Genomic DNA, 72,089 nt, shown 5'->3' with positions numbered 1-72,089 from the left:
TAGGGAAAGAGATTTGATGATTCCTTTTCTTATGCCATGGTGTTCATAGGATATTTGCATGCATTGCAGTTTCCTTTTATATTGTCAAAGATTAAATAATATTTAAATGTGCATCAGATCCAGAGATCCTGATTCAATTTCAGCTATAAACCTACATTTCATGGTATCTTTTTTTTGGTTAGAATAACAGTAACATTACACCAAGATATCTGTTTGTGGGAGACATGTAATCTCTGTCTCACAAAGGACATGGCATATGGGAATGCTGACTTCACATCATAGCTTTTCTTTGTTAGATGATAAAAATGCTGATGTTAGCATCACTCCTGGAATCTTTGCAGGTTTGATTCTTGTAATTTCTGATATGGATTTGCTGGACAAATCCCTGTCTGTATCCATATAACTAGCCAGGCAAAATGAATGCACTTTTCCTTAGAGGAACGACTACCTCAGGCATTTTGAACAATTTTGAAGTGTAGATTTTGCTTACATTATGTAAAGTCTGAATTCAATGCAACTTTTGTTGGTTTTGGTCATCCCTTACTTTGACTGAAGTCCTTTTGGACACTATGGGTTTTTGCAATGGCTATGTTTTTATGTAAAGGATGCCACGGATCCTATGATTTCTTTCAGTAAAGCGTCTACATGTAAATAGAACATTTTATAGAAAAGTAAACTGTAGATGAATGGTGCTTATTATCTGAGAAGCTTCTCTCTTTTTTATATTTTATTGGTTTATTGATACGAAAGAAAATAGTTTTTAATGTTACCTTGCATATATAAGAAATCAAACAGAAGCTGTGGATGTGTTTATTGTAATTTCTTGTAAAAATTTCTTTCTTCTGCATGTTTTTATCTCCAAGGCTACTAAATGTAATCATAACAAGTTTCTGGAACAATTTCATCATCCTTGTGATACAAAACATATTTTCATACAAACAGCAGATTCCTAGGATACACCTTCTTTTTGGTGTTTCTAGTTAAGTAGACTTTTTTTTTTTTTTTTTTTTTTTTTTTTTTTTTTTTTTTTTTTTTGTGTGATTAGGTGTAGCTTTCCAAAGTAAACAAATCAGAAAATTATAACTAGTACTTTGAGTTTCCTTTTTTGAATTTGATCAGTTGGGTGCCAAGCCCATGTCTTAGATGGAAGGACAGACAGGCTCAGGGACTTGCAATTTTTTCATAACTAAAAAGAAACACTCTTGCTTTAAATTGTGGGGATGTGAAGTGCTACAAAGATTTATAATATGTCAATACCTCTTTCATGCACCTACTATAAGCTTTTCATTCTTTTACTTTTTCCTAATCTAATCAGGTTAAAAACCAATTTTATACCTTTTGCTTTCGTATATATCAGGGACATACTAGGTCGTTTCCAGCTACAAAGATAAGAGTCCTTTGGTGAATGCTCTATGCTCAGAGCCAGTGATTATTTTCAATCTCTTCTACTCATAGGACAAAAACCCCACAACATCCCTCTTTCTGGACTTGAATTCTCATTATGCTTTGGAAATGTCCCCTCTTCACTGAAATACCACTTGACACAGAAGTGAATCTGTAGGTGAAAAATAAAATCTTATTAACAAACAGAGAAACTTTATACAACTGCCCAAAGGAAGGAGTGTGAAGAGGAGAAAGATATTTAGAAATCTATCTGCACAAATATCATGACCAAATGTTTACTTAGATTTTGGAACAGACATATATAAATGGTGCAGTTAAAGGAATGAACAGCAAATCTGGATAACTAAGGAACTGCAAATGTCCTATGAAGATGCAGGGTAGAAACATGGGGTGGACTTTTTGCCCATCACCTCTGTGGATGATGCCTCATGCTCCTCTGAATGCTCAAGATGGATCATCACAGATCTGTCCAGAAAGCCACAATATGGTGAATAAAAGTTGTATGTCCTTTCTTTCTTCTTTGTCCCTCTGTGAACAGCTGCCAGAGGTCACATGTTTTCCCTTCTCTAAGACATAGAGGCATAGACACACCTGGGTTTTTTCAGCTATATTCTTTTCTAAAAGGAAAAAAACCCCACCTCACTAGAGAAAATAAATTACTTTTAAGCAGGTGGCTTTTTTAAACAATATGCATTGGCAGTGTGAAGCAAAATACTCCCAATGTTCTACACAAGTCTGAACAAAAGCAATCCCAATTGCATATGTGCAAAATAGTTTTAGTTTCTATTAAAATAACAGTAATGCACATGAAATAAACAAAACACCAAATTTAATACCAAAACTGGTTGTTCTGAGGCTATCCACATCCCAAAGCTGGAAATTAGTGATGGGAAGCTGAGTGAAGCCCCCAAAATCTAGGAGGAAATGGTTAATGACCTGCTGTGCCAGTTAGACACCTACAAGTCTGTGCACCCAGATGGGATGCACTGAAGGGTACTGAGGGAGCTGTGAAAGTGCTTGCCAAGCCAATTTCAGTCATTTCCCAGCAGCCCTGGTTGACCAGAGAAGTCCCAATTGACTGGAAATTTATCAGATGTAATGCCCATGTACAAGAAGGGTCAGAAAGATAATCTGGGGAACTGCAGGCCTGTCAGCCTCCCCGTCAGTACCCAGGAAAGTCATGGAGCAGATCACCCCGTGTGATCACACAGCATATGGAGGACAACCAGGGGATCAGGCCCAGCCAGTATGAGTTTATACAAGGCAGGTCCTGCTTGGCATGTTATTCCTTTCTTGACCAAGTGACATTTTCAGTAGGTGAAGGAAAGGCTGAGGATGTCATCTACCTAGAATTCATTAAACTGTTTGACACCATCTCTCACAGTATTCTCCTGGAGAAACTGGATGCTTATGGTTTGGGTGGCTGTACTTTTCACCAGATGAGGAAGTGGCTGGAAGGCTGGGCACAGAGAGTGGTAGTGAATGGAACTGCACCCCATTGGTGTCCAGTCACTAGTGGTGTTCCCAAGGCTCAGTACTGGGGCTGGTACTGTTTAGCATCTTTGCCAATGCTTTGGATGCAGGGACTGAGGGCATCCTCAGCAAGTTTGTAGTGGGACTGTTGGAGGCTGGAAAGGCTCTGCAGAGGCATCTGGACAGGCTGGATTGATAGGCCTAGGCCAAACTGTATGAAGTTCAACAAGGCCAAATGCTGGTTCCTACACTTGCCTCACAACAACTCAAGGCAATACTGCAGGCTGAGGGAACAGTGGCTGGAAAATTGTCCAAAGGAAAGGGACCTGGAGGTGCTGGTGACAGCAGCTGAACATGAGCCAGCAGTGTGCTGTGGTGTCTGAGAAGGCCAACGGCGTCCTGGCCTGGATCAGGAATGGTGTGGCCAGCAGGACCCAGGAAGCAATTGTACTCGACACTGGTGAGGCCACAGCTTGAGTTCTGTGTCCAGTTTTGGGTCCCTCATTTCAAAATAGATATTGAGGTACTGGAGTGTGTTCAGAGAAGGGCAACAGAGCTAGTGAAGGATCTGGAGCACAAGTCCTATGAGAATGAGCTGAAGGAACTGGAGTTGCTTAGTCTTGAGAAAAGGAGGCTCATAGGCAACATTTTCACTCTTTAAAATGACCTGAAAGGAGATTATAACCAGGTGAGAGTCAGTCTCTTCTGCTTTGTCTCAAGTGAAAAGATGAGATGAAAACATGAGATGAGATGAGATGAGATGAGATGAGATGAGATGAGATGAGATGAGATGAGATGAGATGAGATGAGATGAGATGAGATGAGATGAGATGAGATATGAGATGAGATGGACTTAAACTGATCCAGAGCATGTTCAGATTAGATACAAGAATAATATTTTTCTTAAAAGATTGATTAGGCATTGGAATAAATTGTCCAGAGGTGGTAGAGTTTTTGGAAGTGTTCAAGAGGCCTTTGAATGTGGCACTTGGATATGTAGTTTAGGAGTGATTTTGGTGGTTCTAGATTGAAGCTGGAATAGAATATCTTGGTAATATTTTCCAGCTTGATGATTCTGTGATTCTGTTAAACCTGCAGAGACTATTCAGAGGAAAGAAAAAAAAAGAAAAGAAAAAAGGCAGAAAAATTTTTACAAGCAGTCTGGTAACCTGCCTGACAGATTATCTACTTTTATATGAGAAAAAAGTAAACTGGACATGAAATGTAAAGACAGGACTTTGGAGACACAGTTTATGTCTTTAAATAATGGTGCAGTGAACTGCCAGGTTGTTCAGGACTGGCTCAAGTGCAATCCTTAAGTTTGAATATATTAAGTAATCAGTCACAAGGACCTGTGTGACTAATATTTTCTCCTATAAAATTTAGGAACACAAACCTGACTTGTGATGAAATGGGATGAAGTGGGACTTACTTGGAACTTCATTTTGTGCCTGGATAGATCAACAGTAGACAGGAAATTAGATGTTTCTGATTAAAAGGAAAACCAATTTGATGACCATAACCACAAAAATCCCTGTCGTATCTATTCTGTGCATATTAAAGGAACTTCTGACAAAATAAAATGAAAAAAAAATCTAATTGGCTTTCTAAACATTAACTTTCAGAACAGAAGTAGAGGAAATACTGACTAGAAAAGATCAGACCAAATGATTACCAGAAGTATCTTGGGCCTTTGTCCATGACTATGACAGATTTCCTCAGATTTTTGCTGATAAACCTAACAGACTATTTTTCTTTGTTTGAATAAATTACCTCTTCAGCTGGCAAATGTGTTTCTAATAATGTCCTTAAATTTAGTTTCTGCTAGATATGCAAATATAGTCAGACTTTCAAAGAGTTGAAACTTATGTGTCGACATGGTGATTCTGACCTTTGATTTTTTAGCAGTGTTAATACTATTTTTTTTTTTTTTTTTGACTTTGAAACTGAGGAATCTAATGAGTGTTTAAGCTGCTACTTCTTGCCTTTCAAAAGCAGCCTTGCTTTCTGCTTCTGGAATCTGAGTTTATTTCCAGACAAGGACACCTTTTTCTGAAAAGATGAAATAAACCATACTGAAGTTGCAGGGAAGAGCTTTCATAAGGAAGAAAGGGAAATAGGAAAAATTAGGTCATGGTAGTAGTGGGAGTTTCTGGTATATGGTTGTTACCAGAAGAGCTGTTGCACTTCATCTCACCTAAGTTCAGATGAATCGTACTTTTATAGTGTTTCAGGATTCCAAAAGTAAAAGCAAAATGTAATTACTTTTCATTCAGTTCAATCTTCAGAAATTAAAGACCAGAGTAAATATCAGATAAGAATCTTTCATCTCCCCAATTTCTCTTCTATTAAAATAAATGTTAGTTTAATGAATTTATTTTGAGCATTCCTCACTTCAGTGTAAAGACATTCTTTCCATCAGTTTTCAGTAGGTGTCCTGTCTGACATTTCTATATAGTGTCTCCGAGGAATAATAAAATCTCTTCCATGCCTGTAGGCTCCATTATCTACCTTACTTTTCCCCTCATGTGGAATAACTACCTTGGGTGATTCACGAGGTCTTAATAACACTGGTAGTTAAGAGAGACTGTATTAAAATGTAGTGACCCTCAACTTCTCTGCTTGGCCAAGTGACAGCAAAAATAATCAGTTACATGGAAAGCGTTATTACTGATTGTCATCTCCTGCTAGCTCAGATTTGATTTTAGAAAGGCTGAAAAATTAGAGCCAAACCCTAACTTTGGCTCATATCCTCTCCTGACATGATGCTTCACTTGAGGATTAAGAGTAGTCCTGTTCAAATCAGAGCCAAGTTCATCTGGCCTTTAAGGCAAATCCTGAACAGATTCTCAGGTCATTGGTGGGAAAAGACACCTGACCATTGGAGGATTGCACCAGAGCAGATGCTGGAAGCATCCCTTCACCCTGGAAGCAAATATCACATTGACATGGTAAGTGCCTGCAGCAGGCAGCAGCAGTGAGGGATAGCCATGGGTTACTGATATACAGTGTGATGGCATGGATGCACCTTACTGGGAACCACTAACACAGATCTCTGCATCCCCAAGTCTGAGAATCTCTTTATGTCAGATCTCCTTGAAATAGGGGTGAGGATCAATTTCCTGTCTCCTTAACATGTCTTGTGCTTCAGAGACCACAGAAGTGCTAGCTTCAAGTAGTGTCTTTGTTTTGGCTGGGATAAAGTTAATTTTCTTCCTAGTACCTAAAATTTTTCCTTCTACTTCCTTGTACCTGTACAGAGCTGTGTTTAGAAATTAGTCAAGAATAATGTTGGTAACTCAGTGATGCTTTGGTTGTTGCTAATAGTGGTTACTCTATGTCAAGGACTTTTCGGTTTCAGTGAAAAGGTGCACAAGAAATTGAGAGGGAGCATGGCCAGAACAGCTGACCTGAGCTGAACAAAGGGATATTCTAGACCAAAGGTCACCATTTTCATTATATAAATTGGAGAAGCTGTTTGGCAAGGGCTTGCTGTTACTCAGTGGGTGGTGAGCAGTTGTACTGTGCATCACCAGTCTCTCTCTATTTCTCTCTCATTATTAAAATTTTTGGAGTTTTTAAATTATTAAACTCATCTTAATTCAACACAAATGTTACTTAGTTGCCAGCTGGGGTTAAACAACAACAGGTGGATGCAGATACAGTGAAGTTATCTTTGCCAACAGATTAATAATTTCCCTGATGACATTAAGAAAACTCAATCCAGTAGGCATATATTGGATTGCTTTTAGTTTGTAATTAAAACAATGTCATTTTGATTGCCACTTTTCTCTGAGATAAGCATTTAATTCCAATTCATTGCAGTTTCAACATTGTGGAGACTGCTTAAATTAGAAGCATTTGGTTTTGGTGAAAATTAACTGCATTCTAAAATAGCTTGATATTGTGGAAATTAGGTTTCTGAGATCAGAAAAAAAGAGTATATACAAAGGAGATTTTTCTCAGGCAGATCATTAGGATAGAGCTGTTCTGCAAGGTACAATATATGGTAATAACCAGCCTCCAGAGCTTTACCTTATTTAAATTGGTCACCTACTAAAGGGCCTGGGCTGGATTTGTGGAGCATATTAGGTGAATAACACAGTATTGCTTTATGGCAAAAGCATTTTTTACTTGCTATAGGGTATATTACATATAATTCTTTGGTGCTGACTTATGGGCTTGACAACACACATCAGGCTGTTTAAATCATTAGAGCGTTATTTTTCTTCCCCAGAGGAATCATAATGGGAAGCCCTGCTAACCTGTCGGCTCTACTTTGCCCTCCTTTCCCCCTTTGTTGTATGAAACCTTAAATATGTAGGTGGGATTCCTGGAGCTTGGCTGGTTTCAGAGCAGCCTGGGGACTGCTTTGGTTGAGCTGCCCAAAGCCTGTAAATTCTGGACAATTGGATGGAAACAGGAGGCCGAGTTCAAGGGTAGAAAGCTGGGTGAAACAGTCTGATGATTTGTGTATCCAAGGCTTTCAGATGAAATGTTTTCCCCTTCAGTCATAAAACATAAGGGGAGGTGTGATGTCTCAATGTTACATCTGTCGGGGGAAAAAAAAAAAAAAAAAAAAAAAGGAGTTTTGGGATCCTGCCAAGGGAGGGGGAATTTTTTGCATTGCCATAGCACTATGCTTAACTGTAAGGATAAGCCTTATCCTTATGTTAAGACTGGGAAGGCTAAAGAAGACTTTGGAGAGTAATCAGATTCGGACGGCAGTGAGATAAAAAAGGAAAAACCAGACTCATATAAAATGAAGTAAGATTCAGGGCTTTCCAGGAAAACAGAAATACCCCTAAACATACAGATTCAGAAGTATTGTAGCAAGAAACCCTTGAGATTATAAATATGCTTCAGAATATGCCAACCTATTACTACTACTATAAAAACAGCATAAAAATACTGGATATTGCTGTTTGTATAAATTATGCATTTGAGTCTGTTGTGAAATTTTATCTGAGGAGATGACAGTAGAAAATTTTATTTTATCTGCATTTTCAGTCAATTACTCATGTTGAAACATAAAACAACTTCAATTAAAGGGCCATCAGATGAAGAAGGCACAGAAAAGACAACTGCTCTCCAGTGACATCTCTTTAATCTCATTCACAACAGAGTATTTTTCACTGTCTGGAACAGGTTAAAATAGATAAAACCCTCTAAACCCTTTAAAAATGTTATGATTTTTAGAGTTTGTCTTGTTCCTCAGGGTTTAAATGAGACAGTTATGATATTTTTTTCTTGTCATCATTAAAACAAATAATATGGAAGATGGATATTTTCTGCTTGTTTCTTTGATTGTCCTTTAGGCTACAGAGCACAGTATTCTAAATGCTTTCTAAATTGCTCTTCTCTTTTGTGTTTTCTTTTCACTTTTTCTCTTGCTTTTTTAATGTGTGCTGCTCTGTAACTTTTGCTAAATATTATTAGATTCTAAAATCAAATGTAATTTTTTTTCCAAGTTCTTCTAAGGAGGGGCAGAATAATAAAATTCAGTGACTCCAGATGTCTGTCATTCTTCAGATGTAAGAAGTCTTCATTTCCTTGCGCAACAGACTTGGACTTCTTGCAAAGGGCAGAGAGATCTTCTATTGTTTGAAAGGCCTGATTTAACTGATGAATGAAACTGTGAATTGCAGTTGTTGTCTAGGCTTATACATGTGATGGGTAGCCCAGTCATCTTTAAATGCTGAAGATAAAAGACATGTTGAACTTCTCTCAACTCTGTGAGAAGTGTTGTATTTGAGTTTCACAAACACCATTTATAAATTTAATATCCTGTGTTGCTGAAAAGTCATGACATTTTGTGACTTTATGTGGATGATTTTAAAATAGGTTATCAAGGGCATTAATAAATAAATTTAAAATGAGCTTAGATCTCAGGGAAAGTTGAATCAACTTTTTTTTCCAATACTACTTGAGGAGTTTAAACACAGTCCTGATTTCAAATGAGCTAAATAGATGTTTTCAAAAAGTTCCCGTCTTTCCTGAGCATGGAAGCCTTAAAATATTTAGTAAGAAATGTAATTTTCAAACCCCTTGAAATTAGCACAACTACTGCTCTTACAGACTATTTCATTACATAATTTTATTTTTTCTTATTTAATCAACAGTGTATACACAATTGAGATTACTTCTTCCATGCTTTCTCTCAGTTTTTGTACTCAGTCACTGATTCTTACTGTCTATTTTCATACATGCAAATCCATACTCAAACAGATCAAGTCTGATAAAACTTGTTTAAATTAAATCCCTCCCTTGCATATTTATTTCTACCAATACTAAAGCTAGATATTTTCAGGTTCTGAAACATAGTGTTTCCCTTTTCTTACCTAGCATGTCCAGTTTATCATTTGTGCCTATTTCTGCAATTATAGGAACCAGCAAGAATTTGAAATATACATACATTTTTCTGCAAAATTTTACTGGCTCTGGAGCTTTGTATGAGCTTGGGATAAAAATTCATATTTAGGGATTTAATCAAGCTAGGCCAAATATTGCAGCTTTTTGATGAGTACTTAGCTATTAGTTGTTCTGCTGTAGAGTAAGAAAAATTACTTATTACTTACAAGATGCAAGAGGTTGTTGCTGCTATAGTCTCTGTGACAATATGTGCTGTCAGTATACTGAGTAGTAAGTATCACTAAAGTTTCCAAGGTGCTTTACTTGGCTTTTGCTATCAAAGGTGTTCATGGGAATCATATCCATTTGTATAGGCAGGTGAATTGTGCTAATTAACGACACAATTTCTGTAGTGATTTTTTTATAACTATGTAACTGGAGAGTCTCAGTAATGAAAGAAGTGAGAAGTGCATGGGAAAACAGAGAAAGATATGTTTGCCATCATTGCAAACCTCGAAGGATAATCTTTGTGGGGTTCCCACAAGTAGTCAAATGCAATGCCCTCCTAAGGGCTTGGCTGCTGATCCTCAAAACCAGTTTTGCTGCCATATAACTTTGGATCTGACCATCTCAGAGGTAGTGAGAAGAACTGAGGGCAGAACGATGATTTACATCCTTGATTCCCACCTGAGCAACACTGCAGCTCTGCCTGCGCCAGTGCTTGTGTCCTTAATCTCTCTGGCCTGATGCATCCATCCTTTCTGGACTGACTTCACCTGGGCCCTCCTCATCAGGTTGGCTTCAGACCTACCTGACAGTCTGGGCTGTGGCCAGCTCTGGTCATCATCACCAGATCTACTCTGCCCTCCACATCTTGAAAACTACCATGTCTTCCTATAGAAATTTTATAATTATTAGAGAAATTTTATAACTATTATGCATTCTGAAGGTGTATCAGGACTCTAGTTTAAATCAGGATTTATGAGAATACGGTAGTAGACAGATAATATTAGACAGTTTTGGAATAAGGTAATGAAACTGACCCTTGGTCTTCTTCACGTTATTATAGCCAAACCAAAATCCACATTGCCTACATTCTCCACTGATTTGTTATGTTAAATGTTGACATCCTAGGTTGCTCAGAGGTGAGGTACCTTAAGTATTATTTTTGATAGTACAGTAAGAACATGTTCTGTTGGTTTGTGATGGCTGTAGTTTGGTACCTCCAAAAAGCATTCCTAGGAGGGCCTCACACAGCTGCCCTGTGAAATTGCAGGCAGGTTGACTGCATTATCCACCAATTTGTCACATTTAAATTGCAAAGTTAAGACAAGCCCTAGTTCTGAGGCCTTGTATAACCCTTACAGAGCCTGTGCCCTGTTCTCAGCAATTACAATAATGTATTTACTAGGTTACAGGAAGTGTATAGCCTTAAATCTAAGCCAAGAATTTGCATTAAAATTCAAGTATCTAAGGAAACCAGATATATCTACAGGGAAGCCTCTTTTATTCAGGTTTACTCTTATCTCATGCTTTGCTGCTCAAGAGGAAATCTGCTGTTGGTATGAGCCAGCTAGATAATTTCTTCCTGGCCACCTTGATTCTTCCAGAAACTTGTAGTGATCCAGCCTATTTGCTACCTGTGTAAGGTTGAAGGAAGATGGAAAATTATTTATGAGCTGGTTTTACAGATAAGCTGATTCCGCCGTCAACTAGCATGAATGATGATTGTCTCCATGAGAAACATGGTAGAACTCCAGTGCCTCAGAAGGAGCCATGGCAAAGGATGTATTTTCTTCCATTTTCTTCAGAGGAGGAGATAGTTATAGCATGTGATAAATGCTTATTCTCTATGAAAGGCAGAAAGGAGACACTTTTTAAAATCCACTGCTGTCATTTTCATATTCTTCTTGGTTTCCCTTTTCAGAGTACAACTGAGCTTGGGCTAGAAAGGAGGAGGAAAGGAAGGAAAACCACTGTGGGTAGAATCCTTGCAAGATAGTCCTTTTCACTACTGCACTTGCTTTTTGTGAAATACTACTTGATTTTGTTTTGAAAAATGAACGTTAAAGGCTAGAAGCTCAATTCATAAATCTCATAAATATTTCAGCAAATGCATCCAAGTTGGCAATACTGGAATATTTCTGAGATATTTTATAAGTCAAAAGACAAAGAAAAGTAAACTACCATCAAAACCTCCCAGTGCTCTTATATTTTTACTGTTTACAGTTGCCAATAACCTCTGTTCTATTTCAGTCCAAACTCACAAGCAAACAAGCTGTGGTCATTTCTTGGATGATTGGGCTGTGGAGATAGGAATATTCCTAAAATTCACAGGCTATCAGTGGACAATTCTGAAGCCCTTACTGCATCTTTAGAACTCCCTATATGTTACTATGTCTGGAATTTGGACCATTAATCACTGGAGCTGCTGATAACATTTCACCTTGGAAGTCTTCTAAAACATATGCCTTTGCAATAAACGACCCTTTAAATTCGCTTCTTAAATTGTACTCTACAACCTTTTGTAGTATTTTTCGTCGTAATTGTAATTGTACCACCTTTCCAATTGTACCACATGTCAATTTTTCTAGCAATTGTACCTACAGAGTTACAAAACCAGAGGAGAAGTATCATCATTTCAGCTAACACGTAATAATACATAACTGCTATAACTTTCCCTTCTAATGATGCCAGTGTTGTTGACTTGTGGTGGAATAAATCTTTGTAGCAGCAGAATCCTCATAAATGCTAATCAGATGTTTAAAGAGACTCAGTGAAGAAATATATCATGGATGAGAGAAGAATGGGGAAAGTGAAGAAGTCTAGCAGCTGTGATTAAAGTATAATCTTGACTTCTGGTGGGAAAGATATGTATCACATTCAGATTTTCAAGTCTGGCAGACTTGATGGTGGAACTGTCACAGGATCTGCAAATGGTGAGGTGCTATATGGAAATCCTGGCATCAGTGGGAAAAACTTCATGTTCTTACTGTTTCAGGAATCTCACAGATGCAAACCCAGAGTCAATTAAGCTCAAGATGTGAAAACCTAGTTCATAATGCTTCCATGTGAAGAAGTTATTTTTTCTTTAAAACCCCTGTTGAATGTTACTCAGTTTTGCAGATGATTGTTTTAGTAGAGCTAAAGTGCAAGAGAGGAGATGGGCATGATCTTGTTAGCCAAAGAACATCAGCCAGGGATGTCAGGAATACATAAACTAAAGTGGAATGAAAGAATGAAAAGGAAGAGTAAGCAAGAGAGAGAAATTAATAAGAAAGTATATTTCCATTTTCACTGGTTCCTGTTTTGTACCCTTCTTTTGGTAACTTTTTTATTTTTGTAGGTCTCTTCTCTCTGTGACTTTCTATTTTTAATTGAGTAGATGTTGGGTAAAATACTTGAAGCAAAGTAAATGAAAACCAAATGTCACTTATTCTGGAACTATTCAAGACTTCCTTTTGACTCCAAGTTCATTCCCCCGTTTAATTCCCTGAATGTGGACACAAAAGAAATAATCTTGAGGCAAGTGGAATATTTCAACAAGCAAATATATTAGGATTATTGAAAATTTCAAAATATACATTGTTTAGTTTGCAGTGTGTAGTGCTGAACCAAAGGTCTTCAAATTAATATCCTTCATAGCAATCAAAGTAGAATCAGACTTTAATGAACTCTAAGAAATTGTCTGCCACTCTATCCTGTCAGAAATAGTTTCTGGGTATGTCAAGCTGGGAAACACAGAAAGAACTAGAAGGAATGATTGCACCAAAACAGTTCACCACTGAATGCTGTCTTCCTCTTCCCCTCCTCCTTCATTCTCATTTCTTCTCAGTGAAACCACTGTTGATGTTACCCATATCAGAAACAATTGAAATTATATGCTTTATTTAAATAATGGTTGTAGTTTGTAGTAGAGTTTCAGCAGTTACATTTTCATATGAAGTGAGATTAAAACAACATTTTGTCTCTTAGCAATTAGATGAAAAGTCTTTCTTTGGAACCCTGTGATTTCTTAAAGTGCTTAGACCTGTAACACACTGTGTCAAATTCAATCTGTATTAGATTAATACACATCAAACCTGACATCTCAAAATAAAACAAAGAAGAATATATTCAGATCTGTAGTGTGCTGAAACCTCTGTTACCAGGGTTAAAGATTTCAACTGCTTAGCCCCAAATGGTCACACATCTCTAAAACTCCCATGGTGCTCAGGGTATGAAGGGATTTATTGCTGTTGCAGGGGTTGTTTCAAAATCCTTTCCTCTAAAAACATAACCCCCCTCCAACCTCCATTTTCAGGCACTATTTCTGCTGGCACAGAACAGATTCTTTGAGCATTAGTCCATCATACAAGCATTTATATACAGATTAACCTCATAAACTACTGGGACCTAATCTGTTTGGTGATCTTGCCCTAAACACTGTTGACAGTGCTATGGGTTGGAGATGAAACTGCTGATACAACAGGATTCCTGTTCCCCATCCTCCTGCAGAGGTTTGGCAGGGGTTTGCAGGATTTTAACCGTGCCCTCTCAGCAGAAGAAGAGATATACTTTCTAGAGACAGCTCACATTGTTCAGGTGGCTTTCTCTTCAGCAGGAAAAGCAGTAGAATGAATGGAAGCTTTCTGATCACCTTGCCTTATGCATGGATTGCAAAATACATGTCATAACTTTAAGAATAACATCTGAGTATTCCAAAAAGTGGTATGTGAAATGTACAGAAACAGGTAAAGATACTGAACTTGGCAAGAGATTTTGGTGAAATACTTCAGCTGAAAATAGACTTTGCAATATAACAGACGTGCTAAATATGTTTTTTCAGCTAAAAGGGGAAGATACTGGCTATGCTGGTGGCCTTGCTTCATGGGATGTGCTACGAAACCCATGATCTCAATCTCCCAGTTGCGTAGATAAGTGGAAAGTTTTCATTAAGACAAATAAAATGAAACCATTTCATTCCATTCTGCATACCACTTAAAAGTAAAATAGCTTTGAATAATGAGTTAATAAAAAAACATTGCCTGTTCATGCAGTTCAAACATATCATTACTAGGGAGTTATAAATCTGCAGATAGTGGAGGTTCCTTTTATGAAACAGTCTTTCATCTAAAATGGTTATGAACTGATCAATATATTTGTTATGAATAATCTTTTTTAGATTTTGGGCAAATGTGACTTAGCAATGGAGCCAAATGATGCTTTATAGATTTGAACAATCTTGTAGCTGCTTCAATGAGGTGAAGTCTGTAACTGACATGGTGAGTAGCGAGAGGAACTATAGAAAAATAAAGAAAAAGTAATGGTACAGTGTAATGGTTGGCCTTTTAGCTGACTTTTTTATTGGAGATATTTCTAGTATAAAAACGTGGTGGTAGCATTTCTTATAAAAAGGCTACAATGAAGGTACAATAAACTAATTTTTTTGCATTTTTGTGGAAAAATTTTTGTATATTAGATTTATTTTGTCTTTGACCTTTAAAATACATGTAGCTTCCCAAATACCTTAAAGGTGACTGAGGAAACTGAGTGCAGTTTCTGAAAAAACATAGGAATTCTGTGCCTCATCTGGTACAGTGCTGAGCACCTGCATCCCTCACTGAAATCAGAAGCCAAAGATGCAAAAGTTTTATGTCAATTAATGACCTATACACCACTGTCAGATGCTTAAATGTAGAGAGCTTGAATAAATAAACTATTAATATAAACAAATTATTGTTATTTATTCTAGAATAATAAACTATTATTATTTCAAGTTTCTTTATTTAGTAGGAGCTGCTGAGTAGGACCTAACTGAGGTCCTCTCTGTCACCACATTGTGAGGAGGGGCTATTAAATGTGCAAGACAGAAATCCAAAAGAACAAGATACTCAATGAAGGAAATTAACTAGATAGAACAAGATACAAAAAGAAGAAGCATGCAACTTTGGTGTTTTGGCAAAGATGAGAGAGAGAGAAACAGTATCTAAAAATCCCACATCCCAATAGTCATTAAAATAGGTCTCTTGTTTTGCCTGTTCTGGTTTGAAACCATATTATTCCCTATCTGCTGCTATTTTCTACAGCCTTCATTGAGAAATCACCAAAGTCCAACATATTTTTGTGACAGTCTCTCAACTTTTTGTATTTACACTTTTTTTAGAGCTGCATAAGTAATTAATATTTAGGCCAAAAGGGGTGAATCTGTACCTCAGAGCTCTGAACACAGGATGTTGGAATCTGAGACTCAAATCCTTTGTGCAATACTCCTGAAAATTATTTCTGCAGATTATGACAGTTCTAGGAAATAAATCCACCCAAGAATAGTCAACAATATGAGCTGAAGAAAACCTGCATTTAGGTATCACCTCCAAGTCAGGGATATTTGCAGACATTGGTCTGCTATCAGCAGCCAGCACTCAACAGATATTTCCATATAAATATCTTGCATTTCACTTGGATGGATTGACTAGAGTATTCTTGAAGGTATATACCCATCTCTGCTGATTTGGAAAAGGATTAATTATTTCTTTCAACAGTTGCTTCCTGTATCATTTGGGTGCTTTCTTGAAGTTTGTCCCACTAATGCCTTGAATCCCCATAACAACAGACACTGTGCATGCCAGGAATGATCCTATGCCACATCCTTGGTGAGTGAAACATTTTATTACCTCTTGGATTTGCTGTTATTAGCATATATCTTCTGTGGTTCTGTCAGCAGATCAGAAGACGCAAACCCTGTTGTATAAGCAGTGGCAATTACTGCACCTGACCCTCCTGATTCACAGAACTGAGGTTACAGGGAAGCTGCAGGTGACTTATGGATCTTTGTAATTTCCAACATAAGTGACGGGGAAAATAAATCTGCTGACAGTGAGATGGCTCTCAAACTAAAATATGTAATATTTTTGGGAACTATAACTTTATTCAATATGGAAAATCTGAACAAACAAAAATTGGAACTGTGGGAATGTGATTGGGAATGAGATTAGAAAACTTGCAAGTTATAGTCACATTCCAACAGAAGTTTTAAAAGCCTAGAAATAATAGGATTAAATGCAATTGCAGCTTCCAGGACAGAATGCAAGTGGCATGCAGGAAATCCATTCTGTGATAATTCACCACACACAGAGCCTGCAACCTCATGCACATGCTGAGAGATATGAAATGCAGGGTGGAGCACAGTGGAGACACCTTGGCCAGGCTCTGTTGAAATCCTTGCAGGGACGGGAACCCAAGGGTGCCCTGCTGCCAATAAACTGCACAGCAGCTTCCACTCTAGGGAGAGAAGGTGTCTTGCTGCTGAACCAGCAGCTGGGGTGAAATTGCTCTCCTTGGTGAACTTGGTCCATGATAATCTGATTGCAATACCAGCACACACCTCCATGCTAAAGTTACCCACTGCCAGGTATGACCACCCCACTGGGCATGCACCCCGTATTTTATTGACTATATTTTCTGGGAGTGAAGCAAGAGAATTTTTTACCAATCAATAATAAAAGTATGACCAGAGCCACAAATGTGACATACACTTTAGCTTACACCTAAATGTAAAGACATAGTGTAAAAGTGGGATAGGAATAGGGGAAGTTAGGGAAGACTCCATTGTAACTTTGGGGGTCAGTTGATTGGTTGAACTTCTCTTCTTCCACATAGGAACACCTATTGGATAAGAACCATATTCTGAGGGTGCTAAATTCTTATCTTGATCTAGATTTCAGTAATTCTTAGAGTTTGTCTGTATGTTGCTTTAAATGTGTCTTTGCAATCCAACACTATTACTGTCAATCTTTAAACCTTAGCCTGTCACAATTTCCTATTATCAGTATAATCATTTATTATTTAATTAATAAAGTGTGTAATTTTGAGAAGTGTTTAGTGTGAGTCCTTGAAGGGCACCAGCTCTTGCTGGCAATGGAGAGCATTCCTGGCTAAGAGTGGGGAGATGCAGGAGGGGCTCTCTCTTTCCACAGTGCAGTGAAGATTTCCCTCCCACACGCTGTTGGTGCATTCCCTGAACAAGCCGGTCAAGCTGCTCTGGGATCACTGGGGCCCTGCAATGGGCACTGACAGACAGCTTGGGAACAAGGTTTTCAGCCCTCCTGGGGCATTGACAGACCAACCAAAACCAAAGTGTTTGAGGAAACCTTCTTTCATGTGAAAAGGACACATAATCGTGCAAGTCCCACCCTTGCAAGTCCTACCAACCATTCTCCAATGTGAAGAAAGAACTGGTAGTCTTACTGTTCTGCAGAGAACAGAGACTAAACCAAACACTGAGCTGTAATGATTACTTTCTAAATTCCAGTCTGCAAAAGAGGTCTACCTAAATGAAGACTCAGTGAAAACTGAGGAACAAAAAGCTTGGCTCATGATGATGCTTATTCATCATTTATTCCAGTATCCTTTATGCTCTTGTTTCCAATGATTGAGGACTGTTTGTAGATAACTGTGTATCAAAAGTGTCCTTGTAAGCTGGAGGCTTCATTGCCAAGCCTAGAAGCTATGTAAAGCCACAGAAGCAATTTATTTATATAAAACCAAAGTAAAAATCAGTGGTTCACTGTGTTTATGATGAGTTATCAATATAGCTTGTGTTCTGCTTTGCTGTGAGAAAAATTTTAATTCTGACCAAATGTTATGTAATAAAGAAATGTATGCTTATTTAGGATTGAATTGTGTTGATTTTGGGTGGGTGTTCTGGGTAGTATAAAAGTATTTTTTAGGCTGTACTAATGAAGGCTGGGATATGATCCCTTATGATCCACATGGAACAGAATATTCTCTGAGTTCTTACCATGAATACTTGATTTTTTTTTTTTTTTTTTTTTTTTTTTTTTTTTTTTGAGATTAGTAAAAAGTATTTTCCATTAAAATTTTGGAAATCACACCCTTCAGTTAAAGAAGTTTAGAGATCTGTGCTACGGCATTTACTGAATGTTATGACATGAATATGATACTGCTATAAAAAGAAAAAAAACCTCTTGCTAAAATTGCTAAACACCCTAAAATTTCAGCATAAAAAAAATCTCTTCCTTTCTGAACAGTAATATTCTCTTACTTTGTCACTGATCATTATTTTGATTTGCAGTGTAATACAAGTGGTTTTTGCTACATAACAGAAAAAAACTTTTATCAGAAAATCAGCCCTATTACTGCAAGGTGATTTACAGAAGTGTGAACTTAAAGGTAGACCTTTAAACCTCTGGCTCCCTTACCAGAGCCAGAGAAAGGACAAAAGTGATGGGGTTATTTTGTAATTTGGGATTTAAATTAGGACTTATATTTCCTTGGTGGTTTTTATTACATGACCAGATACAACTCATGTGCCAAAAACTCTGAAGTGTCTGTTCATTTTGTTTTCAGGACATTCAACTCAGATGGTTTTTTAATTTTTATTTTATGGGCAGATCCAATTGTTCTCAGATGGAATTTTGCTGGCTTAATGCTTCAACATTCCTATTGCAGACATACCATTTCAGTTTTCTATTGTATCTTTCGAAGGAAAATTAAGAGCAAATTGTAGTTGTAATAAAAATTAATAATTTTATAATAAAATTATGAAATACAGGAAAATATTGTAGTTTTGTTACACAGTTTATGTATGTGTACAAGCATACTCTTGTTACTAAAAAAAATAATTTTGCTCTTTATGCTCATGATGTCAGAGAAACATCATGGGTTTTTTAGGTCAAATACTGTATTTTCTGTCTAACTGTTTAAAATTTCCATTAAAGGATCAGGAAGGCTTGCAAAATTCAAGATGAGGAAGCCAAAGTGTTTTCCTATATATAGTTAAATACGTATATAATTTAAAAATAAATAGCAGTTTAATTACTAGAAATATACTCACTGTTAGGTACACTGTTTAAGTCAGTAAAAATAATAATACTGTCTTGTTTATAAATATGCATGTAGTGCTTCACAGCTATGAATAAGGACTGAATTTTAAGGTGTTCCACATAAGACATAAAAGGGAAAGAAAAAGGAAAGTGAAAGAAAAATCCTTGCTCTTTCTGACCAAGCATTGACCTCATCTATTATCCAGTCATATGGAATAAGGAACATATTTTATCTTTTTCTGCCTTGCAGAACAGATATTAGGGACTGTGAAAACTGTTTTTGTATGGCTGATCCAGTGTCCAGATGAACAGAGCTAGCACATTAGAAAAATACTTTACCAATAGTATTGCAACTGTGTTTCATATACTTTAGTAGAAATTAGCTTATAGAAAAAGGGACTACCTTTCCTCCAGTGAAAGTCCTTGGTTCTTTCTTATGATTTCTCATGTCATTCCAAGGAAGAGAACTGTTTGCATTAATGCCGACGTATTTTCTGAGGCTATTTTATAAGGTTGGCAGCCTAAGGTAGGAATCTGTGAATTATCATTATTAAAGAGAACTCAGAAAGAAAAAAAATAACACGTTTAAAACTAATTAGCACAATTATAGTCCAGCAATGAAAACCTGTGCGTTTTAAGATTCATACGGCAGGAGACCTCTTTTAACACAAAAATTTTTGACATCAAATGTTAATGTGCTGTTGTCCTCAACATGCATTATGACCTATAGTGTAAAAGTTTGTCTCACCAGAAATACACAGAGATTGTGTATCATGCCTCATAAAATACTGACTCATGTTTACTCCCTTTCTTTCAATGCAGTTTTCTGTCTGCTAACCCGAAAAGTAGAGTCTTTGAAAGATAGCCTTCTGGATCTGGAGAAACGAAATAAATAACCACTTGGCCCCTTCCCTATGGGCCCCGATTAACCAAAACTGGGAAACCTAAGTGATATATGTGAATCAGAACTTTTGAACAGATTGAAATTCTACCTAGTCCCAGGAAAAGAAATTTATCTCTTGCAATATGTCACAGTACAACATCATGTGACAGGAGCAAATATGATTGTCTCTTATAAACTACTGACCGCCTTATTAACTCTGGGTTTAAAAGTGCACATGCACAGGGAAACTCATTACTGCCAAGAGATATATGAAGCAAGCAAAGTAAGTGTTATTATCCTAGAGGTCACTGAGAATAGCAGGAAATAAGATTATTGCTCGGAGGAGAGTGAACAGAAGGCTAGATAAATGTAATTTCAATAAGAATTGATTTGTGTAGAATTGATTTAATGACATTTAAAAGGGCATCCACTGTGTAGTCTCTGTGGCCATCCTGTGTTCTTACTATAATATTAGTCTTTTGTCTCTTACTAATATTAGTCTTTTGTTTCTTTCCCCCAGTGTGTTTGGGCATATGGGGATATTGGGACCCTGTGAGAACGGTAGTGAAGTCCTCCCTTGCTGGATACATCAGAGGTTGCTGTGATTGCTCTCAAACTCTTTCTCTGCATCCCTGCCTCCCTATTGTCAGGGACAGAAGGTGTATCCATGCTTGGGAGCTGGCAACCCATGACTCTGATACTGACATCTGTGACTATGAATATCCCCTGAAGTCTATGAACCCCTTGATTCTAAATTTTGGATTTCATGTGTTAACTTTTCGGAAGCAAATATTAAACAAAAAAGCACATGTTGGTGATTCCAGTTATGCTTTACTAGTATAATGCATAGCAAAACACATCCAGATACAATCTGCCAAAACAGGCAAAATATACTTCTTTTTCTCACTGCAATGCTGTTTAATTCATGCCCTATGAATTTACAGAGACTTTCAGTTCATGTCTTGCTCCTGCATGCCCTTTCCTCTTTCCATGTTTACCTTCAGTGTTCCCTCTTACATGGTAGCTAATTCTCTCAGCTGACCCTGCTCCCTTGGGGAGCAAGCTTTTTGTGGTCTGCCTCTATGGCTCTAGGATTCTGATTAATTTATTCATCAAAGATAGAAGTACTATGTTCTGTATCTGCAGTTATGCACTTTCCATTGCATATTCCTTATTCTTTAAAGGAATCATCGTCTGAGGTGTTTTTGTCAAATAAGTTGCTATTGATATACTTTTTTGCAAGCATGATAAGAGTGTGATGCTTTATCTCACCATATGCTGTAAATGGAACCAGAATTTTTGCTAAAATCTGACTTGTACTGCATGTTTGACCAAGAAAGCATAATTGGCAGCCTGGGAAATGTAACGGTGCTCTGCAGGTAAGGACCACAATTTCCTTAAAGATAATTTTTAACAAGATTGCTAGTAGACTATGTCATGTATGCTTCTGAAATGTCTGATTTCCTTCAGAATATGGGCATGGTCTGAAAATCTGTACATGAAAGAAGAGACATTCCAACTTATTTCTTTCTCTGGACTGGGCCCAGAGAATGAGCAATGTTGGTAGTGCTCCATGATTAACTAGGCTATGTACTGAAGTTAATGGATTTTATGAGCATGACAATTCCATATTTATTTGAGCACATTCAATGAACAAGTTAATTCCTAACTCATTGATCTGCTGTCTAATTTCTGTCAATCTTCCAAGCAAGCTACTGTAGTGGATTTAATACATTTATAAAATGGATCAATCATGGATTGGGCATAGAAATTTGAATGCATTTATACCCACATGTGGCCATTAAGGATGGTCTACTACTAATTCTGTGGTACTGCCTGCTAAATCAATAGACCTTGCTAATTTTCAACAAGTTCCTTTATGTTCGGATGGGTTTGTGTTTGATGATTGGCAAAAGATTAGTCTCAGCTTTTGACAGTTATTGAAGAATATATGGAAAACAGAAATGTGTTAATTAAGTAAAATCCACACATCCTAGAATATACTTTATTTCACACATAAAGAAAGGTATTTATACTATTGCCAGAGGGAGAGGATTTGCAGCACCTTTATTTTTATTTTGGACTACTATTAGTTGTCCCATTTTTGTCTGGGAATAAAGTATATTTTCTTTTATGTAGCTGGTGCAGTGGTGTTTGGATTTAGAGTGAGAAAAATGTTGATAACACACTTCTGCTTTAATTATGGCTAAGCAGTGCTTACTCCAGTCAAGGACTTTTCAGTGCCTTGTGCATTGCTGGTAAGGGGCTGCATAAAAAGTCTGCAGGAGCATGGCCAAGACAGCTGACCCAAGCAGATCAAAGGAGTATTCCATGGCATAGAATGTCATGCCTAGCATATAAACTGGGAAAGTTACACATCAGGGGGGCCGATTATGGGATGGTCTGGATCTCCGTTAGCAGGTAGTGAACAATTTTATTGTGCATTCCCTTGTTTTTCTTGTGTTCTTTTACTCTCCCTCTCCTTATCATTACTGTTATTATTACTATTATTATATTTTGTTTCAATTATTAAACTGTTCTTATGTTTATGTTTAAACTCATGAGGTTTACCTTTCCCTTTCAGTTCTCCCTGCTATGGGGCAGGAGGCAAGGGAAGTGAGGAAGCAGCTGCATGGTGTTTAGTTGCTGTCTGGGGTTAAACCATGACAATAGTCTACAGCAATTTGAATTGTTCTAAAAATTAAAAGCCAATTTCTTTAAGAAGATGATTTTTGTGATAGCATATAAAGTGTTTTCTTTGGGCAGTAATATTAAATAAGGCAAAGCAATTATATTTTCTTAGATTAGGCTCAGATCAGCCTGAGACCACCCGTGAGTAATATTACAAGCAGGTGACACCTGAGCCTGGGAAAGTTTCTGTAGGAACAGGTATGAACTAGAATTTGGAAAGTTAGGATGAGAGTTGATATTACAGGGTATCACACTCTGCACTTGATCTAACATCCCTCTGCAGACTTTGTGGTGCTAAGTCCTAAAGAAAACTGAAAGGTTCAGATCCTTTATGTGTGTGGCAAAACCCCCTTCTCTATGCTTTGGAAAAAACAGTAGGACTCCCCTCTGTGTAAACAGAACTTTCCTTTCAGCTAAAGTAGACTGTGATTATTTGTTTATGTCTGAGATTTGATTGCAATTGTGGATCCTGAAAATAGAAAGAAACAAGTGGTGTGAACAAATGCAATCTGGAGGAGCATCTAATCAAGGGATAATCAGTCACTGACTACAGAGAATTTCTTTATGATTCTGACTGCTGAGGCTTATTGTAAGTGTTACCTCTGTTGAGTAAAAAAATAAAGATAAAAATAAAGAATTATAAGTTAAAAATGGAGTACCCCTGGTCAGACAGTATGGCCTGAATTCTGCACTTTCTTTTGCCAGTTTTAAATGAAATACGATTTACATCTGTAAAAACAGAAGAAGAATCAAACATTTTCAGTGTGCATTTTGAAGAATTCCCTTTAGCCATACAGTTTATTTTTGAAGCTTAAGAAATTTTCTGACTCCAACATTTGTCCTTAATAGGAGTTTCTCACAGGGTGAGCTAAAATTCTCTATTTATTTTAACGAGTCTTTTCCCATAATTGAATAAATCCTTTGGAATATGTAAGTATATAACCATTCAATATGGTAAGTATTAAAGACACATTGTCATTTTCCATTGTTTTATTTTTATTCAGGAAAAATGACCCAGTGCTATATGGGCCTGTTAATCACTTACCTCCTTGGGTGCTAACTGAATGCCCTGTTGTAACAGTTTTAGCTCTTTCGTAATTTAATTAAGTTCATCTGAGTTGATTTCATTTTAGGGGTTTTTTCACTTTTGATTGTACATAATCTTAATGTACCAAGGACCAGATTCTAACCTTGTTCATTGCTCTTTTGCCCTGAGAGAATTATGTGAAGAGGCTGCAAAGAAACAACTGAAAAGCAAATGGTGATTCTTTAGCCACAAAGAAATATTGTGTTTCTCTGAGAAACATGTGGAGTAATCAGTGTTAACTTGTTCAGTTGACTTCAGTCTTTGTGGGTTAGAAATGGAAGGCCTATGAATGTCTCAATTAGATGCTGGCTTTCCCTTATATAATTTATTAATGGTAACATCTTTTTTTCCATTTGAATTATTCAGAATGAAATTTACAACCAGAAAAGGAAATGACACAATACTATCAAAAAATTGCTTCCTGTATTTCTCAGTTTAGAAATGTAAAATGACTTATAATTTTGCTAAGAAATCAATCCTCCTGAGATGAAAAACTGGTAGGGATATACCAATTAAGGTTATGAGTCAGTGGTTGTCTCAGTTGATTAACACTGCCCCAAACCCATTGTAAAGGTATATGTTCTGACATTTGTAATTGCTGAAATAGTACGTAGGTCATTCTGACATCAATGTTAATGATGTTAGCAAAACATTGTCATCTATCATCTTCATGCCATGGGATGGCTTGACTTCATATATTATCATCTGGAGCAATGACTGAATTGAAGAAGTCAGGTCAAACAGTCCCTGGCTTGTTTCAGCATGTGCACCATACTCTAAAACAAATAGCAGGTGTTTCACTGAGATTATAGGGAAGAGAAATCTTTGTGTGCCTTATGGCTGATGTCTTCATTTCTGCTCCCAGAGGATGTATAAGTACAGCATCTTATCTGACATAAATTCAATTATGGGTAGGTCTGCCACAGAAGAATAACTCCTGAGTGTATACTAATTGACTGAATAGTAACCAGAGCATATAATGGGGCTTTTCCTCTGCTGAACCTGACACACACTAAGGGAATGCCACATAGGAGAAAGGGGATTTTTAGAATTACAGAGCTCAAATAGCTATGGATATGTAATAAAATATTAGATGGCTTAATATTTTTTATTATGGAATAACTATAAGGATTACATATATGCAAGGAGAAAGTGATATTGACAGGACTATTAGAACTAGGCGTATGTCGCTTGCAGACTTTTCCCATCAACATGATCATTTCAGTGAAGGAGATTGAATTTCCCATCTTCCTGACTTTGTAAAATTCTAGATCTGCTGTATGCACAAAATGCCAGTTCTCATTAATCTGATGTTGCTTCCAGATAAGTACTTTGTGTCTAGTCACAGAGAAGAGATTGTCAATAAATTATTAGGGTTAGCAAACAATGTAGACTTTTAATAAAGAATCACAACCCAAAGTAGTTTCACAATCCCTTTTTTCTTTGTAAACAATAAAAAAATGATTTCTATACTATTATTTCTATATGCTTCTATGTATTTTTTCTACAATGCAGTCAAAACTGAAGCTTCACTAAAACTTTTTAAAATTTTGATGCTTGCCTTGAAATTGAGCAGGATGCAAGTGTTAGTCTTTTTAATATTTGATCAAAGTTTAAAATACAAAAAAGTAATGTTTTTTAGCAGTGAAACTGCATGGTAAATTCATATATTAATACTTCTCCAGATATAATTCCAAGTTAGGCAAAGCCTACAGGATGTTTGATCAAGACATTTATTGCAGGAGTTTTCTGTTATCATGAGGTGAAAATTCACTAGCAAAGAAGATGGAGATTAATTTAGACACAAAGTAATTTTTGCATTCAAATATTTTTATGTTCAAGTGAAATGAAAAGGCATGACATTAATTTCTATGACTATATATATGGTACAAAGTTTTCAGATACAGAGAATTTGCATGGATCTAGAGTGCCATTTCTTTCTTTGTTATCCATTCTTTCATGACTTAGTCATATCAGCAACATTGAAATTTTACTGCTGAAAATTCCACAACAGCATTGGAATTTATCAAGACATGTTGCAATCTTCTTGTGACAAAGAGGATTGAGTGTGAAGGTTTTATTTCAAACACATCCACCTAATGGAGAAATGAATATGGAAAGCCTATTAATGTATACTTCAGTTTCCATAGGCTGCTCTGCAGTGTAATGTGAATTGTCACAATAAAGCATCATGAAAGGCGATGAATACCTGGGGGAAATATTCAGACAAGATTGAGGCTCTAATCTAGTGGGAGCTTGCAGAAACTCACCTTTGAAAACCTGTTTTTGTTTTTAAAAATTAGATTCCTTTTTCCTGCCACTCCCTCTAGTAACATTTGAAGCAGGAATACCTGGCTGCTTTCTCTGAGCTTGAACTTCTTTTCTTAGCAGCAGCAATACTAACACTCTTCAGAGAAATTATCTACTTCATTTTTTTTCTTCAGCCTTCATGCTCATATTCTGTTTCCACTACTATTTCACCAATATATTTATTTTTATTTATTTCTATATTTTATTCAGAGCTTCTGGAAACCCTGATTCACATTTTGTTCTCTCTGTCACCAGCCACTGTGTGCTACAATGTTTTCTGTGTCCTGAGAATTTGGACTGGTTCACTTATATCACTGCAGAAAATAAATCTTTCTCTTTCAGGGGAAAAAAACCCAAAACAAGAAAGACAAGAAAACCAACCAAAAACCCCCTCCACAAAACCCCCCACCCATAACTTGTTTTTTAATACAAAGTTAGCTTTAAAAAGAGGATGTTTTACTGTACCAAATATGTAAGACTGCCATCAAAACACTAGTGTTTCTCTAAACATATGTATGTAGTTCAACTGAAAGGTAGATGGAATTCAGTACTGTTGCACAAGGTAAAAATGAGGAGTAATGCAGAGAGAGTGTCTCATAGCCAACCTCATTTTATTTACTCAGAAACTGAGATACTAAAAATAGTGGAAACAATCCAGAGTTCAGCAGGTTTTTTGTTACACCCTTCTTTGAATCAGCATGAATGTCTCGTTTATATTTCCCACAAAAACTGTTTTTTGGATGGCTTGATTCTGCTGTTTTCGGAGTATAATGTCTTCATAAATACATGGAGCCAGGCAGACGTTCAATTAACACAGCTAAACTGTCTTTGAGGTGAACTAGCCCCCATAGAGCCTATACTTTTACATAGTTTATTTATGAACTTGCCAGTGCAACCACAAATAGCAGAATTACCTAAGATCTGTTTCTACTACTTTACTCTCTCCCTCAGACCTCCTGTCCTTAAATCAGAGTTAGCTCACATAATAAACAGCTAGGAGAGAGCATAATTTATTGAAAGAGAAGCTTTAGCTTACCCAACTCCTTTTGAGTACTTTGTACGAGAATTATATTGTGTTACATTGCCTTTCATATTATGAAGAGCAGAGTAGGAAACACTGAGGGATTTCAAGTGAATATCATGTGATCTATCTTACAGCATCTTACATATCACTTCTGAATCTGGCTCACAGGTCCGCTGCCTTGAGAAGAAACAACAAGACACCCACAGCAGGGAGCAAGTGAAACAATAGCTTAACATCAGGGAAAAATATTTAGGCAGACAATGTTGTAATGTGAACAATTATAGAACAGTAACTTGATAGGGAACAGAAAAAAACAGCCTCAGACTTAAGTGAAATAGCAGATATGTAAGTATGAAATACAGTTAAGGTTGATCTTTAATCCCTAACTTTAAGGTAAGGCCATATTACATTATCACTGCTAGAAATGACTTATTTCAGTAAAGTCTATTTACAACATTCAGTTCTCGTTCTCTTTCAGCAGAGCAGAGCACATGGAGGTGAAGCTGGAGGAACTCCCTCAAAGCTGGCTGAAGCTCTGGGGCTTTGCTCTAGGCCAGCCTGGAGAGCCACAGGCATGACAGTCACCGACTGCTGCCAGGACTAGCTTTAGAGGGTGCACACTCTTCAGATGACCATCAGGCTCTTTGGTTTGCACAGGTACTTGGAATACTCAAAAAGTAACCTGACATGAATTCTGCGGCGGTGTCTTCTGTGGACCGTCCGTCCACTGTCTCCGGCTAGCTCTGCACCGCAGACAGCGTCGAATCTGGGAGGCGAGCTGGCAGGTGAAGCAAGCCAACTCTGCCCCTGTGGGTCCTTGGCCTTGGGAGGCACCGAAGACCAGGTGGAGTACCGCAACAATGAAGGAGAAGGACAAAGAGACACTCTCTGGGTCAGGCAAGGAGGAGTTTATTCACCGACTCCTGAGCTTAGCCCGAGAGACCCAGGGAGAGAGCCCAGAAGCTGGTCTGCACAGGGTTATAAGGGATACAGTCAGGGGAGGAGAAATGGGAGGGGCCAGGCGCAGCTGGCCAATCCTAAGCCAGTAACTAGAGAAAGTAAGGGGCAAGGACATGCAGTGGGGGCCAATCAGGAAGGAAGGGGAGGAGAACAGCTCTGGCGGGAAGGGTGAGTGGCACACAGCTGTGAGGAGCTAAAAATAACCTGGGGTGCAGGGACTGTGAGGCAAGATATGAATAACAATTAGGTGGGGAAGGGGTACAGAGAACTGAACTGCACAAAGAACTTATGAGACACAAAAGTACAACTTCCGACAGAATTCCTGGAATTATCACTTCCATTCTTCATTGTGGCTTACAGAAGAGTGTATGAATGGAAATATGTACACTGGACAAATAAACCATGTCACCTAATAACATCCAGTGATCTTTGGAGAGTCATGTGAATATAATGGAATAGACATCTCACTAAATAACTCAGCTGTGTACATCAGAAAACAGAAATACACTTTATAATGGTAAAACAGTTTAATTAATATAATATTTTTTCAATGGAAGTAATTTTATTCCATGGAAATTTCATAAAAATTTCTGCCTAAGGTTTTTTTAATTAACATATCTTAGATATATGAGTGCTGATCTAAGCACAGTGATTTCTCTTGTAAATGCATCATAGGTAAAAAGTCAGAACAGTATTTTAAAATGTGTTGAGTATCATTAAAAAGGCAAAAATCTCATTGTAATGGGGAAGATTTATTAATAGTAACAAGAACAAGAGCGACCACAATAATAATATTATTATTTTATAAATTAACCCCTAAATGAAATACTTTTATTTATTTTGGACTTCCCATGGTAAAGAACAATTATGCTCTTTGTAGCTTAGCAGCTGTCCTAAGAGATCAGTTGGGAAATCTTCATAGATTTCAAAGATGGAGATCAGGACTGACTAAACACTTTTATTTAGTATTCACTCAGACTTTCTTTGAATTGAGTTCTCAGATTCAAAAGTTGTAGGCATAAAACTTTTAGTATATCACTTTGGGGTATTATCCATAGTAATGAAAAATAACAGATAAAAGCCAATCAGTTGCATGCATTTACTTCCATCCATGGTAAATTATAGGAGGGCTTTCAATGTTAAAACAGTTAATTTTAAAATGTAGAGGAAAGCAAAGTTTTACATGGGGAGTTACTATGTGGAACTAATTAACACAAGATAGGCATACAGCCTAGTAATTTAAAAAGCATATTTCAGCATCATAAAAATGAGAAAAGCATTCTCCTAGTGATTCTAGTATAAAAGTTTAAGGACTGTCAATCAAGTTTCAGAACAAAACTTATTCAATAATGACAGTCTGGAAGAAATGTTTCCTTTACTTTCCTCTGGAAGTGTAACATTTCTGATGAGGCCCATACTGAATGATTCAAAGGCAATTTTAAAACTTTACAGTCAGGCCACTTTTTGAAACATTTAGGAAAAGATAGGTTGAAAAACTTTAAATCGTAGTTTGCAATTGTTCCTGGTAGTTAGTTTTCTTTTGTTAAAAGCAGGATAGACAGATGGCTAGAATATTCTATGCACTGATAAAACAACAGCAATCAGAAAATTAATCTGGACAATGCAAGTATAAGTAGACTTTCATTCTTTTATTTAACAGCTTCAAGAAACTTTTAGTTTTCTCTATTTATCACTGGCTATTTATTCACTGTGTATCATGTCTAAACGTGAGAGAAATCTTAAGTATTGTGCTTGCTTGAATTTGAAATATATGCTTGTGATATATGAGTGTGAATTTGCATTTGAGCACCTCTTTGCAGCTGTAGAAGTATTCTACTGACTGCACTATATTTGGCAGTTTTCCAGAAATCAATGAATAAAATTTCAAGACTCAGTCCCATTTTTCCTCTTGGGTCAGTATGGGTTGTCATATTTCATTTGTTGTCTTCATTTTTCATTTGTTGTTGTGTATGGGACTTCTAGAGCCATTTTCAATTCCTGGTTTTTAATCTAAAGCTCTCTCTCAGAGTATTTCTTTCTTTGATGCACTTCACAATTCCTGGTGTTGCCTTATCTATATAATGTTGAGCATTACTTATTTATTCTGAGTTTCAAGTTAATTGAGTTTTCTTCTCAGAAGCTCCAGATGGTTTTGTGAATATTTTCTTCCAAGCTGTATAACATTTTAGCATCTTGTAACTCAGAGGCAGAAAAAACAGAGAGAAAGAGGAAAAGAATTCATCTCTTAATGTATCTTTAAATATAATTTTGGCAGTTTTTTTGTGATGACTGATTATATTTTGGGATACTATATTTAAATGAAGTTTAGGTAAAATCTTCTAATTATATGAGTTAAGAACTAAGTCTGCTAGTACTTTTCTTCGATCAGCTTTTCTTTTTTTCTTAATAATTAATTTTATCTAAGATCACCTGAATAACTTTGGTTTGGAGACTGAGCTAGGAAATGGTCAGGATGTAAAGTAATACCTAATTTTTTACTGAAAAAAAATTAGTAGCAGCAAGTGAATGAAGATTTAATAGAGTTCAGAGACAGAAAGTTTATGCCTGTATCTGGTTCTACCCTTCTGAATGAATTCAAAATACTTCCTATTTTAGTAAAATTCAATGAGTATTCTGTGTATCAAATTACTTTCATTCACATTTAGTGCACAGGAACAAAGGTATGACAGTTGTTTTTCTATAATGGTGATGAAGATCATCAAGGAAACTTAAACATGCTAAGCTGGAAGATGGTTTTAAACTGAAAGAGAGTAGGTTTAGATTCTTCATCATGAGAATGTGAGGACCACGAATATATGGCCCAGAAGAGGTGTGGATGCCCCATCCCTGGAAGCATCCAAGGCCAGGATGGATGGGGCTTTGAGCAACCTGACTGAGTGAAAGGTGTTCCTGTCCCTGGTGAAGAGGGAGTGGGAAATGGATGGTCTTTAAGGTCCTTTTCAAACCAAACTTCTGTTTGTAAGTGAAGAGTAGATATAATAGTTTTATACAATACGGCAACATAAATAAAAGTTCAACCCTTGGCAAATGTCTTATTAAAAGAAATTTCACCCAGAATTTATATTTTCAATATTTTGTGTAGAACAGACTATTTAAAAGGAGATATTGATTGGATACTCAGATCAGAGGCAGTTCCTACTGAGCTTGTTTATATGTAATAATTCACTAATTAAAGCTGTACAATGCCTTTATGTTAATATCTTCTTGATTTATATATTTTTTTTGTTTGTGCAAACCAAGTTTAATAAAATGGTTATCTAAAAGAAGATTCTTCATTCTGGTTAGAGTGCATTGCATTTATAGGTGCTTTTAGCTAGACTTCAGGCTTCATTTTATGACATAGCTATTATTTTACAGCATGAAGTAAAACATGCATTTGAACTCTTTACAGCATGAGGTAAAACAAATTCAAGGATAGAACATTATACTTTTAGAGAGTTTTAGAGCTGATGGGGTATTTAAAGTGATGAGTTCAAGACCTACCAAAGCAGAAATATAGCAGTTTTGTTGGAGTAGCTGTAAAATAGAATGACAAATGATGATAATGGAGGTATTCAAAAGAAATCTGAACAATAGATTTGATTGCTTAAGACTGTAAACGTCAACTTAATATTATAGATATTGTTATTGAAGAATTTTCTGGCAAGACCTAAAATAGTTTTTTGAAGCTTATTTTTCACATGCTTTATACTTTCACTTACCTGTGATTCTGTGATCTTTGATTTACCAATATGAAAATATTTGGATTCCAATTTGAAGCTGATTAGTCTTAAATTAATACATAAATACACATTTTTAAAATAAAAACTCATATTTGCATTAATTTACATTCTATGAATGTGGTTTTCAGGTTTTAACTTTCCTTAGCCCTTCCAGGCAGCTATAAGGATTTTTTTAATTAGTTCAATCTAGTCATTCTCCTCCCTCAGAGGAACAGCAGGTGTAAGATTGCCTTATCATTGGAGAAAAACTTTATATTATGAGTAAATTTAGAGTTTATAGTATTCTGGTTCCACACATTCACCAGTGCTGTAACACATGCCATTACAAATAGTAAATAAATAAATAAAAATCACTTGTCTGTTGAAATCAAGACTTATTCCAGCTCTATTATTAAAAAAGTATTATCTTTAAAAACCACCCCCAATCTTCTTCCCACTAATTTCTTAAAAAACAAAAAGGTTGTAATGAGTAAAAATGAACAAAAATTAAAATATATGCTATCTGAAACAATGTTTTTGAAAATAAGTATTTATCCTCAACATTTATTCAATTTTATATGTTGGTTCTTTTTAACGACCTACTGTATGCCCCATTTCATGCATACTGGTAGGACTATATAGTGAAGTTTAAGATTACTGATCTGAAAGAAACAGATTCTCTGCATGAAAGAATTCAAGAAGGATTGTAGATGTTATTGCCTAGAAAATTAAATCTGCGTTCTTTGACAGTCTAATCATTATTTTTTTACTTTTGGAGGATTCCAAAACACGTTTAAATCCAGCTGATATGAATTAATTTAGAGATATTGCATTTATATTTTGGATTTAAAAGCAACATAAAAGCATAAGCAGGAGTATAAGAACAAAACAATATACGAGGATCCTGATGGACTAATCTAGATAAACAAATTCATCTAACTAAATGAATTGTTGCAGTTATCTTGAACAGCTCATGGGCACAACTACCTCCCTTACGACAGCTCTCCAGCACTGTTCTGGGAAAGGTGCTTTAATTGCTGTGGCACTTATATGTTCTAATTATGGACTCCAAATATCTTTCCTCTCCCAAGGGGTTTTAAAACAGAACTTCCCTCAGGTGTGCATGAGTTTACCACAGATTATTTTATTACAATCAGATTATGAGTAAAATATTACTAAAAATGGGTGAAGTCAATAAACTGAAGATCAGCAGCGATCAAGGTGAAATTTAGAGCTATTGCCTTCTAAAAGGCATTTAAGAGCTTAGCAATTGATTCCAATCAAAATTTAGAACTGAAACACTAAAAAGCCCTACTTAATAGACCTCTTTCTCTATTCACTGAAGTATCCTTTAAAATTCATCAGTTAACTGGATCACATGGCTTTCTAACAGCTTCCTCGCTAGAAAAGAAATAGCACTGAGTACTAAAAACTAAAGCATGACCACAGGATAAAAGTCATTGTTGAAGGACAGTTTACTATCTGAGACTGCACACCGTAACTCTGTATTTACAGTGTATGCACAGCTCAAGTCTGTTCTTGTCCATGAAGCTGCTCTTCCTTCATGTGAATGTGCATTACTCTGTGAATTCAATTTCAAAGGCCTGCAGTAGGGTTTTCTTTTCAGTAATGCAGATACATCTGATGACTTTCAGGGTTAAGATTTCTATTGTTCTTCTGACCAAACAGATAGATGCTTCTTAAGAGGACATTCTCTACTAAGAATTGTGTTGTGGTTTAATCCCAGCCTCCAACTCAGCCCTACACAGTTGCTTGCTCCCATACCCTGGTGGGATGAGGGAAAGAATCAAAGGTGTGAAATACAAAACCCATGAGTTGATACACAGTTTAATAAATAAAGCAACAGCTGTGTTTGCTATCAAGGCAAAGCAGGGAATTAATTCACCACTTCCCATGGGCAGGCAGGTGTTCACCCACCTCCAGAAGCACAGGGCTTCATTATGCATCATGGTGACTTGGGAAGAAAAACACCATCACTCTGTCTCCTTCTTCCTCCTTCTACCAGCTGTACATGCTGAGCATGAAGCCCTAGGTGGGGACCATTGGTCAGCTGGGGTCAGTCGTCCTGGTTGTGTCATCTCCCAGCTCCCTGTGCATCTCTCCTGTGGGGTAAGGGGCAGAAAGGACCTTGACTCTTTGTGAGCACTGATCAGTAATTGGTCAATTATGAAACATCTCAGAATTATCAACACTGTTTCCATCACAAATCCAGAACATAGTAAACTGCTACATCAAAAATTTAGTATATTCCTGCAAAAACCAGCATAATAGTCACCAAAAAAAAGAGTAGGATTTCTACAATTATTTTCCTCTATGTTAATTTTTGTGAAATACTAAAAAAAGAGTAACATGATGCAATCTCTTTAAAAGGACTAGCTAGATCAAGGTTAAGCAGATTCCAGTTAGTTACCTAAGATTATACATGCATAAAAAAATTGATGGCCATAGAGTGCCATGGGTGTCATTGAAAATATAATCAGAAGACAATGAAGCTACACACTTGTACCTGAGTTGTAATTTGACGAGCAGTCTTTATTAGTCTGTTAAAGGAAGGAAACAGGTTGACTTTCAGGTTGAGTTTGTGTGGCTGGCAGGGGGGTTTTTGCAAAATTCACTGCTAGCAGTTTTGCTATTGGAATCATTGGGACATAATGAACAGAGAATTAAATAATCACTTTCAAGGTAGGATTGAATTTCTAAAAAAACCCTAACCTATTGCTGAGAGAAATTACAGTAAATATTGTCCAACAGCAACACAGTTTGAATAAGATACTGGGGAATTTAAGAGGAAGAGAAATCTTGTGTGTTATAAGAAAACTGTTTTATTAGAAAACAGTCATATAAGAAGGAAATGCTATTACTACCTCAGCTCTGAATTCACCTTAGTGAGGTCTCTGCCTCTTTGTGCACCTTTCATTGTACTACTGAGCCCTTTCCCCAGTCCTTTGTCTCCTGCTGCAGGGGAGCTTTCAAATGTCTGGTATGGCACAAGGGAAAATAGTTGGGTTTCTTACAGATTCTTTGCTTTCACCTTCTTAAGGAAACACATCTGTGAATTAAATATTTATGAAGTGAAATTCTAAACTAGATCCTGGGCTCTTCCAAATCTATATCTGTTTTCTGACTATGTAGAGTATTGGACACAGTGACTAAATATCTGAAATGGAGGGATGGTACAATTTGGTTTGTGAAAGATTCAGAATGAAGTCCAGTGCTTAGAATTCAATATTAATGGATGAAACTTGATCTTTTTTAAGTCTCATTTTTCATATCTGTTACTGTTACGTCCTTTCTGGCCAACAGAGAATTTAATTAAGTGACTAGAATATGGGCATCAAGAGAAGTATTTGTTTCAAAACTGTTTCCCTTAATCCAGAATAATGAAAGTCTCAGTCTGATGATTTTTTTCCTGATGCAGATGGAAATTTCAGCAACAAATTTCTGAGGATTATATTTATCAAGTAACAGATTACAACTACAAATAAAATTGTACATAACATTCTTGCAGTAATAACTTTTTTCTCTGAGCATTATTTTATGTAGTGACTGTTTTTTATTCTTGCATGTATCATAAAGACCACAATTTACAAATGCTGAATGACATATGTTTGTATTTAATCATATCAAATTAATTCTTTGCTATTAATTCTCTGTGCAGTTGCTACTGGGATGCAGATTCACCTTTTGTTGGTAGGGTTAAGAGAGCTATTATAAAGACAGAGGAAATGGCAGAAAATATTTGGTTTTGCATTGCATTTGAGCACTTTTTCCTTTAAGGAGAAGTATATTGGTTGATTTAGAAGTTATTAGTTAATACAAAATATGCCTTTTTTTATTTTTTCCTCTTTTTTCCTATTCCTCTTTGTCCTCCTGTTCCCTTTCTGTCTATTTCTTTTCTTTTTTTCATCTTTATTTTCTTTTTTCTATTATCTCTTCTCTATTTTCTAATTTATTTTCACAGAATACACAGAATACACCTCAGCAGGTTTGCTGATGACACAAACCTGAGGGGAGTCCTGACACACCAGAGGGTCATGCTGTTGTCCAGAGCGACCTTGACAGAATGGACAGAAGTGCTGGCAGGAACCTCATAGAAGTTCAGTAAAGGAAAGTATGAAGTCCAGCACTGGGGCAGGAACAACCCCATGCACCAAAACATTCTGCGGGAAGATTTTCTGGAAAACACTTTTGATGTAAAGGACCTGGGGGTTGTGGTGGACACCAGGCTAAACATGAATCAACACTGGGCCCTTGTGTCGAAAGGTGGTTTATGGTATCCTGCCTTACTTTAGGCAAAGCATTGCCTGTAGGTGCCAACCCCTGTTGAGGCTACAGCAGGGGTACTCTATCCAGTTTTGGGCTTAATACCAGAGACACAGGCATACTGGAGAGAGAGTAATGAAGGAGCACAAAGATGATTAAGGGACTGGAGCGTCTCTTCTGTGAGAAAAGACTGAGACAGCTGGAACTGTTTAGCTCAGTTCAGGGAAGATTTTATCAGAATATACAAATACCTGAAGGAAAGGTGCAAGGAATATGGAGCCAAGCTTTTTACAGCAGTGCCCAGCAAAAGGACCAAGAGGCATTTGAGTTTACAACAAACTTAGTGTCTAATAATGATATAACACAGCTAGCGCTGGTTTTCTGAGGTTCATCGTGCTTGCCATTGTTCACCTTAGCAGTATTTCCTCCAAGAATTGTGTGCATTCTTCTGATATGTGACTTATTTATGTTTTGCTCTATGCATTTCTACTTTATAGCTTACAAAGGCCAAAGTGCATAAGAACTTCTCTCAAAACCTATATTCTGTATTTATGTCTGTAGGAAATGGGGGGAAAAAAAATTTTTCCAGTCCAATCAATCAAACTTGCTTGTAAGAGTAAACAGCTAAATAAGAACAGTAATAGCAAGAAGATGGAAAAAATCTTGGAAGAATCCCTGCAAGGTCACCTCAACCACTCTTGATACAACACAGAATTCTTTATGTTTATATGATTTCAAGTGCATGGTTAGCTAATTCCTTTTGAAAGCCCTCAGTGATGTATGTTTAGAGAGATTCAGCCAACTTTTCTCATGCTTTACTTTACTTTAGGTTTTTAGAAAACCTTTTTTAAATAAGTTCAATCTCCTTTTTTTTTTTTTTTTTTTTTTGCAATTAAACCTATTGCTTTTTTTGGTACACAACAGAAGCAGAAAACACTCTTCAAAGATATTTTTTAACTGTAAGAGTCTGAGGTTTAAGGTAAGTATTTCTTTTTATTTATTTCATTGGACAATATTTGATCTTTTTTATTTTGGCTGTTGTTTCATTTGGTTTTTTCCTCTCTGGACTGCACTTCTGCATACAACATCTTAAAGTTCATTGGACAAAAATGGATGAAATATTCCAGTTGAGGACCTACATTGGGGAATGGGGGGAAACCTCATGACTTTTCTAGGAAAGTTCCTTTTTCTGTCAATGAGAAGAAATAGTAGCATTGAAGTCATTAACATTATTTTGATTTACCTCACTTAAGCTCTGGTAATTAATCAATACAAATGATTTAAAACATTTCCTAGGATAGCTTAATGATTTAGCCACATGTTTTAACCATGTGTTCCTTTCAGCTGAGTCATTTATGAATCTTAATTTGTACTCTAACATACCGAATTGTAATGACAGGGCAATTTCCCAATTGCCATTGCATGCAACAAACAGAAACATTATTCATGAGCAACCTGTAGTCACTAAGCAATATATTGACAATGTAAATAATTAACAAAAAGTAGACTGGAAACCTTTAGAACTATTCTGAAATATGATTGTCTTTAATTGAATAGGGGGAAAAGAAAGGGGGCAATTTGGTGTGTATGTTTAATTTTTATAAATAAATAATTAAAATACTTTATTTACAAAGAAGGTCAGCATTCAGATGGAGTTACTAGCCATTCCTTGCTGCCATATGTAACTGAAAAGAAAAAAAGACCCTTTTAAAATAATGCACCTATTAGCTTCTTTAAAGAAAATTTGTTCAAATACTGTAAAGAGCAACCTGTGTTTGAATGGACTACAGGATATCTTGTCTAATCAGTTTCTTCCATGTCTGTTTTTGTAATAAAACTATTCTCACATTCAATCTTTCCACTTAAGCTCAATATTCCTAACCGCCAAATAGAACTACACACATTTCCAGCTCATTGACCAACAGCTATATAAGGGTATATCCTGAATATTGTTGTGTTCTCTCATGACTGAATAACATCATTAATTACACAGATAGTTTTTTGGTGCTTGTTAACTTTTAGATGTTTAAACATTGATTTCCTGAGAAAAACATGCAGATTTCTAATGGATAATCTGGTAGGCTAAAGTTAGAAAAAGCTAGCCTGACAGTCAGATGGATGAATTTGTAACACAAGGATAAGTGTCTCTTACATAGAATTCCTTGTGTTCTTCCACAGAAGAGATGTTCAAATTGTATTTTCAGTTAAAAAAAATAAAACAGAATTAGGATTAGCGCATAAGTAGGATTCGACTGCTTTACATTGATGTGCTAAAAAGTTTCCTTTTTTAAAAGAAATCTCTTCTTAACATCTATTTCTATGTATAGATATCCAGTATTCTGAGTGCATGGCAAGAATGCAAGGCAAAAGCACATACTGCTGTGGTTTGGTTTTCAGTCAGAATGGTTTGTTCCATTGCTCTCCCTGGTTACAGTGGTTCCTCCCCAGTTGTCCCCTGCCTCCTGAGCTGTCAGTCTCCCTGACTCTTCCCCTGTTTCCCGAACCTTCCTTGACAATCTGCAAGTGGGCCGCCTACCTTCCGCTGTCAATCCCTGTTCCACTCTCCCTTGGCTCTGGAAAAGTCCATGCAGTCCTAATTGTCACTGGTGTCTCAGGGTTGTATCTTTCCCTTTCTGTTCTTTATTGGTTCTGTTGTGTCACTCACCTCTGTGGGTCCTCCCTCACCTCCTTCCCATTGGCCAAGGCTTTGTCCCTTCCTGGAGTCCTCCCCCACTTTAAGCCCCGGTATTTTCTTTGTTGGTGTCCTTGGAACCTTGAACCCTTTCGAATAATGAACTCTCCTGGAGACTGAAGTCCTTGGAACTCCTCTCGTTCTTTGCCTCCCCCTCGATGCAGGACTCTGCTGCTGTGGGGCTCTGGCTCCACAGCGGCACTGCTGGGGTGCTCTGGGGCAGGGCCCCGGCTGTGCGTGGTGCCAGCAGTGAGGGCTGGCTGGGGCTGTGGGTGTCATACCCTGAGGCACTGTGTCAACATTGAGATGAACAAGTTAAAGTGTTTAATAGTGTTAAGTATTGAATATGTTGAAGTTATACTTACCAGATTGTAATAGCCCTGTTCTGAGTTCCGTTCCAGTTCTGTAATCCCCAGTTCCTAGTTCCTCTGTTCCTCCCCTTCCCTGCTGTGTACCGCCTCCGCTGCTCCCCAGCTGCCTGTCAAGCCGCCAGACACCGCCTCTACTGCTCCCCACCTACCCAACGAGTTGCCGAGCAACGCCTCTGCTGCTCTCTACCTGTCCATTAGGCTGCTGCTGACCCAGCCCCAATGCAAAAGACCTCAGAGCTCCCATGTTGCACTGCTCACCCAGAAGTCCAGTCGAAGCAAATAACGCTTCAGAATGACTGACCAGCACCAAACCTGAGCCACGGGGGAACATCACTGGGTCAGCCTGCCATCAAGCTGCCTGCTGGGACCTTCTGCTTCATCGCCCTCACCTGAGAGATACTGAGAGAGAGTGACACCCCTAGACTCTGCGAGCCACGGCAGGCGTTCCTGTGCACTCCCGTGAGGACGGAAGCCCCGACTCTGCGGCAGCAGAATCGATGACACCTCCTCCTCCGCGGTGTCTCCGTGGGAGCAGCGGAGGTGTGCGCAGCCCCTTGAGCCCCCACCCCGAAGCTGTCCTTATAAAGGCTTTTGCAAAGGAGCAGAAGGTCTCCTGGCCCTGTTTTTAACAGCTTGGGGACTTGTCTGGGATAGCCACACTGAAGAGGACCCGAAGACGACTGGCCATCGGCTTTGGCGGACCTTTGGACAGCTGACGATGTGAGTGACGCAGGACCTGGAAAGCGCCAGAGGACAAGTGGCGCAAGAAAGAAGCCGAGGGACACCAAGGGACAGGACAGCGCAGAGGAGCACCGGGATTGGTAAGACCCCCGGTGGCGGGAGTGGAGGCGAGCGAGGTGTCTGTGTGAGAGGGGAGCCGGCAGCCGGACTCCCCAAGCAAGAGAGGGCTCCCCAGTACCGCATTTCTGGACTCCCACGAGGGGGCCGGCAGGGACCGGGAAGAGGCGAAAGAGGCGCCTCCAGGGGAGTAGTAGACCCCCCCCTCCAGATGTGTGAAGGGATTCTTAAGTGTGAGTGACACGTCAGGGAGTAAAAGGTTAAAGTAGGCTCTCCAACCATAATATTAGATGAGGACCAGGCCGCTTGGGTGGCTCTAAGCACGCGGAGTACCCGGAAACTGAGTGAGGCGTGCACCATGCTAGCAATAACGTCTAGGAGACAGCCTAGGATTGATTGCTAGTGTGACAGGGAGTGGAAGAGGGTACCAGCCTGGAACTACAGGGTGAGTGACGCGAGTGAGAGAGAGAAAGGGCGGTAGCTGCTTTGGGGCTACCGGAAGAAAGTCAGGCAGCATACTACGAAGCGAGTGAGCTGTGAGTGAGGATTAGGTGAGTGGAGTCAGGCGGCCAAGAGGGTCGACAGTCTGACAGGGACTGTGGAGTGAGTGGGTGGTACGCTGCGGTGTGGGTCAGAACAGCTCCAGGGAGGGGCTGGCAGCCAGAATACCTGTGTGAGAGTCAGGCGGCGGAATAGGCTACTCTGAGGGGCATGGAGAGTCAGTGGAGTGCCGGCAGTTAAAGAGAACTGCGGAGTGGATCAGGCAGTGTTCGGGGTGCCAGAGTGAATGAGGCAGTAAGTAGTGGTCGTTCGCAGGCCGGTAGCCACTAGTACTGTGTGAGTGAGTGATAGGAGATTTCAAGTACAGGAAGTCTCAAGGTTAGGGAACAAGAGTATACGAGCTGCACATTACACCATAGTTCACTGGCTGCGCAGCTAGGTCACCCCCGAGTGCCTGGGGAACCGCGGAGGCTGGCTGCAGGGTGCCTGTGGTGTAAGAGAGAAAGAGGGCACTGGGGGAAGGTGAGACCTGCCAAGGTCAACAGACTCCTGCTCAGTTGCCAAATCAGTACTGGCTGAGGTATGGGCTGAGAGTTGCCTTGCTGTCAGAAGTATTGACGTGAGGAAGAGGACACTAGTGCGAGGAGGTGCTGCGCATGGGGTAGTGCAGAACTGCCCCAAGTGTCAAGGCGTGATTGGGTATTTGGAATTTAAGTTGCCTGTCAGTTTTTCAAATTTTCCTTTTGAGTAGAAGCACCTTAAAGAGTTTTAGTAAGCAGGGTTGCGTGTTTCAATTAAGTTGCCCTAGCTTAGGATTTCCATTTGAGTAAGGGCACAGTATTCTGTTTAATTTTTAGACCTAAGGGGAGGATGTGAGCGTGTATGAGTAAACCGAGAAAACGAATGAGGAAGGAAAAGGAAGAAACTAAGAACATACTGCCAGAAAGCCCCCTAGGACAGATGTTGGACCTATGGGAAAACCAGGAAGTGACCCGCTACTTAGACAAAGTCAAGATGATCCATTATTGTGTAGAAGTGTGGCCCATCTTAAATTTGGCAGGAGGATGGACATGGTGTGGGACAAAGGACCCATGGATGTGTGCGTAGTTAAAGCAGTGTTTGAGATCACAAGGAAATGTAGATGTAGAGCAAATCTGTTATGCTGATTGTTGGGAAAAGGTGATGGTGGAAAGAGAAATGGTGAAGATCTGTAAACTGAAAAAGTCAGGGAAAGAGGAAGGGGGAGAAGGAGAAGGATCAAAGGGTTTCTAGGTGGGACCCCCTTGATTGTTTTCCTCCTCCGAATTATCCTAGTATATCCCAAGATTCTAACCTTCTAGTTCAGCCAGAAACCCTTGTTCCCTCTCCCAGTATCCCAGAGACCCATTCCTCGCTGCCGCTGACCGATTCCCCAAAGACACCATTCCCTGGAAATCAAACCATTACTCCTCTGACACTGTCCCCTCAGACTCAACCCACCTCTCCTCCACTTCTATCCCCTCAGATTCATCCGGTATTGTCAAAGACTAATCCCTTCCAGTTTCCAACTCCATCCCAGATACCCTCAGAACTGAACCTAACCCCTGTACCTTCTACGGTCCCTACACCTCCTCCACATTGGGAGGCGAGTTTGCTAAACAGCATGAACCTGTCTTCCCCAAACCAGAAGAATCCAGCGTCATTCTCTTCCCTTCAGGTAGAAAGAACTCAAGAGGGACCCTTTTGTAATACCCACTCCAGGACAAAGCTTTTTCCCCTAAGGGAAGTCCCTATGGGAGGGGTGATGGGAGGAGTAGGGTTTGTAAATGCACCTCTTATGGCATCAGAGGTCAGAGAATTTAAGAAAGAGCTGAGCAATCTAGTGGAGGATCCTGTGGGGGTAGCAAAACAGATAGATCAATTTCTGGGTCCGAACATACACACTTGGGAAGAGATGAATTCAATCTTAGGAATATTGTTTAATCCCGAAAAGGTTAGGCTGATTAGGATGGCTGGAATAAAAATATGGGAGAGAGAAAATCAGACAGGCCCGCCAGGTGAACACAAATGGCCTCTGACTAACCCTGGGTGGGACCCGAATCGAGATGGAGACAGGAGGAGTATGGAAGAATATAGAACCCTGATAATAAAAGGAATCAAGGAAACAGTCCCTCGTAACAACAATACTAAATTGGCATTTGATGGGACTCAAGAAAAGGGTGAGACCCCTGCCGCTTGGTTGAGTAGACTAAGGCAGAATTTCCAGCAGTACTCGAGCTTAGACCCTGATAGTCCCGAAGGCCAGGCTCTTTTGAAGGTGCAGTTCGTAACCAAGTCATGGCCAGATATAAGGAGAAAGTTAGAAAAGATAGAGGACTGGCAAGAAAAAGAGATTAATGACTTGTTGAGGGAAGCCCTTAGAGTGTACTTAAGGAGAGATGAGGAAAGAGCCAAGGGAAAAGCGAGGATCATGGTGGCGGTTGCGAGAGAAAGCGTGAAAGGAGGTCAAAGTCAGCAGAGAAGGTCAAGACTTGAAACTCCCTATGGAAAGGGAGAGAAGAAAGCTCTCCCACCCTGGAGTATGCCTCAGAAACCTGGGGAAGAGAGAAAGTGTTTTTATTGTGGAGAGGTTGGGCATCTGAGGAGAGACTGTAATAGAGAATCTTTTGACAAAGCTATTATGAGGGAGCAAGAGACTTTGGAGTAAATATTGAAAGGAGAGGAAGGAGACAATTAGGAGTGTCTTGGGCTCGATTCGTTAGGGGACCCTGTGAAACACCAAGAGGAGCCCATAGTAAAACTGGAAGTGGGTCCCTACCAAGAAGAGTATGACTTTTTAGTTGATACTGGTGCAGATAAGTCAAGTCTGGGTAGACTCCCAAAAGGGATAACAGTCAGGAACAATGTATGTAGTGTCCTAGGGGCCGAAGGGGAGCCCTTTATAGCCTCTACTATAGAGGGGGTTGAGGTTAGAGGAAATTCAAGATTAGTATTTGGTGAGTTTGTGTACCTACTGAAGATAAATGGGAATTTGTTGGGAAGAGATTTACAGATCCAGTTAAGAATAGGAGTAATACCTAGGGGAGGTAAGATGGTAGTCCGTATGATGAAAATGACAATAGAAGATCTGAATGGAATAGATCCAGAGGTGTGGGCTGTTGAAGGGAAGTATGGGTATTTAAACATTCCGCCGATAAGAATAGAAATGCAGGAGGGAATATCCCCCGTTAGAGTTAGACAATATCCACTTTCAGTAGAAGCCAGGGAAGGGCTAGCTCCAGTTATAAATCGTTTATTGGTAGAGGGAATCTTAGAGCCTTGTATGTCCTCCTACAACACCCCTATTTTGGCAGTTAGAAAGAGAGAAGGTTTAGACTAGTGCAGGATTTGAGGGAAATAAACAAATGAACTATTGCGAGGCATTCTGTAGTGTCCAACCTGTACACATTATTGAGTAGGATTCCCCGGGAACATGCCTGGTTTACTGTAGTTGATTTAAAAGATGTCTTTTGGGCTTGTCCTCTAGCCGAGGAAAGCCGCAATTTGTTTGCATTTGAGTGGGAATGTTCAGAAACCAAAAGGAAACAGCAACTGAGGTGGACACATCTCCCCCAAGGGTTTATTGAGTCCCCCAATCTATTTGGACAAGCTCTAGAAGAGCTCTTAAAACCGTTTGTCTCTGGAGATGAGGTGCAAATTCTACAGTATGTAGATGATATTTTGGTATCAGGGAAAGAAAAAAACAGAGTAAGAAAAACTAGTATTGACCTTTTGAACTTCTTGGGAAAGGAAGGTTTTAAAACCTCAAAGACTAAATTGCAGTTTATAGAATCACAAGTTACCTACTTGGGGCACCTCATAGGGGAGTGATATAAGAAATTAAGTCCGGAGCGAATCTCGGGAATTGTGTCCATACCAGCACCAAAAACAAATAGAGATATAAGAAAATTATTAGGACTGTTTGGATATTGTAAATTATGGATAGACCAGTATTCTCAAGCAGTAAAATTTTTATATGATAAATTGGTTCAATCAGAACCAGTAGAGTGGACAGAAAAAGATGAAATTCAATTAGAGAATCTGAAGGCTAAATTATCCTCTGCCCCGGTGCTCAGTTTGCCGAATCTCAAAAAGGAATTCGATTTGTTTGTGAATGTAGAAGGGGGAATTGCCTATGGGGTGCTGACACAAGAGTGAGGAGGACAAAGGAAACCTATTGCTTGTTTCTCAAAGTTTTTAGATCCTGTAGCAAGAGGATGGCCAGCCTGTCTACAGGTTATAGCCGCAGCAGCAGTACTAATAGAGGAGGCCCAGAAATTAACTTTACAGGGAAAAATTATAGTTCATACTCTGCATGATTTGAAAACAGTATTATCACAAAAAGCCCAACAATGGTTGACTGACCTCCAAATTCTAAAATAGGAAATTATTTTCATGAATAGAGACTTAGAACTAATTACTTCTAAGAACTTAAACCCTGCCCAGTTCCTTTCCGGAGAACCTATGTCAGACTTGGAACATGACTGTCTAGAGACTATTGAGTTACAAACAAAAGTAAGAGAAGATTTAGAAGACACCCCTCTTCCTTATGGGAGAATATTGTTCACAGATGGGTCATCCAGAATAGTAGAAGGGAGAAGAGTATCCGGATATGCAGTAATTGAAAGTATAAGAGACAATGACTTTGAGATAATAGAAGGCGGCAAGTTACCTGAGCTGGTCTGCCCAATACTGTGAAGTTTATGCTCTAAAAAGAGGACTGGATTCATTAGAACGTGATTGGGAAATTATTTACACTGATTCTCGTTATGCCTTTGGGATAGTACATATATTTGGAAAGATCTGGGAAGAAAGAGGGTATATGAACTCGACAGGAGAAGGGATAGCCCATAAAAAACTAGTGAAATCTGTTTTAGAGTCACTCATGAAACCAGAAGAAATGGCAATAGTACACATCAGAGGGCATCAGAAAGGAGATTCTTTTGGAAAAAAGGGAAATCAAGTCGCTGACCAAATAGCGAAAGCAGCTGCTCTAAAGGCAGAAGGGACCATAAGAACTCTAAGTTGGACAGCCCTTCAGAGGAAATAATAGAGCCTATTTATACTGAAGCAGAACAAAGAGCAATTGAAGAACTACAATTACAGCAAGGAAAACATGGAGAGTGGCTAACATCTGATGGTCGGAAGTTTTTGAATAAACTTGTAGCCCAAAGAGTATTGGCAGACATCCATGAACTCACCCACTGGGGCACACAAGGATTGTGTGATCATTTTCAGAAAGAATACATTTGTGTGGGATAGTATGGTTTGGCAAAATCTGTCATAGAAGGATGTGTGATATGTCAGAAAGTAAATCAAAAAGTTACGAGGAAACCTATACGTGGGGGGTGAGAAGTAGCTTTAAGACCGTTCCAGAGTGTGCAAGTTGATTTTACTGAGATGCCTTCTGTACGAGGTTACCGGCATATACTAGTAATAATAGACCATCTTACACATTGGGTAGAGGCATTCCCAACTACACGAGAAACTGCAAATGAAGTAATAAAAGTATTACTAGAACATATTATCCCCCGGTATGGGTTAGTTAACGTTATTGACTCAGATAGAGGTCCCCATTTCACATCACAAGTCCTGCAAGGAGTAGTTAAGGCCCTAGGAATCAAATGGTGATTACATACACCTTGGCACCCTCAGAGCTTGGGGAGAGTTGAGAGGATGAATAAAACCCTGAAAAATGCTCTAACCAAATTGATTGCAGAAACAGGGATGAACTGGCTTAAATGTTTGCCCCTAGCACGTCTACGAATTCGAACTCAACCGCGGTCCGACATAGGGGCATCTCCTTACGAGATGTTTGGGCTACCCTTCTTGCTAACTCCCTGGAGTGCCTCCGATTATCTCGAAGGGGAAGCTGCGACACAGAAATATATAGAAACAATTGGGAAAACATTGGCTGATCTTAGAAAGAAAGGGTATCTTCCTCAAACCTCTCCTCTAGATGTAGATGTACATCAAATAAAACCTGGGGATTGGGTTTTAATTAAATCTTGGAATAACATTCCATTGACTGCTAAATTTGAAGGGCCATTCCAAGTATTACTCACTACTCATACAGCTGTTAGAACGCAAGAGAAAGGCTGGACCCACGTAACTAGAGTTAAAGGACCAGTACCACCTCCTAACAGTCAATCAGTAGTTACTTCTTCACAATAAGAATTTCCCAAGTGGTCTGTTGTTCAAAACGCTGAGCCATTAAAGATGACTCTTAAGAAACAGCCCAGGCAGAAATAACTAAAAAGAAAAAAAAAAAATACAACGAGATTTTATTAAAAAGTAAAATTCTAGAAGTTGTTAACTAATTTTGTATAATGGTTAATATCTCATAGGACACTCCCCAAGGAACCTGACAGAACTGATCAAGAGAGTAAAGATCAATCTAAAAGAACTATGACACACACAACTGATAGATCTAAGAGACCAAGTTCAGTAAAGCAAAAAGGAAAAGAAGCTATGAGGCTGCATAGAAAGTGGATTATATTGTGAAAACATTAATAGTAATTCTGATAGCTCCCAAACTTATAGAAGGAGCCTGCCCAAAATGTTATCAACCTATCTATAATGGAGAAAATTTACAATCACTCATTCGAATCCATACGCATGTAAAACCTAAATGTATTGACTCAACTCCATACTTGTAAAGAAGATAGGAAGCAATATTGGCTTGTGAAAAACACTGGCCATTATAGGCAGCGTTTATTAGGAGAGTGTCCTATTAGAGATTGGTTTTGTTTAGAAACCTTAGACAGTCCCGAGGGAGTAGCTGATTTGATAAAAGAAAAACCAGTAGGAATAAAAAGTATAGGAGATTCCCTTAACAAAAATTTATTCATTGATTTGATAGAGAAAATAAGCCACAAATTGAACATCACTAATTGTTGGATTTGCGGGAGCACCCAGATGGCTGACGTGTGGCCTTGGGAAGGCACGAGTTTAGCTCCCCTTGATATCTTGAGGTGGAAATAAATGGGACAAAAGCCTCTAAGTAATAATATAAGAAGACATGAGAAATGGGATTTAAAATCGAAAGTAGTGGGAGAGGAGTGTATACGGAGAATGGGAGAGAGATATACAACATTTGTAGGCATGATGACTTGTAAGAGGTATTTAGTAATAAAAGATCAAAAACAAGAATGGATACCTACTGAGCCTGAGACATACTGGGCTATTGGGAAAAAGAAGGCAGGTTATATTTATCATGAGGGGTATAATCCGCACCAGTGTACAGATCGCGGAATAAATCCGTTCTGGGGAATTAGAGAGATATCAAAATATTGGGAATATCCTCTAGACACCCAAAACTCATTTTGGAAGGCCCCAGAACACTTACTCTGGATCTGTGGAGAAAAAGCCTACACTTACCTCCATGGGGATTGGGCTGGAAGCTGCACTATTGGAGCCATAAAACCAGCTTTCTTTCTGTTGCCACAAAATTTTGAAAATTATCTTGGGGTACCCTTATATGACAATTTGAGACCAGTTAGTAGAAAGAAAAGATCAGTAATAGATATGGGTAGTACTCAATCGTGGAAAGGGAAAATCTGGATGCCTGAAGAAATCACAAAGACCTATGGACCAGCTACCTGGGCGCAAGACGGGTCATGGGGGTATCGGACACCGATATACATGTTGATAGGATAATTAGACTCCAAGCAGTATTAGAAACAGTATCAAATAAAACTGCCTTAGCATTAGATCATATAAGTAATCAGTTAGCTCAAACTAGAGCAGCAGTTTACCAAATTAGGTTAGCAGTCGATTATTTATTAGCAGATGAAGGTGGGATTTGTGGTAAATTTAATTCATCAGTGTTGCTTGGAAATAGATGATAAGAGTGATGTAATCCAGAATATTTCTAAAGAAATAAGAAAAATTGCGTATGTCAGTGTACAAGAGTGGAAACCCATGATGAGTGTAGACTGGTGGGATAACTTCTGGTCATTTAAAGGAAGTTGGTGGAAAAAAGTAGGATTCATAGTGTTATGTGCAGTAACCAGCCTACTGCTTCTCCCTTGCTTAATTCCATTCTTAATCTGAACTGTAACCTCAACAATACAATTAAGTCTCCAACTCCCTGAATCACACAATCAGAAATCGGCTAAATTAATGAGAGTAGAAACAGAAAATGAAGAATTAAGTACTGCTAAAAAGGTACCAAAAATTAAGGAAATTCTATTCCCAAGCTAATTGATGTGGGCATAAAGCCCGATCAAAGGAAAAGAGGGGGGACTGAGATGAACAAGTTAAAGTGTTTAATAGTGTTAAGTATTGAATATGTTGAAGTTATACTTACCAGATTGTAATAGCCCTGTTCTGAGTTCCGTTCCAGTTCTGTAATCCCCAGTTCCTAGTTCCTCTGTTCCTCCCCTTCCCTGCTGTGTACCGCCTCCGCTGCTCCCCAGCTGCCTGTCAAGCCGCCAGACACCGCCTCTACTGCTCCCCACCTACCCAACGAGTTGCCGAGCAACGCCTCTGCTGCTCTCTACCTGTCCATTAGGCTGCTGCTGACCCAGCCCCAATGCAAAAGACCTCAGAGCTCCCATGTTGCACTGCTCACCCAGAAGTCCAGTCGAAGCAAATAACGCTTCAGAATGACTGACCAGCACCAAACCTGAGCCACGGGGAAACATCACTGGGTCAGCCTGCCATCAAGCTGCCTGCTGGGACCTTCTGCTTCATCGCCCTCACCTGAGAGATACTGAGAGAGAGTGACACCCCTAGACTCTGCGAGCCACGGCAGGCGTTCCTGTGCACTCCTGTGAGGACGGAAGCCCCGACTCTGCGGCAGCAGAATCGATGACACCTCCTCCTCCGCAGTGTCTCCGTGGGAGCAGCGGAGGTGTGCGCAGCCCCTTGAGCCCCCACCCCGAAGCTGTCCTTATAAAGGCTTTTGCAAAGGAGCAGAAGGTCTCCTGGCCCTGTTTTTAACAAACATGAGACATACAAAAGGAGCAAGGAGTTTTGAAATCTCAGTTCCAACTTCCCTGTGGTATACAACTTGGCAAATTGTTGCAGACCAGAAATAGCTTGTGCTTCTAAAATTGATATTGCATTGGGTGCAGTACATGCTGAAGCTTGATTGTGAATTGATTTACTGGATTTTTTGTCTCCCATTACCAGGATAGAAGACGCTACTTATAGTAGCCAAGTTAATGAGTAAGATGAAAGCTTGGGACAGGATTCAAATAATGAGAGATTAATTGAAAGCACAGGAAATGTTATGAATGAATTTCCAGTGGGTATGAGGGCTCTGAACAGAGTAAATGGGGGGCACTGGAACCCCCAGCGTTTCTCAGGGACTAGAAAATCCCGGTCGAGAGGGGTTGTGCTATCCCTGTCCTGCCCCCCATAGCAAGACAGCCACTCCATCTCCCCAGAGGAAAATGAGGAGCATCCATTAGCATATTAAAAGAGTTTCTGAGTACTCAAAATGCAACCCCCTCCTCCCAATTTGTGCCATCACCCAGCCTTTTAGAAAAATGGGAGGGTTTCCGTTTTGCAGAGAACCCCATAGCTGGGGTGAAGCTGCTGTTCCTAGAGAGCTGGCTAGGCTAGATGTAGCCCCACACCCCAGAAAATTTGAGGATGAGGGGAAGCTGCCCTGTGGCATTCTCTTACCTCATTAAAATGTGAAAAGGAGCGGCTCCTGTCTAAATGGCCCTGTAATCGTTTGCTGTAACTACCTTTTTCAGCAGGGATACCCTCTTCTGCGACTAGGAAAAATGCATATGCGTTTGTATATGCAAATAAAACCAACCCTGTGAATCCTGGGAGGGCTTTTTTGAGAGGAATTGCACCCCAAGATGGGAAGGTAGAAGCATCAGAGGAGAATTAGATAGTGCCCTGGCCAAGGAAGGAGTGGACGCACCCCCTGGCCTGGTTTAAAGATTCACCATGACCTCTCAGGAGTCTGAATGGAATGGGAGCCAGCCAGCTGAAGTGACTGAGACAGAGAATGGGAAACTCTTGAGGTGTTTCCCTGAGGGTAAAGAGCTGACTCTGCACTCCAGTGACAGACTTCCACTGCTCTGCCTTTTGATGGTTGACCAGAGAGAGCTTCCAGCTGTTCCTGTGGAGACAAGGACTCAGCACCTACTGCAGGCAGCTGAGTGAAGAACCGCAACAGTACCTGCTCCGTTGGATCACCACAGCAGCATGAAAAACTACTGTCAGACAGTACAATCCTGCTGATGACTTTAATAGAGAGCTGATAACTTTAATGAAGAGCTGAATATTAATAAAGGCATATGCCCTGTTCTTTTCAGGAAATAATTCTGATCATCGTGTTGAGTGTATTAAGGCATTCTGGAAGAAGTGGTTGCCGTTTTTGTAACATTCGTTGCTATTTTTGCCATCACTTTTGTGGATAGTCTGTTAAATTAGTTTTCAAATGGGTGTCAGACAGTATTTGCACGGAGTCCAAAACCCAGGCACCAGTAACATGCTTTTGTATTACAAGGCTTCAACTTCAGTGCTAACTTCATAATGAGTGTTAGGTTGCAGCCAAGCTAGTAACACCCAACAGCGCCTTTGTTGTGCTGATCCTACCAGGAGCAGAGGAAATGAACAGAGCCTGAGAGCTCACTTGAGTTCTCTCCTTTTCACTTCTACTGATAAGATCACTTTTTTACATGACTGCTGTCACTCCAGTATCTCCTCAGCCTAAAGAGTTATCTTCCATTCTGAGAAAGGAAATAATCATGGTTATTAACTGACAAAAATTCATTCTTTTGAATGCTCTTTATTTGCATACTTTTTGTTCTCTATTTCCAGCTATGACCTTTTGGTCATCTTCTGGCTCACTGGAAGCCAGAAGAATTTGGATTTTGGAATTAGCTTTTTATTTTTTTTCAGTCTTCATTATCATTTTCCTAGTGTTAAACAGCTTGTGTCTGTAACACTAATACTTAATCTCTTAAAAAATCTACAATACATTCACATTATTTTTCTGACCAGCTGAATCTGCATAAAATCTTGTGCAGGAAACATCTGGTATAAAATCAAAACATTCCCATTGATTTTGAAGTAATGATACCAAACCTACTTCAAATTGTCACCTTGTTTCCTCCATAATTTAGCTACTTCTTGTTTCTTGTATCTTGGATGAGCTTACATACTTATCCCTATAGAAATGTCTTTTTTTCTTTATGATGGTGTCAAGCACTGAACCCACTCTAAAAGTATTTTTTGATGCAAGTAAAACTTAGTCCATAATCTTGCAAGGGATATTCTCTCTCCTATGAATTGATTAAAAGTGATTTTGGTTTGAAAATGTAGTCAAATTTGCAAAAGTGCAACTTTCATATATTTCGTAATTGTTAGCATCAATTTCTGCTTTTTTACAAATTCTGTCAGTCAGTCCCAATCATACTAGAGAAGGATACAGAGATCCAGGGAAGCTGAAGTGCAAAGTCTTCAGCTGTGAAGAATAATGTGCAAAAGGCTTCACACAGTGTTCTTTGTCCTTTGGTCCTTTATTGTGCACTAAATTATTTGCAAACACTGTGTCTTCAAGATCCAGTGACTGGCAAACATACACTCAGAAAAGGTGCAAAATAATAATCTTTAGAACTATAGCTTTTATTAAGTAAAAAGTAAAAGATATACAGCATATGGAAAGTTGCTATTTCAAACAATGAAGGTCACATAGGTGTTTTTTCTGGACACAGCTGGAGTGATATACAGAAGGCTGCTTTAATTATAAAGCAGCAGACTCTTCACATTAAATGGTGTATGACCAAACAAGCTGCCTTCATTTGACTTTCCAGACAGCTGGAGTTGAATTCAGAGACAGCTAATTGCCGTGGGGACCTTTCTCTGGCGAGTAGCCCATTGGTACTCTTGAGGGGTGGAGAGGCTTCACACAGAAAGCTTAAAAGCATCTGGGCTGCTGTTGTGCAGAATGCAACTGCTGACAGATTTACCATCTGTCTTTGAGAAAGACAACAGCTTGGGAAGCCCAGACACCACTATTCTTCAGTAGAAAGCCCGTTGTCAATCAAACCCTCTTCATTACAGCAGAGAGAACTTGAATTACAGCTAAGTGAAAAAGAAATATCAAGACATTAGTTTACTTGTATTTGTGTGTGAATAGATGAAAAATCTTGGAACACTAGGAAACAGCAAAATGTAAACACATTTACATTATCCACCACATAAACTTTCTCCATGAGAATAGTTTTCCAGACCTAACAACAGTAACCATATTCATATCCCCACAAGAGTCATGTTGTAATAGCACAGAATAATGAATTCATAATATATACACTACTATTATAAATACTTCAGATATTTATTTTTTGTACATTTTCATTGACTGTAAAAGGTACTTGCTTTCACTCCTATGTTTGTAGGCAATAAAACAGGTTGTATCTTACTTACAAAGGAACTGCAAAACTCTAACCATTGGTATAAGAAAAAGATGTGCGGTCATCCCCAAATACTATGTACTTGCTCATACACAAAATTATGTCTGTGGCTAGCGTAATTTGTAAAGGAATCAGTCAAAATTAGGAACAAAATACAATTTTTTTCTATAAAGCTGCAGTACAAATATTTTCAGCACACAAATACACATACATAAACATATGTCAATGCATAATACCTGCAGGTCTGAAAGACATTCATTCAACCCAACAGTTCATAAAAATGCCAGGAATTATGAAAAATAGAATTATGGATTCTATAAATAGTAGTCTTTTTTAAGCCTTCAAGTGAGTACATAGATTTTTGTAAGACTTAAGTGCCTTCCTGAGAGATGTAAAAAATTTTTCCCAGTTGCTCTCCCTGTATTTCTATGGTTGACCAGTGTGTACTGTGTGTGTTTAAAAAGATTATGGCTCATGTTCTTAAAAACCAGGCTTCAGTTTAATAGGAACATAGAAGAATGCTGAACATGTTGTATAGTTGTCATGTAAAAGTTGAAAACATATTTATATAGGTGTGTATGTATATTGTTAATCACAAATATATAGATAGTTGGGTACAGGTAGCTGCCATGAAATGATCTTTTGTGTGAGAAATTTTCATGGGTCTTTTTACCCCAAGTACTTTACCACAATTCTAGAAGCAGAGAGGAGGAATGTATTCCAGGATGTTCCTTCAAGCTCCATGACTGCAAAATTCTAAAATCCAGCTTCTCCCTCTACATGCATTCAGTATAGAATGAATGCATTGCAAGATGTAGGAAAAGGTGCAATTTAGAAATGAGGCCTGAATACTCTGCCCTGGACATTGACATGGTGCCTCTATGAAGCAAAAATTATACATTATTACACTAGCAACTACAGCTCTCCGATGAAAATCTGAGTCCTAGTTTCCAGTTGCCTTTCCTAGGTTTGTTTCTATATTTTAAATATAGAAATTAAATAATGCTCGCCCTTTAAGCTTAGGGTAAAGGCATACATCTAGGAGATAGAAAATTCATATTCAATGCTCCACTGCTGAGGGAAGGCCCTGAGTTCAAGCCCTCTAATTAAATACAGCTTTACCACTGTTCATGTTTCTTAAAAAAAGGTAAGTTGGCTTCTCTTTCTCCAGGGAAACAGCTTAGTTTTTTACTTCAAGGAAAAGGTTCAGGACTTCAGACTCCAGCCTAAAATTTATACTATAATGTTAAGTTAGGAAAGACCTAAATTGTTCAGATTAAGTAGTATCTTGTCATCAAAAGGAACAAAATGTTGGCTTATTTTTCATGCTGAAATACTTTCAGTACAGAGTTACATCATATACTCCTATATTGTTGTAGTCTACAGAGCTGCTATGTCCATGTCAAAAAGAAATATGAGAGTCAAATGATGTGCTCTTTCCATCATTTCCTATTCTCCAGTTTAAACATATCATCATGCTGACTGCTATGCTTTTTTTTTTCTTGAAGGGATATTTTTTTTTCCTCTAGGCATCGCATAGAAAGTTTAGTTGGAGCTTTGAGCTCCACTCTGGTGGCAGCATGCCAAAATCCCTTTGAGGGACTGGCTCTTAATATATCTCTCCATTTCTGAAATGGCCAAGACAGTATTTCCCCACTTTAGAGAGGATAAATGTGTTTCCACAATTATGGAGATCAAGTAATTCAATTGATAAAAGTTCTCTCGCATAACACATGAAAATGGGAATATATTAGTGTTGTGGAAGAGATCTTAGCCACAGTATTTTAGTTATGTAGGGACTGATTATTCCATTCAATCATTCCATTCAAGTGGTTCTAGTTAAACCACTGTAAACACATCTCTGTAACATATATAATATGGAAATTAGTTGCCTGCTGATGTGTGACAGGTTTGTTCATGAAAATGCTGTATTTAGCATTCCTTATTTGGTAAATAGTGCAGGGTAATTCAATCACTGCCGTGTTTGTGCACAGCTGAGGTATAATTTGGGAGTACGTAGACAGAACATCTTGTAAAATGGAAATGCTGATGTTTATACCAGGGATACAGGAATCCACCTCTGACCATTTACCTATGTAAAACTGAGGTCATAAAGTGAAGAAGAGAAGACTGAACAGGTAAAACTGAAAGCATCTTTTATCTTCCACATGGTGAGAAGGATATTTCCAGTATCTACAGGCTAGTGATTAAGACTGGCAATCAGAAGAAAATGTCTCTTGTAAATTAAACTCGTTAAAAGATTCAATCAGTGTAAGTTAATAAAGAGAACTCTACAGTCTGCCATTTTGGTCTGTAAAGCAGAATCACATCTAAAGTATTCTACCAACTCACTGTGTTATGAGATTTTGATACACCATGGCTGTTAAATATTTCCTCTGGGAACATCTTACAGAAAAACATGTAAATTTATGCAGATTTTGTATGAAGGTTGTTAATATATAAATTGAAAATTGTGTTTCTATCACTAACATGATAAATGGAGACCTCTGATTCAATGCACATCTGGTGTTCTTTCTGCAAACCTTAAGAAACATTTTTTTTTCCACTATGTTTATATATAATACAGGTCTGAGGTTTTTTGTTTTCTTTTTTCCCCTGAAGACAATAACCCAGATCCTGAAGGTGCCTGGTAGAAAGAAAGTGTATTTCAGGGGATGGAAGAGACATGGGAATTTGCAAAGGTTCATTTATATCCTTTGATGTGTTGCTGATGCTACTGCCAACAGCACAAAGGCATGATTCTGGAAGTTAAACATCATGGAACATAACCAGGCCATAAATCTGATTGTCCAGGTACAGCTCTATGATTAGATCCAGGAAGAGGTGGTAAAACAGCTATTAAATTATCCATCATCTAAAATTTCCTCAAGGTGGGCAAAATAATCTCAGTTGCTTCTTTGTGATTCTTTTGGTTTGGTTACAATAATGAGGCTCTCTGAGTGATGTAAATGCATTTAATTTCCATTAGCACTAATAAGAAATCAGTGAGCTCATCAAGAAGGGAATATACGTATTTGCAATATGTAGTCTTGGATAGATACTTAACCCAAAATATATTTGAAAATAATGTAAGAGATAAACATGTGGAATGAAGTGGAAAACCTGGAGGTTGTGAGAGATAAACATGTGGAGTGAAGTGGAAAACCTGAAGGTAAAGTACTAATTCTTTCATGACATCAGCTCAGTCGGATTCATGAAGGAATATTGAAGATGATTATGACATGTTAGATTTAGAAAATATACAAGTATTTAACTTTCTCAGCCTCATATTGTAGGATTTAACAGAGCATGTATTTCCAATTAAATGTTTTGTTTTATCTGCAACTTGCCTGTCTTCAATCTAAATTTACTGGAAAGTAGAAAAACTGCTCTTTTTGATATTTTATCCTATTACAGTTAGTGTTTAAAAGACCATTGTGAACACTGTACTCAAAAATTGTGAAGTGTATGGACAGGACAAGCTCACACTGCATTATAATTTCATATATGAAAATAAGTTTGTAAAGTAGTAACAGTGTTTGTATTATCACTGGCTTTAAGCAACACATTGAAAATCAATGTTCTAATTTCAAGTCTTATTGTGACCAGTAACGGATGGAAATCCTCCTCTTCTGCATATTCTGTAAATATTTTAGTCCATCTGCTTCTAAGGCCTACAATTTGATGCTTCATGTGGCATAAGCTCTTACTCTGAAATAAGGTTGTTTGAGACATGGTAGGTGCTGAACTACAGGAGATTTCTACTGAAGGCCCTCACCTGCAGTCATGGAATCATGAAGTGAATGTTTGGAACACGAAAAATGCAGACATCTTGAGTTACGGTGTAAAGGAGAATCCAGGGAGATACAGGCCAGACAATCTCCCCCTAGATGTGTCTCTATCACTAAGAACTCCTCAAAGGGCTACTCAAAGAGTCACCAAGATAATCAGGTAGCAGATGGAGACTTGAATGGGGAGACAGGGCAGAAAAAGTTTTCCCTATGAGGGAAGTAAAGCACTGCAGCAGATTGCAAGAAAGGTTGTGAAGACATATAAAGCTTGCCTGAACGTGGCCCTGAGTAACTGGGTATTACTGGACCTGTTTTAAGCAGGGTGCACTACTTGCCCATGGAAGTCAGTTAAAATCAGTATGATTCTATGATTCAAAGTGTAGCGCACAATGGACATGGACCAATGGGGAAAAAAAAAAAAAAAAAAGGATGGAATTTCTGAACCCACCATGCAGAAAAAGAAACGTAGGCATCTTCAGTCTGCTACTTATCCTCCTATACTCTTCCATGTTCTTATTAGGGTTTGCAAATATCCAGGATTTACTCCTGAAAGGTCAAATATTGCAAAGATTGAAAAAGGCCAGACCAATTTAAGATACAGACCATAAATAAAAAAGTTTCATATGTAGACAATAAATCAAACAATTCATAGCAGCAACAGCTCATCAGAAAGGTAAAAACTGTTACACTAATCTACTGAAATGATCAAGAATTAACATCATTTCAGAGGAAGAAAAAAAAAGTCTATTTAAAAAAAAGAACAGAAAGAAACAATGTGTAGGTCCTGTGAGAATCTCTAGTCTATGAGAAGATTTTCATGAGTTATTTAATGTCTTTTTGAAAGACCATCAAATAGTGCCGTAGTTCATCTTTTTAATTTTTCGCCATTTCTTCAATGTATAGGAAAGCAAACTGACTGCTGAGGCTCTTACAATCAGAAGAAACCCAAGGAAGCTGCAGGTTCTGCTTACGTGAATTACTGTTATCAGTACATTATGGGGAAATTGAAGCAGAGCAAGCATGCATAACTTGCTAGTTGCAAGTTCTTTTTCTGTTTTGGAGAAACCGCAGGAAATGGAGCAGCAGCTGTGTTACTACCACCTAAGTTCAGAAGAAGTTCAGAATGACAGCACACAATTTGAAACCACCACATGTGGACACGCTGCAACTTTCCTTCTTGGAAACATACCTGAAAGTTCAGATGCAGATGTGATTTATATTTGAAAGAGACCCCATTTGTCGTACAGCAGCTTTGTGAGTGATATCTAAATAATGTATATAAACTCAGGAATTTTTTTTTAGGTTTTTCCTAATACTCCTAATGTGAATTCATGTTTTTAGTGGTTTACATAAATAATACTGTGTGATAAAGTATCAGCTGTATCTTTCACACCTCCTTTGCAAACTCAACTTGAATGCAGGCCAGCTGTTGGTAATTATATCTTGCGTGTTTATTCACTTGCATTTTTGGTATCACTCAGCCTTTTTGCATTCCATTTCTGAATTTCCTTCCTCTGTGCTGTGCCTTTTTCACTGCATGTTATTTGTGTTTTTAAAATGAACCATGTGAAGGAATATTTCCATAACCATGATGACACTGTAGCACACTTACAAAGGTAATAAGGTAATTCTACCAGATTGGTGCTGTTGGAAATTTAGTACTTTTTTTTTTTCTTTTGTAATAAGAGAGAGAATGGAATGTGCTGAGTATTTCCAGATCTGCTCAGGCTAGAGTAACTACTATTAAATTAATGCAATACTTTTTCAACAGGGATGATGAGCTTTGTTTGTTGCTGGGCCTGTTTTGCCATCTAGTTTTTCATGAATCCTGGGATGTAATGTAGTTTTTTGGGGGGGTTGGTTGTTTTTTGTTTGTTTGTTTGGTTGGTTGATTGTTTGTTTGTTTGTTTTAAAGGATCCATGCTTCTGAATTCATGTGAATACATAATTTTTCCAATAATTAATTTTTACCACCCATAATTCTGTTATCTTAGGGATCTATATATCGTTTTCCTGGTTGTATCTGAAGTTTTAACTTTTTTTGGTTTTTTTCTGGCAATGTTTGAAATTCTGCATTTTCAGCTGGGAAGCCAGGGTACATAGAATGCAGGTCCAAATACAAAAAGATATTTACATAGCTTATGCCCACTCTCATTGACAGCTCTTAGTTGCTTGCATTTCTGACCAAATTGAGTCTATAAGACCTAAGGTTTAAAGAGAAGATTTCCATTATAAAAGATCTTCAGATTTTTTCTTTATAATCCTACACTGCTGTCTTCAGAAAAAGAAAATGAACTGTTCCTAGAGACTGCCAGAATGGAAACCAAAAGAAATATAAAATGTACATGTTATCAGAAAAAAATTCAAGGCAATCTTGTTATTTTGAGAGTCTGACTGGTTTTAAATTATGAAAAGGACAGTAGCTGTGGGTAAGTATTTGAGCATTGGCTTCTCCTAATTGTAGGTCCAGATGTATAAAGGCAGAAAGTTACAGAGTGTAAGCGTATAGCACTTCACAGTTGTGTGTTTGCTAAAAATCTGTGTCTGTTTCCCATAGTCTTTTCTTCTCTGCGTGACTCCAGAGAAATCTGAAAACTGTTAAAAGGTAGTCTTAATAAGCAGAATCCTTACCTGCAATAGGTGCAGCATATTAGTTGCCACAGTAAAACAGATGTGATAAAAAATTTAACTGTTCAAATGTTGTGTTAAAACCTCTTTAACATGTCTGCTGCTATGTGTTTGCCAAGAATTTACTGCTAGGATACCACATTAGATAATTATTTAAAGCCTTTTAGGTTTCTTTCTTTTCTATCTTGACTAAACAGAACTTAGAATTAACCCCCTATAGCACAGGGTTCCTATTCTATCTCTGAAGCTCACCAGAAACACTCTAAACAGCAGATATTTTAGTGTTTCAGCATGCCAGATTCATATTGCCATTAAATCTCAATAATTTCCTGTTGTCTTGTTGTTAAACAAAATATTTTGCTGTGCTCATGTTTTACCCAAAGCTTCAAGGAGCACAACATACACGTAATTTTTAAAGACCCTTGAAGCATTTTTGGTATACCATTTCACAGCTGACTTGTGATACAGATTTGTGTAACAGAAGAACTGTGGATCATAATGATAGTTTTGATTAACACAGCTTTATCAGGTCATGCAACTCTGCTGTAGTAGAAACCATAGCACTAATTCTAGACAATTCTGAATGAAGTTGGTTTCAGAACCCTAACCTTAACCCTAACCCTGGTGACGACGATTGTCACTCACACCCATCTTAAAAAGAAAGCTTAGCAACACATCTCTGGGAAAAGATATTTGAATAAATCACCCTATAATCAAGAGAAAAATATGGTTTTCAGGACATGAGTAATAATAAGAGAAGTTAGCAGCTGGGCTTATGTTTCATCCAAATCAAAGTGGACAATCACTGATTAAATATCACATAAAGATACATGGATTCTGTCTCTCAGAGTATTTGTCTCTGAAATAATTGAAAGGTTATTATGCAAATTAAATTCAAACAGAAGGGAGGTGTGTCTGAAACCAGCTTTACTATTATGTTGCATTCTATAATTGATTTGATCAACATCACACTCCTTGTTACCTGAAACAAGAGGCAATTTTACTAAGAGAAGCATTGCACGGTGACTGATACAGAAAATAGTGACATCCTCATAAAAAAGTAGTTTCAAAATGTTTTACTATTCTCTTAAAACTTTCTTATTACATGATAATGCTAATGAGAACTACACACTAAAGTAATGAGAACCTCCAGTCAAAATCATCCTTGCTTGAACACTCGTTTTCTTACTAGAAATATTTATTCATCTCTGTATACAAATATTTTCCATAAGCTAAGTTTTGAAAACTAGAAATTTTACTACTTTCAGATCATTTCATCTCTTCAAACTCTGTTTTTAAAAAGTAATTCCTTTTCTCTTACCCACAATATATAGCTTTATTATACTCTGATGTTTAGATACTGAATCGAATTTACACAAGTGTGAGACTTGGAATGTGCTAACTTTTCTATGTACAAATAAGGTGTGTTCAGACTTCCAGTTCAATAAGCTATTTAACTGATGAATGTTCTAGTAAAGGAAATCTCATTCATAAAAAGTTTAGTGTTTAATTCTGTTAATAATTTTCCAAGATGTCTGAATTAGATTAGTAGTGTTATCCCTATTTTATGTCAGGGAAAAATGTGGTAAACATTATGGACTGGCTGTGACACATGACAGTGGTGTTATTCAGAGTTGAAGCAGAACATAGGATCCATGTTCATGTATGTAACAGTTTTTTGTCTGCCTCTTAGACAGACAGACTGACACCAGTCATGCACTGAAGTACAGTTTTATTTTTCTCCATCCTGGATTTCTGTCTTTGAGGTGCCATGTCAATATCCCTTGTCACAATCATCAGCACACTGAAAATCATACTGAATTAAGGATGTTTTCAAGGCTGTTTTTTGCTTTTTTGACTCAGACACCTACTGCCCAGGAGTTTAAAGAATGCATAGGTTTCTCAGATCTCCTGTTAAACTGACTTCCATCTACCTATTAATTCATCTCCATTTCACAGCTTTTAAGGTATATTTGCCACCTGGTCAATGTCTCTAAAACTTGCACTTCAAAATGGAAAATGTTAGCAGATGCTCAAAGGAAGTGTGTGAAAGTCTATATTAAGGATACAGAATAGCTTTTGCACCCACTAGAATCATGTCTCCTGTTCATGTGGTGAACATATGTAGTTTTTTGTTTCAGGATTTAAATGTGAGGCTTGCCTTGTTTTGTTTTTATTCTCAGGAACATTCTGAGTTTGCCCTTCATTTTCACTCCACAGTTTTCTTTCCATGCTGATTAGGTAGGTAGCATTTTGGAAAAAAACCCCAAACCCTAAAACCCCATATATAAGCTTCTATTTAACTGTGGTAAATATATTGAAAAATGTAGCAGCAGAGAGTCACCATCTGTTTAAACCTAACAGATTGGGTGGTTTAAAAAACTGACATTATTTACTAAGTAGATCATAGTTTGATAAAATTTTTTTAATGAATTAATGTCTCACCCTTGGAAAAAAAGACAGTAACAAAAATCAAGTAAGTAAAAATACCAACTTCACAAAAAAAAAAAAAAAAAAAAAAAAAAAAAAAAAAAAAAAAAAAAAAAAAAAGGCAGCATATTAGCCCATTCAAAGGCTGTTTCTGCACCCTGAATGCCTGAATGCTCTTTTGGCTTTATGGCTTCAGTAACTCTCCTGACTCTAAGCTTAACAATGCCATTTAACCAAAATAGATAGCTTTAGCTGTATATTTAAAGGAGAGTGATTAACAGTAAAATGGTGAGCAGATTCAGCTAATTAGTCCTCCCATTTAACACTCCATGGAGATGAATGGAATCATTTCACAGTAATCTTCAACTAGTGTTTGTCTATACCTATCATAAATGTGCATCATTCTGCACTGTAAGGGTTATCTAACTACACAGAAAAACATTGTTTTGGCGAGAAAGACTTTATGGTGGAGTTCTCTTTAGAAACACACACAGGAAGAAACTAATTTTTTGGAATTAATGGAGTTTTCATGCTAACAAATTTCTTTTGTTCTTGCCCATGGGTATTTTTTTTTTTGCCTGTGTTTAATCAGCAGCTGTTGTGAGTTCCTTTTTTTCTTTTATTTTCCTATTATTTTTAAGTTTTTTTCTTTCGTAATAATAGTTGTCAGTGTCTTGACAGGCTCCATACAATTTACACAATGGTTAAAAAATCTGATGTTCTTATTAGCATTCGATGGTTCATTAATATGTGACTATCTGTGAATGATAAATAACTTAAAATGTTATTACTGTTTATAGGACACATACACAAGGAAATACTTCAGTGAGAGAGACAGCTAAAGAAGTGATCATAAAGTCATTAAATTACATGTTATAATAATGAATTCTTATGCAGGTGTAGATAATGGCCTGATTCGTTCAAGATAGTAGAGTCCTTGCATGTAGTTACCTCTTTCCTAGTTTTAGATTTAAAACAAGTATAGCAGGTTGAATATGTGACTGAGAATCAAGGGAAAACTATAGTTTGCTGTCGCGGTGCCTCTCAGGACAAAGTCCCAAGCCTGCCCAGGCTAGCTCAGACACCGCAGCAAGCTGTAGGTACGGCTGGCGAGACACGCAGGCCGAGCCGATCCTGTGGGTCTGGGCTCCTACGAGCTGTCGCTGAAGGCAGAAATGACAGGTGCAGACAATGGCAGAGGAATGAAGGGAGGAGTCAGCACAGTAAGCCAAGAAGTTTGCTGGAGGACCGAGAGGAGCCCCCTCACCACCCAAGGACTGCTCTGACTGACCCCCTCTGGCCCTGGGACAGGCCCTTTTATTGGGGGGTGGTACAGTGGGCGGTGAGAAGGGAACAACCAATTGGGTTCAGCCTGGGCGTGGTTAGACAGGTAATTGACACATACAGGAACCAATCACAGGAGGGAGGAAGGAACCTCCTCTGGGGCCAGCCTATCACTCGACGCCCCTCACAGAACTTTCTAGTGCTGAGGCGGGGCCCCAAGGTGACAGACAGGCTCCAGGGAAGGAGGGGAAAAGGACTGACAATGACTGTCACTTGGGGGGTTTCTAGGAGCAAACCATCCAAGGGAGTGAAGCAGGGGGTACACAGAACAAACCATTTGAACAATACACATACATAAAAGGCAATTAAACAAAATATGCACCACTACAGTTTGCTTTACTGAACTGTCTAAAGTCTAAGCAGCTACATTTCAGAGAATCAGGTTTATTCTTTTCAGGGCTGATTCATCTCATCCATCTGTTCTAAAATAGATCAGATACATCAAACTATACAGGATTTTTTTCTCTTTATTTACTAAATTACTAGGCCAGATTCAGACAACTTCCGTGTGAGAATTATAATGCACTATTAATAATGCAAATGAGAAAGTCCAAGTTAGTTTTGAAACAAAAGAAAATCACCTGTATTTAATGAAAGACAAACTGGGATAAATAACATGGCACATATGATATGCCATGTCATGCCACTGCAAAAGGATCTGAAGAACCAGAACCTTAAAATACAAATATATTTTTTGAAATAAATACATTTTGTAGCAAATATATGCACATTCTTGCTATACTTGTTCAAAAAGGCAAACTGGGACTCCATGTAAAAAAGGAAATAATTTTTAGTGGGCTGCATCAAGATATCAAAGCAGAGTCTCTTCCAGAAAAACAAAATTAAATGAGGCTCCGAATGCACGCATTGCAGGGACACAAGGTAAATAAACACTTTTTCTTAACTGAAACATCTAAGTTTAAAATTTCACAAGGTTAAAATTTCTTCAGTTCCATTCCACTTTTATTTCAAAGCATAAATGGAAATTATGTGATGTTGTTGGCTCTAATAAGGACTATATCAGCAGCTGAATCTGCTTACATTAGTGCAAACTGACAGTATGTCTTGGGTTGAAAAACGTAACCAAAAATGTGTATTCTATTTTCATCTGTTGAAACCGGTTGGGAGATACTGTTATTGATATTCTCTCCTCTTGCACCCATCTTCCTCTGAGGGACATCTCCTGTGAATGGGCCATTTAAGGCCTCTCACATGACTGATAACATCCCCTCATTCCATTGTGAGATGCTCCACTTAGTGGGAGGAGCAAAAACCTTTCCACCAGCATAAAACCTGCAATCCCAAGCACTAAGCAGCTGGTTTTCCACTGAATCCCTGGAGGGAGACTGAACCCCTCACGCCAGCACTGGACCCTTTTTTGTACAGGATCATCTCTACTTCACAGAACAACATCTGTTACTCCAGGAGAACTTATTTGGACTGCTTCCAACACCCTGACAGCAGGGTGTCAGGTTGTATATCTGACTCTGTCAGGGTTTTCCAGGACTTTGTTTGTTTGCTTGTTTGTTTTTGTACTACTGCATTTGTATTTTTTTTATATTCCTAGTAAACAACTGTTATTCCTATTCCCGCATTTTTTGCCTGAAAGTTCCTAATTGCAAAAAATTGTAATAATTTCGAGGGAGGGGTTTTTACATTCTCCATTCCAAGGGAAATGCCAGTTTTTCCTGACGGATACCTGTCTTTCCAAACCAAGACACAGTATCCCATTTTCAAAGGCCCAAGGAAAAATGAAGCTTTTTTGATGTGCAAGATCAATACAGTTACTTTTCTTTTTCTAGACAGACTGGATTATTTGCCTAATCTCTGGCATACGTTTCTACTCATTCATCTTCTGGACACTGAAGCTGTAAAGCCATATGCAATGCTCAACTTGATATACTGAGCATTTTCCAATGTCTTTTTTTTTTCCTTTTTTTTTCTTTTTGTTTTCAGAAAGTACTTGAGTTCTCTTCTTACTGTGTAGACACAGTCTCTAGGTCTTTTTTGTTTTCAACATAATACAGTTTTCACCTGTCCTTAAAATTTCAAGGTATTCTTCACGGGATTTGCACTCTTATTTACCATTGGATGCCATTTGCCATCTCAGTCCCAGTGGATAATGTGTCTGATCACACCAAAGTGTTGTTAACCAATCTGTTCCTACAAAACAGTTACTTAGGTGTGCTAATGAGACAAATAGGGTGCAAAGAGAAGAATGTTGAAGTTACTCTACTTTTTTGAGCAAATATCTTTCCTGGACATGTGTCCTTCAACTGTGAAAGTCCAAGCAAGCTCCATTTGTAACTTATTAAGTTAATACACAGGAAAACATTAAACCACAAATAAGTTACTGACAAAAATCCCCTTTGATTATATTGATTACAATTATTTTGGCAGAAATTAAATAATTGTAATTGATTGGGTTCAATCTTCTCTTACACTTTTGCCAATCCATGAGAATCCTTTCTTAATAAATACAATAATCCATGGTAAAAATTCTTTCCATTGTTCTTTCTTATGTCATTTCCTAAAAGGCATAATTATTCTGATTTTAATATAGCATTACCGTGTCACAAATCATTGATCACAGAGAATTGCCTGAAATAACAATGAACCCTAGGTACCTGAAAGCACTGAATCACAGTGCAAAGATTATTGTCATTAATTCTTGTATCTGTAGCTAGGAACACTAGGTAGAAGTTCAGTTTGCTGTAAGATTCTTCTTTCTCCTAGAAAGCAGGGAAAGAGGATTGATGACTGTTTTATGAACTTAACATGTGGTTGTACCTAATCATGCTTAGCATATGTGCCACTTCACTTAGTTAGCATGGTAAAAGAAGATGAATTTTGATCCTTACATAGGTTAACAAATAATTTTAAAACACAATTAACTGGGTGGATTAGCCAAACTCTTTTGTGAATGTAAAACTTTTATTAAATTGAATTGGTTAGAAAGGTATTGTTAGTGTCTTAGGTAATTATATTTTAATACTACGTCTGTATACATACAGGTAATAAAGAGGCATGTTGGGACTGGAATACAGGGTCCATAATTTGAGCAGCAGAACTGTCCTGGGGCAGTCCTGCTAACTACAGTGGAATTTCACAAAGAAGAAAACACCCATATGTTCATGAACTGATGTCTTAGATTTCCCCTTAAAGGCAACATGTGGTGAATATCAAAAAGCTATTTCCTCCTAATTTTCTACTTGAACACGGGAGACGTTAAATGATATAATACAGAAATGTGCAATACAAATGTATTGGCTTGCATTGCTGTGCAGATATCGGCTCAATGGATGTTGAAGTGCATCTCTAGAAAATAATTTTATTTCTCCTAAAATTCTTTCTTTGAGGCAAGAAATAAAAAAATAATATCTGTAGACTTTCTGAGAAATTAAAAATTATTGTTAAAAATGCTACATGGATATACAGTAGATCTGAAATTTGCTGGAATTGCAGATTCTTTGTATTTGATTTTCTCTGTAGAGAGATCACATTTCAAAAAGAAAAATTATTTTCAGTCCTAGAGTACAATGATAATTTTATTGACATAAATGACACTATTATTCTAGCCAAACAATTATTCAGGTGATATACTGCTAGACCAAAGTCTTTGCAGTGGCTATAAGTAATAGATAAACTGTGACTTTGTAGAAATCCTTTGCTAGTGGCACATAGAAAGAGCAAAGAGCAGATGATTTTTTTGCTGTGCCCCAGATGCAGATTGTAACTCAGTCACAATCTGCCTTCTGCCATCACCTCTGGGTGGAATAGACTAATACAACAGCTCTATATTTCATGCAATTATATGGTCAGGTGCCACTGTGTTAGTGCAGTTACATTCTTGGGGAAAGAAATAATATCAAGGCTCAGTCTACTCTCTTCACACCATTATAGAAAGGGGAAGTAATGGCTCTGCAGAGGTTGCTTTCCCACCTCATAAATGAGGATGGTTTCCCACTGGTAATGTAGACAAAACTGTATAACAGGCAAAAGGAGGGTTACTGAGGTAACATTAAGTGGAGCTGAGCAAAAATTAAAATTACTGTTCCTTGGGGAAATTCAGCTATTTCAACATTTGGTTTTTGTACCTAATTGAGCTGAAAAATTGGACCTTGTCAAAGACCAGTATATTGTAAAAGTTGCTTTGGTTGTGAGGTGATGACATTTTATTTTAAGTTTACACAGCATTAAAATGCAGTTCTCTATTGCTCTGTATTTCTGTATACATCTTGCAGTATATGTGAATGTATATGTTAATGACAGTGCACTACATATTTCCATCCAGTATAAGCATCCATTGGATTTTAGGTTTCAGAGGATGCTTGACGGGTATACAAGCAGTCAAATTTTGACAATAGCAGTTGTCTGGCAGTACCAGCATTCTACTGAGGAATAAATAAAAATGCATACAAACTGATTGCAAAAAATTATTATTAGTGTGCATTTGAACAAGAGCTGATTAAAACTGTAAGGTAGTAGATCTTCATATAAGAACTCTAAAAAGACTCAATACGTGATCCAATGAAAATCCTTAACTACTTCTGCCAATTACTTCCTCTACTAAGACTTAATAATTGCTATTAAATATTTTAATATATATGTCTGGATTGTGCTTGAAGGCCTTTTTCTTTGCAGGGAGGTGGAAAGAAACTACAACCTCATCCTAACAGACAGTGGTAAAATGAGTAATGGTGCCATTCAAATCTACCACCGTACTTACAATCACTGGAACTGTACTGTAAAGAACTCTGAAGAGCTGTGCAGTAATGGCATATCTTAGCTATCTGTGAGTAAGGCAGCCTGCTAAAAATATTACTAAAATAAAAGAATCTGTTGCAGCAAAACCACAAGGGAAATAATGTTTTATAAGTTATTCCCACTAGAAAAATAGCAAGACCTTCTGTTTATCATTATGCTTATGAAGTAACTTTAATGAAATCATATAAGTATTATGAACTGAAGAAGCATTCATTTACTCTTTCAAATCACTGAACTGCCCATTCTTTCAGGTGTATTGCAAAAAAGGAGTCAATTTCCTTCAATGAATTTGGGTTAAAATGAATGATATGGTTGGGTGACACAGGGCTGCCTTTGTAGTGGAAAAAAAAGACTTGTTAGATTACTGCCAGCATTTTCTCTGGCAGAAATTTTGTGAGGGACATGACATTAATTTAATGAGCTCAAATTAAATTTCTCTTGTTATATGGTACAGAATGATAAAGTATATGTAGAGATTTTCAGATTTACTTTAATGTCCCTATATATATGAGAATATACATAGGGACATTGCAGATGACATAATCCATACAAATATCAGTAGCAATTTTACTGCCTTTTTTCCCTGTCACTTCTGCCAAAAGAAGCACCTAATTTCAGAATGCTTTCCTGGGAACTATTTCTTTATTTAAAAGTGGAGGAAAAAAGATATGTGACATCTACAAAGCAGTATGCCCTCTTTGAAAGTTAAATGAAAACTTTTTGGTGCCTTTTTCAAGTGATGTGACTAATTTAAGAATGCAAAACACCTTCACAGACTTAGTTTTTGTATTTGTTACTCAACTTTATTTAAAATAGTAGATGAGTTATTGCATTTAAGCAGCTGTGTTTTTCAGATGAGAGGGTCCTGCTCTGAAGATAGTCAGTGAGAATTCCAGATGAATTAACTATCTGCTGGTAAAATGTAATTTCCTAGTCAAGATTATTTTTCCACAGAAACAGTCAATCTTTTAAGTATGCTCACCAAAGAGAGCTAAAGACTTAGGTTATAAGATATTATCTGACAGCAGACAAAGGAAAGTGACTTATTTACTTTCAAGACAAATGACTTTTTCCTAAAATGGTTTTACAAAGTGTTTTTTGTAGTTGCCATTGAACACAGTTATAAAAAATACTGATTCTGTGACTTAGCTGCAGATCAAGTTTTAAGCCATTATGTCACTTTGCAGGGGTTGAAGAATACAGATGGGGGAATAAACGTAGAATTGGAATGGCAATAAAAGAGCAAATGGGAATAAACAGGGAATATTTAATTTGGAAGCTGGGCTTTGTGCTGAACAATGAAGGATCACCACATCATAGGGAGTGCCTGAGCCTCTTAAGTAGATATAACTGGAAAAAAGTGGAGTAGAAATGCTGCAAATTATAAGATTCCTAAAGAAGAGAAGAGGTTTGGAAGAGCAAAATTCTAAATGTTTAAAGCAAACCTCACTAGATCACTTACCTCTAAAATGGCTACTGTCTCTCATGAGAGGCTGTACACAGAGTGAGGTGCTCTGCTTCAGTTCAGAGTACATTTACACTTTTGGGGAAACACAAATGATGAACCGCACACCAATGCCTGCATGAGTCTAAAGAAAAATGGAATCTTAGTGTAGAACTCATCCTTTCATAATCTTCACTTTCTTTTATAGCCCTTAGAAATTTTATGCAGATACTGAGAGAAAAATAAGTGCTAATTTTAATCTTCCTTTAAGTTTTGCATGGGCAGCCAGGGTTGTCTAGAATGGCGCTCTGAACCCTTCTGAGGGTGCTGCCTACCCAGAAAGGGTTTGAGAATTCAAATTTTACTGCAGTACTATTGATCAACATCTGATAAAAATAACTTGAGAATATCTTCATGTTTCTTCATTCTGCCTTTGGTTCAAAAGAATATATTGCAGATTTTAGTCAACTATTTTGTTAATTTATCAAAATTTTATTAGAAATATTAAAAAGAGATGGATGCTATATTTCTCTGTTATGTCTTTGGAAGTTTGAATGAGTAACTATGTGGCAATTTTTTTGACGACTAAGCTTAGGCTATAAAAATCTGAAAATGAATTGATTTGATGCATGTTTGCAATAGTTATATATATATTTAGCAGTGACATTCGAAAAGCTGCTAAGTACAACTAGGTGCACTTACTAAAAGAGATGACAAAAACAGCATGCAAACAAATCCTGAAAAAGGGTTTATATTAATTATTTACTTGTGTCTATAGTAACATTGTTTCTCTTTTAATTGCTGCTTCGTGGATATTTCTCTTGGTTTTTCCATATAGAAAAAATTGACAAAACTTACTTTTTAAACCATATCTGGAATGAATAAGTCCTTTCCAAAGATAAAATCCTTGGTAGTGTTTCTCACTGGAGAAATTTTAAAGGGATCTCTCTCTATATCCAAATCAAAAGTAAATAATAATGTATTTTCTTTAAGACTTAAGGATCTTACAACTTTTCATTCACCTTCTGAGAATCAGAAAACTTCTGATTACAAATATATATAATTTCCATAGTTATGCAGGCAATAGTAGCAAAACCATGATGGAAACTATAGCAGCAAAACCCATTGATTATTTTCTTGCAGTCAGAATCAAATGTCAAAGTAGTGTATACTTTTTCCATCATAAAGATGGAAAACAAAATATCTATTTAGTGCGTCAAAATGTATTCTAAATAAATATAAAATTAAATTATTAATTAACAATAAAAAATAGAACAGCATCCCCCCCCAGTACTGCAAGAATAAAATAGCTTTGCGAGACAGGTTTCAGGATTAAGTGTCAAATGAATGGAGCCAGATGTAACAAACAGAGAGCTGTTTTATAGTTACTCCTGCATTTTGTAATGCAAACATGGAAATAATCCCCACAGCTATTGAATTTTGGACAAAAGTCAAGAATATTAAAGTGATTTGAAAAGAGAAAATAAAAGTTACAGTCAGACAGAGTATATTTAGAAGTTTGGCTGCAAAAGAGAACTGCCAAAGAACATCTCATCTGTCTTGCAATGCAATATGTAATAATCAGCGATATTTGTGAGGTAAATTGCTTCATTACAAGAACGAAATACCAGTGTCTCTCTGCTAAATCTATCTGTAAGGCTCGGTTAGTGTGTGCATAAAAATGACTTTCAGATGATGGTACTGAGAGCCTTGAGTAGCAGTTTAGGCGCCATCCAAAGGCATAACGTTGTTTGAAGTGCTTGGGGTTCACAAATGCACTTTCCTTTTTACTCCCTCATCTGTTGCCTCCAAATAGGTAGTCATTTATTGCTTTGTTATAAAATGAATAAATGAGCATCACTCCATCTCCTTCCTGTTGAGTATCATTCCAACTCCTTCTTATTGGCTCTGTAATTGTGAGCAGAGTCCAGGATTCATTTTATCCATTCTTTCATGCCCAATTGCTTTTGAGGATAAGTGAATGGGTTATTTCTTTCATTCCAATGTGTGTGGACTTAAAGTCTGCTTAGAAAAAACATAAGAATAATATTCTTTTTGTCTGATATACTAATATGGGAAAGAAGCCCTAATTTATAGTAAGGCAGGTTCCTTTAAAACACCAGTTTTACTGTACTGGTATTGCTCAGACATTGTGGAGCAATGGATTTTGGGGTGGCACAGATTTTGCAGAAGCAGAACAAGATTACAGAAATTCTTTCCACATGTAACACAATGCACATGTCTTTGCTGCTTATAAAGGATCAGAAACAGATGGTGCTTCATGTTTTTAATTAATAATTCTGAAGTTCTGGTATCCATCTTTAATTTTAAATACACACAAACTTCAAATATCTTGGATTTGTCCAATTTTGTTAAATACATAATATAGTCAGATTTGTGTTTTGGGTGGGTTTTATTTTTGGGGGGTTTTGTGTGTTTTGGGTTTTTTAACTTATGGATAACACAGAGGTAGTTTTCGTTATTTCTGTAACAAAAGTCAATGGGTCCTGTAGGAATAGTGTCACTTAATTATTGCTAATTATTGCTCTTTAATATTAGCAATATTGCTAATATTGCCAATATTATATATTGGCTGATAATGTTCATTTTGTGAAAGTTTGTATTCCATTGTAATTCAAATCTGTTTACCAAACACTACAGGGAATAGATTTGAATAATCTAGGTCTGTAAATAAATTTGAATAAATTACCAGTGGAAACTGATACCAGTTGATATTAGTGATGTGGGGTACATCGCTGATAAAAATGCATTTTATTAGTGATAAAGCTTTTAAAATATGATAAACCCCCTTATTTTAAAATTATGAATTGTTTCAATTATTCCTGGCTGCAAATGTTGAGCATTTAAGGGAAACTACTATAGAATCATTTGTACTGAGAATTTAA

Source organism: Prinia subflava, chromosome 4 (genome assembly GCF_021018805.1).
Source record: "Prinia subflava isolate CZ2003 ecotype Zambia chromosome 4, Cam_Psub_1.2, whole genome shotgun sequence".
NCBI classification, from domain to species: Eukaryota; Metazoa; Chordata; class Aves; order Passeriformes; family Cisticolidae; genus Prinia; species Prinia subflava.
Note: the sequence above shows the minus strand (reverse complement) of the source record.